Below are 72,089 nucleotides of genomic sequence, written 5' to 3' on the forward strand. Positions count from 1 at the left end.
GTCTTATTAATAATTTAAAACATGTGCTTCGCCGTTATAACTTGATCAGAGAGATTAAAGTAGAAATGAAATATAAATTGAGAAAATTTTCACAAAAAGAAGCCTAGCAGATCTTTTACGAAACCTCTACCTCAAAAATTGTTTGAGAATTATGTAAAAGCATGTGGTATTGGATGTCATAACGATTAGCATTAGGCCAAGTGGGAGTATGTTATATTTGAGAGACGTCCTGAGGCAATCACCTTATGATTTGTATTTATTAAAGTTTTATTAATTGGATAAATAAAGTTTTATTAATTGAGTGCATATTATTAATGTGTATGGTTGAATCTTAAACTCACTTATTGAAAGTTCGTAATATGATTCATAGCATACGAGAGTTTGTGATTATATCACAACTAGTGAGTGTCTCTACATGTGTAATTATGAAAGTATTGAAATATTTCCTAGTAAATAAATTAATATATTAAGACACCATCAATTTTGTGAGACTCGCACAAGTTATATTCATTGGTCTAACCAAGCAGCTATTACTCACTAGTTGAAGACATTGTGATGTCAAAAGTTATACTCATTGGAAGTCCACACAATTCAATAACCAAACCGCTTGGTTCAATGACCTAAGCTCTTTTAATTAAAAACAAACCAATTAGATTTATTAATTAAACCAAAGAGTATCCAACTCATCTTCAAAAGACGTGGTCGATCTGTGCTTCCAATGAGTCAAACTCTTTCCATATTTGCCCTTTATCTGGTTCAACTAGACTCAATATCTCCCGATTTGATAATTAAATTCTCAAACTCATTTGATGTCTCTCAGAGAAACTCATAGTACATATAACTTTATAGGTTTCTGATTATGTTGGTCATCCATAATTATTCATTAATTATGGATCGATCATAAGTGACACCTACTAATATATCATAATCCCAATTAATTGAAAAATAAATGGTAGATTCCATAACCACTTATGAGTTTTTCAGTAGCTACAGTGAGTCATGTCTCATTCCTTTCACTCGTTTTATACTCACTTGGTTCAAGACATGGTTTATGTGTTAGTCCCCACTAAGCTAACTATGTCATACCTAGCCTAAGTAATACTTTCTCATCCTGCAGATTCAAATTACTCATGTATCCAAGAGTCCCGTACTCTTGACATGTGTTATTTTAGCCAAAGATTTTTGAGTAATAATCTTGACAAGTGACCATAGGGTATACGTCTCCTCACAAGGAGGAGTGAATCATTTGTGGACTATCCAAATACCTTCTAGTACTTTTGTTGGTGCGGATAGCACTAACGGTCTAACTCAAGTTTTGATGAATGACAAACATGTTAAGTTAGTTTCGTTGTTATCTAACACTCTGATCGAGTGTGCAGGAGAAGTCCAAACAGGTTGACGGGTTGACCTGATGTCTGGCACGAAGCCCAGCTAGGTCGACGGGTCGACCGGATAGCTGGCACGAAGTCCAAATGGGTCGACGGGCTGACCGGACGTTTGACACGAAGTCCAGCTAGGTCGACGGGGCCGACTGGATAGCTGGCACGAAACCCAGATGGGTCGAAGGGATGATCGGACGTCTGGCAGGTAAGTGAAGGTAAGTAACTGGATGGGAGTGACTGTGATGACGCGTTCCCGGGAAGGGAACTTAGGCGCCGATCTAACTTAGAACCATTTCGGAACTCTAAGTCGAGATCTTGACTAGATTCCGGTCTCAGAGAGACGGAATCTAATTAATACTCTACTTGTTAAACTTGACCTGTGCTAACACTTTATTTTGCAGGATATATGTATTATATATTTGCCTCCGGACTAACGTTTTCTTGCAGGAATGAAGCTGTTGGAAAACTGGGGTCCGGGCGCTCGGGTACCCTGGAGGTGAAAACTTATCCCCAACGTCACCTCGCCAAGTGGAGCTCACTGATTGGCTCGACTACGTCACATCCAGGGCGCCTTGAAGGTTCCAGGTGCCCCGAACCTCATATATAAGGAGGGTCAAAGCTAGAGCCAGAGACAACTCAAGAACTGCTTTTCTGTGCTCCTGTGACGTTGTGACGCTCTTCCGATTACAAGCTCTTCTTTTTCATTCCATGTTTTCGTCGGTATACTTTTATTTTAAAAAGCAATTGTAATTACTGTTGAAATATTCCTTGAATTGCTAGTGAATTGTCCATCGAAAGCACCCTTGTATGCGGGCCTTGGAGTAGGAATCGACACAGGCTCCGAACCAAGTAAAAGGTTCTTGTGTTAGCATTGTTATTGGTTGTTCACTTTTTTTCGTTGCGCATTTCGAAATTTTTAAATCGATATTCACCCCCCTATCGAACTCTATGATCCAACAAGTGGTATCAGAGTGGGTACATCTCAGGTGCAACCACCAATCAGACAGGGGGTGTAATTTTCTTTCTTCTTTTTCGGTTTTCAGTTTTTCGTCTTTATCCCAAAATGGTATTATTACCTTTTTGAGAATTTTTTTCATTGTTATTAATCTGATTTGGTGCAACACCAAATCAGTCTTTCAATTTATTTTTATTTTAATCCCGCACTACTAATCTAAGACCTAGTCTTGGGACTCTGTTTGTCTTTTTCTTTACATGTGTGCATGATGTCTCAACTTGAAGGCTTTAGCACAATACGCCCTCCCCTGTTCAACGGGGATGACTTTTCGTACTGGAAGAAGCGAATGGAAGTCTACCTGAAGACGGACTTCGACCAATGGTTCAGTGTCACAAGAGGCTACAAGACGCCGGTCGACAATTCCGGAATTCCACTGGACCCAGAACAGTGGACTTCGGATATGAAGAAGAAAGCCTCAACGGAATTCAAAGCACTTAACACACTCCAGTGCGGACTGACCAATGGTTCAGTGTCACAAGAGGCTACAAGACGCCGGTCGACAACTCCGGAATTCCACTGGACCCAGAACAGTGGACTTCGGATATGAAGAAGAAAGCCTCAACGAAATTCAAAGCACTTAACACACTCCAGTGCGGACTGACGAACCGGGTAGGACCACACCAAAATGTGAAAGAACTTTGGGACAAATTGATCGAGCTACACGAAGGAACAAGCGACGCAAATGTAACGAAACACGACTTGTTATTAAATAAGTTATTTAACATTAAAATGCAGAAAGGAGAAATGGCAAGTCAGCTCCACGCAAGGATCAAGGACATCCTCAATGGTCTCCACGCAATAGGACATCAAATGGAGAACAGAGACTTAATAAGGTATGCCTTGAACGTTTTTCCACGCAATAATTTGTGGGCATCTATCGTGGATGCCTACAAAATATCTAAAAATCTATCTAAACTAAAATCAGACGAGCTTTTTTGTGAATTAGAATTGCATGAGCAAACTAACTCCAGGACCGAGAAAGGTGTAGCTTTGTTTGCAGGTTCTTCCAAGGAGAGATATAAAAACAAGCCTGAACCCGAAGAAGAGTCGGATCAGGAGACTGAAGATGAAGAGTACCTGGTAAACCTGGTAAGGAAGATGTTCACGAGGATAAAGAACAACTTTAGCAAGAAGGACCTGCAGAAGATCAACTCCTCCAAACCAAAGAACGTAACGTGCTTCAGGTGCAACAAGAAGGGGCACTACAAGAACAAGTGTCCGAAACTGAAGAGCGACAAGACAAAGGAATCCAAGAAGAAGGCTCTCAAAGCGACTTGGGACGACTCCTCCTCGGACGAATCGGAGGTCGAAGATCAGAAGCACCAGAGCCACCTTGCACTGATGGCCCTCGAAGAAGAATCGGACGAAGAATCAGACGACGGGTCCGAACCCGAATCGAGCCACTAGTCCGTACTTGTTTCCGAAGGTCCCGAAGAGGTAAATTTTATTTTAAATATAAAATTTTGTAAAATTATTTCGTGCTTGAATAGTAAATTAGTTAGACTAGAAAAAGAAAATAAATTGCTCCTTGAGGAAAATCAAAATCTCAAGGAACAAATAAAAAATCCAAATCCAACTCAAGACACAACACTTGAAGAGGAAAATTTATTACTAAAACTAGAAATTAACAAATTTAAAAAAATGTTAGAAAAATTTACAACTAGATCTAAGAATTTAGATCTAATATTAAATAATCAAAAAGGAACTTATAACAAAATCGGACTTAACTACAAGTCAAGTTCAAATAAAACATTTAAATCATTAATAACTCAATACAAACAATCAAGTAAAGCTTGGGTTCCGAAAGCGTTCTTAACCACGCAAGTAGGACTCAACCAATACTACATACCCAAAGAAAAATACATTATATAAAATCAAATAAATCAAATCAAAAATTAAGATACAAACCTAGAACAACAAATTCAAAATCTAAATATTTTAAGTCATACCAAGACTTAGAATATCATCAAGTAAACTACAACTACAAAAAGAATAAACATAAACCAAGAACCAAAAATTAAAGGTCAATAATTCAGGGGGAGGCTCCAAAATAGCTGGCACCTCCAAAACTAACCTATCCGACAAGGTAACCCAAACTAACCTACCCGGCAGGGTAATTAGGACTAAATAGAAAGGGACCAAGTTTAACTTAACCTATGGTACTGGTGAAGTTTTGGATGATAGTACGTTACAGAAGCTTAGTCTATGCATGTCTAGGACGATATGACTTCGACCTAGTGCATTTGGCTAAGTGGAACTGACCGAAGCTACCCTTTATGGATCCTAACCAGTTAGACCAAGGTTTTGTACTAAGTCCAGTGGATAGGATTATTTGGAAAACCTCGAAGGCATGGTTACTCTAATGATGTCCAAATGACTCACCATAGCCCAAAAGTTTATCCAGAGAACGTCTATCTATTGGACCCAAAGCTAAACTTGAATCTAACACAAAGTTAAACCAAACCCTAATATTGAACCTAATTTATCTCACAAAATTATAGGATTTCCTGATTGAAAACGTAGATTGGGTGAGATGACTAAAGACTCAATTATAAATTAAATTAAATTAAATTAAATTAAATTAGATTAAATCAAATTAAATTAAATTAAATTAAATTAACCTTAAAAATTCTTTTAAACTTTAAAAAGTATTTTAAAAACTTTTAAAAATTCTTTTAAAAACTTTAAAAATCCTTTTTTAAAAAATATTTTTAAAAAACTCTTTTAAAAACTTTAATTTTTTTTTAAAATTCTTTTAAAAACTTTAAAAATCTTTTTTAAAATTATTTTAAAAACTTTAAAAATATTTTTTAAAAAATCTTTTAAAAACTTTAAAAATATTTTTTAAAAAAATATTTTAAAAACTCTTTTAAAAATTCTAAAAACTAATTTAAAAACTCTTTTAAAAACTTTAAAAATCTTTTTTTAAAAATATTTTAAAAATTATTTTAAAAACTTTAAAAATATTTTTAAAAACTCTTTTAAAAACTTTAAAAATATTTTTAAAAACTTTTTTAAAACTTTAAAAACCTTTTTAAAAATTTATTTTAAAAACTCTTTTAAAAACTTTACAAATCTTTTTTTTTAAAAAAAATATTTTAAAAACTCTTTTAAAAACTTTAAAAATCTTTTTAAAACTTTAAAAACCTTTTTAAAAAAATTATTTTAAAAACTCTTTTAAAAACTTTAATTTTTTTTTTTAAAAAAAAATATTTTAAAAACTCTTTTAAAACCTTTTTAAAAATTATTTTATAAACTCTTTTAAAAACTTTAAAAATCTTTTTAATACTTTAAAAATAGTTTTTTAATTTTTTTTTTAAAAAAAACTCGTTGAAAAACTTTAAAAATCTTTTTAAAAATTATTTTTAAAAAACTCTTTTTAAAAATTTAAAAATCCTTTTAAAAATTATTTTAAAAACTCTTTTAAAAACTTTAATTTTTTTTTTAAAACTCTTTTAAAAACTTTAAAAAACTTTTTAAAAATTATTTTTTTAAAAAAAAAACTCTTTTAAAAACTTTAAAAATATTTTTAAAAATTCTTTTAAAAAATTTAAAAATTCTTTTAAAAATTCTTCTTTTAAAAAACTCTAAAAATCTTTTTAAATCATTATTTTAAAACTTCTTTTAAAAACTTTAAGAATCTTTTTTAAAAGTCTTTTAAAAATTCTTCTAAAAACTTCAAAAATCATTTTAAAAATTCTTTTAAAAATTCTTTTAAAAGCTTTAAAAATCCTTTAAAAAAACCTTTAAAAATTCTTAAAATAATAATAATAATAATTAAAAAGGAGGTCAAAAACCAGGGGCAGGCGCCCCTGGTATTCCCTTCCAGGCGCCCGAAAGGGACTCCGGGCGCCCCGCCCCACCTAACCCCGGGAACGATCCGGGCTCCCGGAGCCCCCTATATATAAGGGGTAGGGGCGCCCTCACCTTTTGCACCTTCTCCTCTTCACTCTTGTCAAGGCTCTTTCTGAGCTTTACCGCGAGAGTGATCTAAATTAAAATTTTATTCCATTCTGCGGTTATTACGCTGGTGCGAATCAACCGAGATCGCCATCTCTAAAACTTTAGTCACGATGCCTTGGTAACTCTCTTTTTCCTCCTAAGTTTCTTTAAATATTTCACTGATTACTTGCTTAAGTATAGTTTTTTTAAAAAATAATGTAGAAAACGCTCTAGATTTGGTGTTGGGCCATCGACTGTTAGTATTGACCCTAGGTTCCCTACTGATGAACTTAGGATTAAGTTTGAGTTGACTATTTATGTGCCTATTAGGACTAAGCGTCTAGATAGAGAGTTTTTCTTACGTTCATATGTTCTAGTTGTAGAGGTTATTAGCCACTATAACTTGCGAAACCTTATTTACTGTACCAGTTCAGTAAACATATATTTATGTGCTGAATTTTATAATAACTTGGTTAGGGTAGATGATCTCACTTATGTCACTAGGGTAGCTGGTACGGATATTACATTATCTCCTACCACTATTCAGGACTTCTTAGAGTTACAACCATCTACGTGTCATTTTCAGTGTTACTCTCCTAGGGATCTACCATTTGGTGATCCCTACTCACACATTACTCTGGATACGATTTACTCGTATTTTTTCGGAGGGGAGCGTGTACCCACGGTGACTATGTTTAGGTCAGTAGGCCTTCGAGTTCATAATTATGCAAGGGTTTTAGTTTTATGCATCTTACCACTATCCACTCGCGACATAGCGATGATGCGTCCATTTCATTCCTTTCTCTTGTATACTCTTTGCCATAGATTAGATATAGATATTAGTCTACACATCTTTTAGACCATTATCTACTCAGCTGGATATATCACCAGCGCTTGAGTTCATATGCCGTATTGTCATATTTTGACGACATATTTCACCCACCTACATATTAATGTTACCCGAGGTAATGTTCGGGCCATGACTGAGTTCGACATCATAGGACCTAGGAGCTTCTCTTTAGCAGGTGCCCATGTAGATGATGATGGTGCCATGTCTTGGCGGAGGGGGGCACAACACCAGCCAGACCCAGATGCCCAGGAGGAGGCAGAGCATGATGAGTTTATGGTCTTGTTATTTGGCGAGGGCGCTCCGACCCTTGTACCACCTCCACATCTAGGCCGAGCACCTCGTCCCGCCCCTCGCACTCTAGGCGATCGAGTTGCTGGACTCAAGCTATCCATGACGAGCCTTCATCAGGAGGTCTCCGATTTGAGACGAGACGTGAGACAAGATATTTCTGACCTTCGACGCGATTTGTCCAGTTCCTGAGAGGATGCCCAGACCCGTCACGCTGAGCTGATCGAGATGTTCCATTCCTTGGGTTCCGGACCACCTCCATCCTCATCTTGATAGACTTCCTGATCACTATGTATATTTTATTATGATCATTGTACCTTAACTTTGACATTGACTTATGATATTCTGGGTTACACCTACTTAGGTATATCTCAACTTTGAAAATAATTGATTTTGATTTGTTTCAAAGATTAGGAATTTTAAAAATTATTTCCAAAAATGGTAATTTTCAAATTATAAGGTAAAATGGTTTTATGTTTTCAAAATTTTTTATTTTTAGAATTTCAAAACAATTTTAGCCTTAGACTAGAATAATCCCTTAGAAAGCATGTTCCCCTAGGAATAGTACTTGAGCATCTCACCAAAACCCTAGGATTCCCTTGTTTGTGATTGCCAAACATAGAAAGGGGTGAGATGCATAGGCGAATTACTTTGACTTAAGATGCTTATTTCAGAGCATCGACATAAGTCCGGGCGTTAAATACCAAACAGATATTAATCAAGTTAAGTCATTCAGTTTAGTCAAACACTACCTGATGCTTAGACTTAACTTGACTAACCAAGTGAAAGTTGTTATCCTCTGGATAGTCAGTAAGTAGCTAACTGGTTAGACATATTTTGTAATGTCAGGTTCAGGGGGAGGTTAATTATATTTCTAATTATTTTAAATTACTTTTTACAAAATATTTTCTTTTTAAAATAAGTCAAAACAAAGTGTTTAAAAATTTCAAAATTAGTTTTCAAAATTAATTTTTAAAGTTAAAATTATCTTTCTTGAAAATGTGCTTTATTTTAAACATTTCAAATTTAATCTTGAAAATGACACCTTCTAAACTTGGTTTCTGATTTAAACCTTCAAAACTTAGTCTTAAAAAGTTGACTTTGAAAATTGGATTCTTCAGTTTTGAAAATTATATTTAGTTTTCAAAACATATTTTTGAAAATTTATCTAAATGATTACAAAGTCAGATTTAAATTTATTTTACTTAGTTTAAAAACTTGACTTGAAAATTGAACTTAACCCTAATATTTTTGCAAATTATGTTTCCAAACTATAAAACTCTTTTTGAAAGATTAAGTTAAAATTGTAAATTATCTTGTTAAAAAATTAATAGCGGCTATTTTTTTTAACTTAAGTCATTTTTGTATACTCCCCTAAAATAATTTGACTTACATTTCTAAATTTCATTTACCTTGCGTTTTTTAAAGTTACCTTGTTGTTCTATGTTATTTTGATGAATGTCAAAGGGGGAGAGTTAGGTGGTTAAGTTAGAAGTTAAACAAACAAAAACAGAATACAATTCAAAAACTTAACAACCTTATGCTTGTTTCTTACATGCATAATTATCACTAACTTAACCAGGTTGTCATTGCATTAAAAAGGGGGAGATTGTTGATGCGGATAACACTAACGGTCTAACTCAAGTTTTGATGAATGACAAACATGTTAAGTTAGTTTCGTTGTTATCTAACACTCTGATCGAGTGTGCAGGAGGTCGACGGGCTGACATGATGTCTGGCACGAAGCCCAGTTAGGTCGACAGGCCGACCGGATAGTTGGCACGAAGTCCAAACGGGTGGACGAGCTAATCGGACGTTTGACATGAAGTCCAGCTAGGTCGACGGGCCGACCGGATAGTTGGCATGAAGCCTAGATGGGTCGAAGGGCTGATCGAACGTCTGACATGTAAGTGAAGGTAAGTCACTGGAGGGGAGTGACTGTGAGGACGTGTTTCCAGGAAGGAAACTTAGGCGTCAATCTGATTTAAAACCATTTCGGAACTCTAAGTCGAGATCTTGACTAGATTCCGGTCTCGGAGAGACGGAATCTAATTAATACTCTACTTGTTAAACTTGAACTGTGCTAACATTTTGTTTTGCAGGATATATATATTATATATATACCTCCAGACTAACGTTTTCTTGCAGGAAGGAAGCTGTTGGAAAACTGGGGTCCGGGCGCCCGGAGGCGAAAACTTATCCCCAACGTTGCCTCGCCAAGTGGAGCTTACTGATTGGCTCAGCTACGTCACATCCAGGGCGCCTTGAAGGTTCCAGGCGCCCCGAACCTCATATATAAGGAGGGTCAAGGCTGGAGCCAGAGACAACTCAAGAACTGCTTTTATGTGCTCCTGCGACATTGCGACGCTCTTCCGATGACAAGCTCTTCTTTTTCATTCCGTGTTTTCGTCGGTATACTTTTATTTTAAAAAGCAATTGTAATTACTGTTGCAATATTCTTTGAATTGCTAGTGAATTGCCCATCGAAAGCACCCTTGTGTGCAGGCCTTGGAGTAGGAGTCGACACGAGCTCTAAACCAAGTAAAAGGTTCTTGTGTTAGTATTGTTATTGGTTGTTCACTTTTTCCGCTGCGCATCTCGAAATTTTTAAATCGATATTCACCCCCCTATCGAACTCTATGATCCAACAACTTTGACTTATACCCAATGTCCTCATCTTTAATGAGACGCTTTGCTTAAGATGTCAAAGTATAAGTCTCCATGATCAATGTGGCTTAAATAGTCAAGTCGAAGGAAATTTACACTCGAGCTGTAATAAAAACTTCACAGACATATCTATATATGTAGAGAACCATATGAATTCTTATAGTTGGTTACTCTAATAAGTTAGTTACCGTAACTAGCACCCATGTTTAACTTTCGACATCCTAATGTCTTCAGCTAATGAGTAACAACTGTTTGGTTAGACCAATGAGTATAACCTGTGCTAGTCTTACATAATTGATAATATCCTAATACATTAATTTATTGAATAGGAAATATTTCAATACTTTCATAATTACACAAGTAGAGACACTCACTAGTTGTGATCAAATCACAAGCTCTCACATGCTATGAATCGTATTGCAAACTTTCAGTAAATGAGTTTAACATCCAATCATACACATTGATAATGTGCACTCAATTAATGAAACTTTATTTATCTAATAAATAAATACAAATCATAAGATGACTGCCTTATGACACTTCTTAAATATAACATCCACCACATAAAAAAATGTATGCCAAATCTATCATTCTCGTGTGAAGATGTTTATTTATACCCTATTTATTCAAATTTGAGGATGAGAAAAGGGATAAATTACATATAAATCGAGATCCTATACTTTGTTTATCCATTATAAAAAAAATGTGGATGGATTCAAAATCCGTCCATGTATTTTTTTGTTTTTCTTCTAAAATTGTGTGAAATGATTTTGTTTTCGTTTCTAACCATTAAGTCAATGTACCAATGACTTTGTAGCCTGGTCATTTAAGGTGTGAATCTCACTTGTGAGTTGTGGCGGCTGCAAGCTCATGATAAAGACATGAGATTCAAAATAGCTTACATCTAAAGAGGCCTTTAATTTAAGAACTGTATTAACTCATTCAAATATTGTTTCCTTCATTTGTTTTTCCGAGGGTAGGAGGTAAAAGGTAAGACGAGTTTATATGCAATGGGAATTCAAATTTTTCATAATACATATCATATGTTCATGATGCTCAAATTACTCGTGATACTGGATCATATATCATGATTCATTTATACTTTCTGAATTTATTTTTATGATTAATGAAAAAATTTTCTAGATCAAGATTGATCATTTTCAGAATTAATTGATCTAAATTTTAAATTTTTTATATGTTTTGTGAGGAACGAGCACTCTAATATAACCTAGAAGGGATTGGCTTGATTGCGAATTCACATTTCACATTAAAGTGAAGTCCAAAGAAGTTTTCATGTCGTTATTAGCTTAGCATGAATAATGTGCATGGAAGGTCCCTAATTAACCAAGGGCATGTGTAATTGTAGCTACAAGAAAAAAATTTCCGAGTCTTCCACCACTAATAGAAAATTTAGAAGAATACAAGTAAAAAAATATTATTTTATAAGTAAATTTAATTATTTGTTATTGTAATATTTGTTTAAGAACTAAAGATAAACAAATGAAATATCAAATGTAACTGAAAAATCAATTCAATAATAAAAAGACAAAAATATGTATTTTAACTTGAACAAGTGAAAAATATGAGAATATTGTACTATTTGAAACAGAATAGCATCCCATAGAGCACGAATCCTTTGGTCTGTATTGATTTATAAAATACGGATTAGAGGATGGACCATTCTCCATCATTAGTGGATAGTGACAGTCCTCATTTATTTTACACATGAGACCATCATTTTTCATCAAATGTTCCATCTTCTAATCTGCATTTTATGGATTCGAAGATCTGAACTGACATCGCATGACCCTTTTTATTTTGTACAAATATTACAAAATAGTTAAAATAAGTCATTTCATTATATATATTTTTTTTCAAAATCAATAAATTATTATTTTAAAATTTACTATTATAATATTTCAATCTGTTTGGTATGACTGAGGTAACTGGAACTAAATCAATTCTTATTTTAATTTTTTTGGGATTATAATATTATAATATTTCAATATTTTTATGACTAATGATTTTTAAATAATAATAATAATAATAATAAATGATTAATGATGTTGGGTCACTCTGGGGTAATTGAATTGATCTCACGAAAGTTTTCTATTGGTAAATAAAAAAATGTTCAAAATTTTTACAAATTTATTATAACTGGATTTGAACTATGAATATTTGAATGATAATCTGAATGTCACGGATATTTCAATGTAAATTCACCATAACCCGGGACAATTTTAAAAAAGACAAATTAAAAAAAATAGAATCAGAGCTAAATTTCGTTTATTAACTTTTTCCTAAAACCCTAAACGTCTCGGCTTTAAAAACAACAGAATTCTTCTTCCGCTCTAGCCTCGCTCCGTTCTCATACTTCATCACCTCTCTTCGGTAACGTCTCCGCTCCCTCCTTTCCCGTCACTTCTCTCATCGGTACCTTCGTAGCCCAGTCCACATGTCGTACGACGGTAAGTTTTCCTGCGAATCTTCCCTGAAGCGCCTTCTTGCTCGCTGTTCCGGTCTCCGCTCCGACCGCAAGCTCCTTGCTCTCTCCCAGAAGGTGAGCCGTCTTCGAGTCCTCCTCTCTCCGATTTCAATTATTAGGTTGCGCAGTAATATTAATTATTTGGAATTTTTCAGGTCGGTGCTGTCACCGCGGAAGATATTGCAGAGGCGATCGCGGAGCCGTTCCTTCACCCTAACTATACTATTCCAATAGTCGGATGCTTCCGCCCGCTCTGCCGTCTGATAGTAGACAGGGCCGTGACAAAGCTTGGTAGCGTCCCTAGCTTGATATCGATGTCTGACGAGGAATCGGATGACATTGGAGAAGATGACACTCGCGTGATAGATTTTTATATGGAAAGAGGGAGGGGCTTGCGTCTCCACGAGATGGCTTCATTGGCCTTGTGCCGGGCACTAGATTTGGCACCATTCTTTCTCAGGTAATTGCGCGTTTTCAGTACATTTCATCATCTTCGTTCCAATGCATTTTTTTTTTCCGGTTCACTTCATCATTTTCAATGCTCAATGTAACTTTTTTCTGACTTTGTAGAAAATGTTTTTTTTTTCTCTCTAGACATCTGCCCTCCGTTATACTTGTTGAAGCATAAACTAATTTTGCCAAAAAATTGGATTTACATCTCTGAGGGTTGTACATATTGGGACCATATGGTTTTTATCATTTCCATACGAGCTGAATTTCTAATTTTTGCAGAGAGCAGTCATTGATATCCTGATTGACATGTGAAAAATTTCCCTGTTTTCTGTTTCACTTTTATTTATCCAAAAAGAAGGAATTTGGAAATTGACAAAAAGGAAAACATATGTTGTTAACTTCTTGACATAATTATATAATAATTTTTTTTTTTTAGTTTCTACATGGCATATGTTTGGTTTTCACCAAAATTAAGAAAAATATTATGAAAGTTGAGAATAAGTAATCAGAAAATAAATGCGTTGGGTTTATTTGATCCCTGAAGTTTGAGTAATAAAGTGTGAATTTTGTTGGTTTTTTCTATAGTAAAAATGGAGCATTGGTTTCAAGATAAGGAGATCTTCCCTTCTACAATATCTGATTGTGTATCATACGTTATACTACTTTCTTGTTTTACTTTTTCCTTTCTTTCTTTTATTGATTGGCTGAACTTGGTATATATTTCAACTTCTTGTTATTATCAGTTATCTTCCGTGATCTACCTTTATTGTATTTAGCATGTATTTTCCACATTTGTAGGTGCATCATAAATTATTTCAGATTTTCTCCCCAACCCTTTGCACGCCTCGAGTTGGTGGGTTTTGATTCCCAGATAACCGACAAGGTACTGTTATTTATTTTTCCCAAGCTACAGAATCTTTGAACACATTTTTCTATTTTTAAGAGATATCATGGAGGAGTCCATCAAGCCCCACTTTTGTTTTTCAAGACAGGTTTGGAACCAAATACATCAGCAACTACACTTGCTTTTTGTCTGCCTTTCAGTTTATTAAGCACTTTTTTTGGTTGTTCGGGATGTTTTCTATTAATATTCTTATTACTTCAGTTGCAGAATTTGAGGGATCTTTTTCTGATCCCTTGCTAGCAAAGTACAATGGAAATGACACCTATTTATCTCCTATGCAGTTTTATTGTGATTTCTATGTTAGCAACAAACTCAGTGTTAGTTCTTCTGGTGTGATTTTAAAACCAAGGCTTAAAGTCTCAATGGAAGCCAGAGAATTGCCCCTCAATTAAAACAAGATGCAGCAGTGCCTCACTGCCTTGTCAATCATGTCAATTCCAGTATCACCCCTTATGTCGAGCCTTAATGGTAGTAGAGGTAGGGAAATAAGAAATATGGTTGTGTGAAACCTTAATAGGCGTAAGGATGAGAACAGGTTAGGTACTTACATTTTCTAGCAGTACTAGAAGCCATACTTGTTTAAATATATGCTTCTTGAACCCCTTTATTTAACTGCTTTGGATGATAAATGGATACTTGACCGAGTAGATATATGTAAATATTCTACTTAAATGAGTAACTACACATAATTTTGTTATAAAACTAACTCAGTCAAACCTTATTATTAAGCATAGTCAGGTACCTAAAATATCACTTAAAAAGTTGGGTAATTAATCTCAATTATTTGGCGCATATTACCATCCTTCATGAGGAGTACAGATGAGTAAGGCAAAGTGAAGACTATCCCAACACAAAGGAACAGATCATTTGACCTTGTCTTGCTGGTTTGATATGGAGGGAAGAGGGCATTCTCTTGGTCTCAATGTGGAGGGAAGAAGATGTTGGTGTAGCGGGGCCGGCAAGAGAGGGGGTGAATTGCCTGCAAACAAAAGTACCCTCCTCAAAACTTTCAACTCAAAATAAAAGCAACAATAAAGTAAAGTAACAATGATAGAAAAGAAAAGGGGCTCAGCGAATTGACTTGGTTACAACCGAGATGGTTGTTAATCCAAGGCGGTTGAACAGGTGCGCTAACAGAGTCTCCTTCTCTGAAGGCGGAGAAGCCTTTTACACTTTGAAAGCTCTTACACGTTACTTGGAAATGAAATGCAGAATCGATTTTCATTGGTCCGAATAGCTGTTCGAGACCCCTTTATATAGGGGTTTCAAGACTTATCCATTTCACCTGATCTTCGGGATCAGGATTTGACTCGAGAGGGATCGGTCGACCGATCCCCAGGTTCGGTCGACCGAACCTGCGTACTTGCCCAACCTTCCGTCCAGATGTAGTCTGTGTGGATCGAGCCTGCGTTCGGTTGACCGATCCTATTGTTCGGTCAGCCAACGGTCTCTCCCTGAGCTGGTTCGATCAGCATGCTCGACTAAGTCTCTGGTTTATCTCCGGCTCGATCGACCGATCAGAAGATTCGATCGACCGATCAACCAACGGTTGGTTGTTGACGTGGCTGCTGACGTGTCACCACCGACTGACTTCTGATGATAGGGGTTCGGTCGACCGATCATGGCTTCCGGTCGACTGAACACTTGTCAAGTCAACTTCCCGGTTGACTTACTCTGGTTCTGCTCGCTTGGGTGATTGCGCCAACCGGAATAGGGCTCACCCGAGCCCAATTCCCCGCCTCCTCCTCGAGCAGTCTTTCGTCCCGGCTTTACGCCCCTCGAGCTTCGCGCACGTTCTTCTCGCCCACAGGTGTACTCTTCCGCAGCTCTCTCGTCCTTCGGACGCACCGAACCTGTCGGCTCCATTCCCGTGTCGTCCTTCTCGCTAGCTGCGTCTTCCGCTCAACTTCCTGCGCTCCTAAGCTCCTGCACACTTAGACACAGGGATCAAATACAAACAGGACCTAACTAACTTGATTGATTACATCAAAACAACCACGGGGTCCAACAATCTCCCCCTATTTGATGTGCATCAACCCAAGTTCAAGTTAGGAATCTCCCCCTATTTGATGTGCATCAATCCAAGTTCAAGTTAGGGTAAAAACAAATAGTAATTTTAAGAAAATTACTAAACTAACATTTTAAGCAAAAAAATTACAATAAAATTTGCAGCATAAGTTAAAAATTTGCAACATAAGTTAAAAATTTGCAACATAGTAATTTTAATTTTCCTAACTCCCCCTAAACTTGTTACTCCCCCTAAACTTGTTACTACTCTCCCCCTTTGATCACAGCAAAAACTTTTAGTATACTAAGTCATTTCTAAAGTCCCAAAAAATTTTCTAAGTCATTTGAAAAATTTGCTAAGTGAAAATTTAATATTATTTTCAGAAAACTTAGCTTAGATAATTTTTAAAAAAATCACTTTTAGAAGAGAATTTTTCTAAGTAAAAATTTCAAGCAAGAAACATTTTTCTAGATATAAAAATATTTTTGAAGAATTTTCAGGAAGATGTTTAAAAACTTTTCAAAGCATTATCCATTTTTTAATTTTAATGCTTTATTAGAAATTTAAACATTTCATTTCTATATTCGGCTTCCAGGCAGTGGCGAGATACTAGACCTTCTTGGTTATTGGAGCAACAACCACTTTCTAGTCAAAGCCTCATAAAGAAATCTTAATGTTTAATTTTCTCGCTGAAAGCTCTTAACTTATAAAAATTTTAATCTAGCAAAGATTTTGGAATCTAGTATAGATTCCTTCCTATTGGGTTATTCAAAAACTTAGGGGTACATAGTTTCTAGGAACTTTCCTAAGTTGTCCTTGATGTTTTCTAATATACCAATTTAATTTTCCATAAATTCTTAGTTTAGATTTTGGGAATTTATTAACGTATGCATCATTATTTTTCAATTTATCAATTTCAACTTTTAATTTTTCATTTTCTAATTTTAGATTATCATACATTTATAGTGGACATGTTTTTGCTAGGTTCAATTTCAATTCAGCATTTTCTTTTTCTAATTTTGCAAGATCTTTCGTCAACACTTTGATGAACTGAAAAGACTGAGTAGGGGTGAGATTACGTACCTTACTTACCTCACTTGGTGATGCTCCCCCTTCATCGCAACGTTCTTCTTCTTCTGATGATCCTCCCCCTTCATCTATGCTCATCTCTGAGTCCGAGTCATTTTCAAAGAGATGATTGGCCATCAGTGCTACTTTTGAGAAGGCTTCGACTTCTGACTCGGAGGATGAAGAATCATCCCATGTAGCCTTTAGACTCTTGCGTGTTGAGGACGTTGGTTTTTGAGGCTTCTCCTTGTGCTTTTTCTTCAGTTTGGGACAATCATCCTCAAGATTATATTCCATGTCATTGATCCTCTATGCCTTTCAAGTCCACCTCATTTTGTGTCACCCAAGTGTGCACCTAGCAATTGGCCTATAGTTTATTGGATGCACCAATCTCTCGAGCTTTACTCCATGCTATCTAATTCTCCATGCCTTTTGAGTTCACCTCGCACCAAGCCTCTCAGCCATTAAACACACATTCTCCACAGTCACATTTGCAACCACTCAATGCTCCTCGCCCAGTGTCATAGAATCTCTTCCATAGCTCCAACACATTGTAGGTCTTCGTCTTCTACCATTTGGGCGGCACAAAGTGCCTCAATCCCGTCGAGTCAACTCACTTTTTTAGTTTTGTGTTTACTTTGACAAGTTCATTCAAACTTGATGCACACATCAGAAATATGGAAATACAAGTAAAAGCTAACTCATACCTTATGTGAAATACATCAAAATATCTACCTGACCACTTAGGAAGCTCATTTTCCCAATAGACGAGGAAGATGGTATTGTTGGTATATACCTGTTCTGTTTGCTAGGCAGTAGGCAAAATGGTATGCTTCTCATGCCGATCTGCATGACGGTTATGAATTTTCTTTAAACTCATTATTTGGTTTACATACTCTCATTGGATAGTTAATCAACAATCAGAAAGAAACTGAATACTAAAATATTGAAAAATTATCCTATTTGTACCTCACTAAGTTGTGGCAATAGCAACTAAAGTTGAAAATAAAATTTGTGAGGACCAGATTTTAATCAAAAAATTAATTTTAATTTTAGTCAATATAGAAAAAGAGAGTAATGGGAAAAAAAAAATCAAATATTGGAAAAGTATGAAAAATGTTTAGAAATAATCAAATAAATGTTACATTGTTTTCACATTCTTAGCTTTTTAAACTATATTTGCACAATGTCATTCTTTATTTTTCATCAGGACGACAGACATTGCAATGTAACACACTAGTGAGATCTGAGATCATTTCTGCATATTACTTCTGAAAACGTTAAATTATTGTACAGCTTGTTTGATTGATGTTGGTTACTGCTGGGACTACGTTTAAATTAATTAATTGCATATGTGTGTGTGTATACACATGAATGTTCATACACACAGGTAGTCTGGAAGTAAATGCTGATGGCAGTCCCAAGACTGAATGAAAAAGGTTGAAACAGTGTTAAAATTTGTTTAAATCTATGCACATTATGGAAAGGAAAGCTGAAAATTCAATTTTGTAGTAAAAATTGTTTTTTATCTACTTGTTTTTTACAATTGCAAGAGACAATGTTTTCATTCTTAGTACTGCTAAAAGAATTCTATGCTAGATAGCATGCTCACATGCTACAGTGACTTACAGATATACTGAAAGCCACATAGACGCTCAAGGAATTATGTGGTTGCTTATTGAGGCTCATGATATTTGTTAATTACAATTGTCTTTACTTGAATTTTTGTATTATGGTGCAAGCAGGTCAACACCTCTAGATTCTGTCATGTGTTTCTCACTTTGTCAATTACATTATGAACACACATGAAAGGAAATATTCTCGTCAGTATTTTTATTCTAAAATGTATTTTTAGTTTGTTGCTATGGTTGTACTCGTATTTTCCTGCTTAGTATGTTTTACATGATTATTATATTTCTTCCTCTGTTATATATGAAGTTTATGTTTTGCTTGTTCAATGGATTTTTTACATTTATTTTCTCAGTTTGTGCATCTTGGAATTCTTCAACATCAATCTCATTGTCATTGCTTGTTACCTACAAGTTTGATTCTTCATCATTTCTATACTGTGACTAATATGTTTTCTTTTTGCCTTATAGTCTGATATGACCTATAATTTGATCTTATGATTCATGATCGTCTGTTTTATCCCAGGGTGAAAAGCATCTTCTTGATGTAATTCGGTTAACTTACCGTTTTTTAATAATGGAGCCACAAATATTTTCTGGCTTATGGGATTGGACCTGCTTTTTAGACCTTATGCAACAAACATCAAATGTTGGGGCTAGCCTTGCTCCAAGACGCCTGATAAATATATTGGACATAAGATGGTGTGGAATTCAAATTCTCTCTACTTCTCTTAAAATAAGTGATAGAGCTACTGAAGATTTTGGCTTGGGTTCAGATGAAGCTTTTGCCTGTTTACTTCGGTGAGTCACATTAAACTATTTTCACATTTACAATTGATAGTTAACATGTTACTTTGCTACATAATATTATGAACAATGTGTGTAGGTTTGAGGAATTCTGCCAGGATACCTCATTGGAAAAGGCTGGATTTTATCTCCAATTAGTCGAGGAAGATCAAGAAAGGTTCTCAGTTGGAATTGATAATTTTAGTCAATTTTTTGACTTTGACTATCATAGTCTAGTTTCATCTACTAATTTGCTTAAGATTGAGTCTGGAATAAAGGATGTTCGACACAAGGTTTTGCGGTATGTTTAAAGAATTCTCCTTTTTATTTTACCGAGCCTGTACTTTCTCATGATTAACAGGTGGGCTTGTTTCCAGTGTTGTGCCTGGTAAGCCATTTGTCATGACTTCTACGATTAGAAGAAGTTTTGAGATGATATTAATGGCGGTGGGTCAAAGATGGCCCATACTTCTGCATGGTCCTGCTGGTTCTGGAAAAACAGCTATTATTAATATGTTGGCAGAGATCAGTGGGAATCAAGGTACATTTTGTTGTTCTTCTAGTTCCCATGCAAAATAGTGCTTTAGTCAGTTCTTTAGATGTATTATATCATATATAAAAATTTCAGGTGGATCTGTTCCATATATGACTTTTAGGATTCTGTCATTTACTTTACTCGTCTACCATGTAAAAATTCCTCTACATACCTTGTTAAGCATACTTCCTTTTTATTTAATCCATGGGGTGTTCATGACATTGTTTTCCATGTTATAAGTTTCACTAGCCATCAAATGATTGTGCCAATTGCAATGTTTAAATCTCTTGCTGTGCTGGATTATCTTGTTTTGAATAGTATCTAAGCTCGGTTTGTATTGACATCAAATGATTGTGCCAATTGCAATGTTTAAATCTCTTGCTGTGCTGGGTGGATCCACCAAAACTTACCATTATGGTAAATTATTGAAGTTAGATATTGATCAGCACTTGATAATTGCGCTTGTTTTTCCAGTGCTAATGTGCCATAAAGTATCTAGTGTGTCACTGTTGCTGAATGTGCCATTAAGTATCTATTGTGTCGCTGGTGCTGAATGTGCCACTGAGTATGTTATTGTGCTAATATGTTTTGGCACACTTTGTGAAAATTTTACTATGAAAGACTAATTGCTATAGTCTATATAGTAAACAAATAAAGTGAAAATTTTACCAAGTAGTGGGGCTGTGAGAATCAAGGACGAAGACTGCTGGAGTGTTCTTAATGATCAGTGTAGGGCATGGATTAGAATGGAATTGGGCCCATAACCATGTGTCACAAAATCAAATTCTAGTTATAATACCACCTGATGCATCATTGGGATAAATCATGTGCCTCATCTACTGGTACTTGAAAGGGTTTGTCATTATAATTGTTTCTAAAAGGAACTTTAATCAAACATACTCATTGATTTTCCTACATGCTTTGACAAATTAGAGCTCTGGTCCCTTGCTTTCTAATGAATTTTCATATTAATACGCAAATGGGGTGATGGGTTAACTGATGCCAATGATTTATTCGTTTAAAAAATCAAAGAAAATCTAACGTACCATTTGTTTCCTAGTTGTAATAATTTACTGATCCAATTTTTCACTACTTGTATTTTCTTTTGTGAATTTGTGTTTATTATTGAATAACTCTGTATTCTGTTATTGGCTTTAGTTTTGTTCATTCACATGGCCGATGAAATGGATAGCAAAATGTTGATTGGGAACTATGTTTGTTCGAACCAACCTGGTGAATTTAGATGGCATCCTGGTTCACTTACACAGGTTTGTTTAACCTTTTAAGGTAGAAGCTTCGAATGTTTTTTTTTGTAGATTTTACATTCTTTAATTCATTTTTGATAGGCCATTTCAAAAGGATATTGGGTCGTGTTTGAAGACATAGACAAAGCATCTATTGAGGTGCAGTCAATCATATTGCCCTTGCTAGAAGGTTCAAATATTTTTGTTACTGGTCGTGGGGAGGTAATTTCTCTAATACTTGTGTATATTAAGTGGCCAACTGATTAAGTATTCATATTATTCAAGGTTATATTGCCATGTCTGTCTTGAATGTAAAACACCCTGGCCTAATGCGATCTGTGGTTTACAAACCATTGATTTCACCATTGATAAATTACCTTAATTTGCAGTTGGTAACAGGAAGGGCATTTTACTATAAGAGACATTGAATTTTCATTTGGGAATTGAGATTTAGATATATAACATGTATAATCAGTTAATCACATGCTGTACTACTTGAAATACTTGCCTGTCCTTAATTTAGGTAGCCTAATGTATCCCTTGCCAAGAATTGCATTGCCTGACCTTAATTTAGGTAGCCTAATCTATCCGTTACCGAGAATTGCATTGCCTGTTAATCATTTTCCTTCTTGTTTGTTGCAACCCTGACGTACCTCACTAAGCTTTGTATATTTCCCTGGGTCAACTTGAGGGTCTTGTTAATGGTGGGTAAGGTTAAGAAATCATATTTCTGGATATATTTTCACTTGCATAGATTCTTTGTAAGAGATGTATCTGTTGCCTTGCATAGTTTGTGTGCAACTTCAGGATTAACTTTTAGCTTGACAGAAGTGCTTGAGATTGTCTGGTTCTTGCAATAAAATAATCCAGGTTCACAGTGCCCTCCCCATGAAGGGGAACAGCTACCTCTTTTTTTGTTGTAAGATGCCAAAGGCAGGTGCTTGGCAAGATAACTCTACCCTCCTGATTTTTTGACCTTATATTATCATGTTGGAACAAATAACTATTGGTTCAGCTGCCAGTTCAAAATTCCAAGGAAAGTGAATATTGGGGTGTGTTGCATATCTGGCCAACCAGCAGTGTCTTTTCTGTGTATCTCTAGGATCTCGCAAATTTAATAGGCTTCTCTTTCCTCATCATATATGTAGATGTTATTCAACTGGAGTTTACTATCAACTATCAAGAGATATGGTTTTGGTGCTCAGAGGTAGGAGTGGTAATTGGATTAGTAGAATATATGTCACATAACACCTTCCACTTTCCCAATAGTGTCAACGTTCACATTTATGACTTTTAAGCTCCTTCTTTCACCAATTTCTTCCTTGTCTAAAGTATGACTCATGGACATGCTACTTTGTTCACTAGCTATTGATGTGTGGCGCAGGAAATTGATGTCAGTGAAAACTTCCGTATGTTTGCCACAATATCAACCTTGAAGCATGAAGTTTCACATGAGATTGAAGGTAAAGTAGGAATAAGGCCTTCTAATGAATGCTTTAGAATATGATATTTTGCAAAAATGCCCAATATACTTTACAATTTAGTTTCTAAAAAAATGGTGGACATGTGGAAATTTGTTATATTATCGTGTTAAAATGTCCTGTATGTGGATATAAATAAAGTAAAATTGTCTTTGTATCAATTTGACAAATTTATGTCTTTCAGTTATCAACTAGCGGTGATTTACTTTGAGTTAACCCATTATAACATTCCATCTTTTCAAAGCTATAGCCAGAGATTGGGATCACTGTGCTGCCAATGCTTCCTGCATAGTGCATACTTTATCCTCTCGCTAAAATCTCCATCAAATTCAACAGTTGGAAGAAATAGACTGTTTTTCTTGTCTAGATATGGTAGAAAAGGGTTTTTTTGATTGTTTTTTGACATATCCCATATGCCTCAACAATTCCAAACAAATGATTTAAATTCTAGCCTTCTCAACTACAACAGTTCCATTATGTATGTTTGCTCTATGCTCCCAACTCTAATAGGCAGATTATTGTTGTCTTCTTTTTGACTTATTGCTTATTGTTTTTATCCACTAATGTGGACTTGAAACTAATTTCTTGTGGTATCAACATTCTTAAAAATGTTCCTGTGTCTCTGTGACCAAGGATGCAAATCTCTTCTTACCTCTTTTTATCTTATTAATCTTTTATTATTTCATGTGTCTGATAAGTACAACCACAAATTTTCTGTCTTTATTCTCAACAATCTAATTCTTTGTTGTCAAGGGAAACATACCCCTCGATCCACTCTTGTGTCACCCACGACTTAAATGTGTAGTCATTGAATGTTCCTTCATATTAGTCTTTATTATTGTCACATATTTTTAGAGATTTTGCCTTATATCTTAGCCTTTTCACCATCTCAACCTGAATCTGTTTCTCTTCATCAGCAACTTCATCATCCTCTCCACCTGATCTTTAACTTTCAAAACCCTTCCACTACAAATGTATTGTTGAAATAAGGAATTGGCTTCATCAGATTCTTAATCTCCCACCATTGTGCCAACAAAATCTCTTTTTAATATAGATGTACCACTAGTGTTCTTTCTACTCTTCATTCTATTTATTTCACATGTTTTGAGTTTCTCCTTTCACATTTTACCCAAATATTTTTCATAATTCTTTTTTTGCCGATGTTATGAAGGGGAGCTTTGGTGCAACAGTAAAGTTGCTGCCTAGCGAAAACTGCCTTATGCAATGTAGGGTAAAGCTGCATACAATAGATCCTTCTTTGGAATCCCACATGGCTAGAAGCTTCATGCACCGTGTTGCCTTTTTTGTTGTTTTGTGGATGTTATCATTTAGTCATCAAAGGCAAATTCAGTAGTGGAATTATCAAGAATGTATAGTTGTACAAATTACAAACTCTATATGTAATTTTGCAGGAAGGCTCTCCTTTTGTACTTTATGGAGGAAAGTGTTAGTTAAAATTCCTAACAATGGAGACATGACCGAGATTGTAAATGCTTGGTATCCAAATTTAAATCCACTTACCTCAAGGCTTATGGGTATGGTTTTTTGTTATGTTTGATTGTTTGTATATACTTGAGTTGGCTACATTATATGATCTAATTTCTGCAGATACTTTCGTAATAATAAACTCTCATTCTTCCAACCAAGTGGGAGCCCATGCTTGTGGGGGTTCATCTGGCGCTGTATCTAGGTTTTCATTGAGGTGTGTTGTTCTGTGGCTTTCTGAGTTCCTCAGAAATTGTGGAAACACTGTCAGTTTTCAACTCACCTTTTTGTCTGACCTTTTTAGGGATCTTTTGAAATGGTGTAAGAGGATCTCAGATTTGGCTATCAGTGTTTCTGGTTTTCCAATTTCAGTTACTGATTGCCAAGCTATTTATCATGAGGTTTTGTTTGTTCTATATATTTTTTGCAGTAAGATATAGATTTCCTTAAGTTTTACAGAACTTGAATGTGATGCAGGCTGTTGAGACATTTGTTGCATACCTCCCCTGTTCACCAAAAAAATTGTTAATGATGAGAGAAATTGCCAAGGTGTGGGGTGTTCCCTTGCCAGAGACAGAACATGATTATCCTCCTAACAAGCCTGTTATCCAGGTTTGTCTTATTTTACATCAATGAAGGTCATGTTTATGGTCCATTTCATTGCTTACATGTGCAATTTATCTCAGAGTTGTAGGTCTCATCTGCAAGTTGGAAGAGTTGCTCTCCCGTTTACTCAGATTCCAGTTAGATCAAAAGAACTCAGTTTTCCCTCTAATTATCTTACTTATTGTGATAGTTAATATTAATTTTTTTGTGTGCAGAATTTGCCACCTGGTAGACCCTTTGTTGGTATTCGCAGTTCCCTGCATGCTCTCGAGAGGGTTGCATCCTCTGTGAAGTACAATGAGCCTGTTCTTCTAGTTGGAGAAACTGGGACTGGAAAGACAACTCTTGTGCAGAATCTTGCAATGAGACTTGGGCAACAACTCACTGTCTTGGTCTGACAAATAATTTGATTAAATTATTTTATTCTCATCATTGTATTTTTTACTGTGATTTTAATCAAAACAAAGTTTTATGCAGAATCTTAGCCAGCAAAGTGACATTGCTGATCTTTTAGGGGGATATAAGCCTGCTGATGCACGCTCAATTTGTATACCTCTTTACCAAGAGTTCAAGGAATTATTCTGTAGAACTTTCTCTGAGAAGGTTTTCAAAATATTTCACTTTAAGTTCATAGCTTGATTATTGTACAACCAGTTGATTAACTTGGATATTTTTAATAGGAAAATGAATCTCTACTTCGCCATCTTGAAATATATGCTGTTGAAAAAAAATGGAAGAAGTTGCTATGTGCATGTCAACAGTCTGTCGACTACGTCATTCAGCGTGCTCCATCATCTTGTGGCTCGAAGAGGAAGAGACCTTTGACAGAAGTTCTTCATGAGTGGGGAACATTTTCTTTGAGACTTAAAGCTGCTCAGAAGCAAATCGGAACTTCTTCGGGTGTCTACTTTAAATTTGTCGAGGGAGCTTTTATAACTGCTTTAAGGAACGGCTATTGGATTTTACTTGATGAGATTAACCTTGCTCCTCCAGAGACATTGCAGAGAATTACTGGAGTCCTGGATAGTGAGAAGGGTACGCTTTGTCTGGCTGAAAGGGGTGATATTGATTACATAGATCGTCATCCATCCTTCCGGTTATTTGCTTGCATGAATCCGGCAACAGATACTGGAAAGCGTGAATTGCCATATTCTTTAAGAAGTAGATTTACTGAGTATTTTGTAGATGATATTCTGGACGAAAATGATCTGACTCTTTTTGTTAGGCGATACATGGACGAGATGGATCCTGATAGTGGATTTTCTAATAGGATTGTTCATTTTTACAAAGCTGCCAAACGAGAATCAGAGGAGAGGTTGCAAGATGGGGCTAATCAGAAGCCACAATTCAGTTTGAGGTCTCTTGCACGTGCTCTGGAATATTTTAAAACAGCAGCAAAAACCTTTGGCATCCAAAAAGCTCTTTATGATGGATTTTGCATGTTCTTTCTTACTCTGTTAGATTGTCCCAGCGCGAAAGTAATGCACAGCATGATAGTTTCTTATATCCTAGGTGGAAGTTTACCCAAAGATGTTCCTTTTGATGCCTATTTCTCCAGCTCAGTTGGGTTTTTGGATGATTATGTTCTCACTAGAAGTGTTAAGGAAAATCTAAAGAACATTGCACGGGCAGTTTATATAAAAAAATTTCCTGTTCTTTTACAGGGCCCAACCTCTAGTGGGAAGACTAGCCTTGTACATTATCTTGCTTCTGTTACTGGTCATGAGTTTGTGCGTATCAACAATCACGAGCATACTGATTTGCAGGAATACTTTGGCACCTATATCACTGATTCCCAAGGAAGGTTGCTATTCCAAGAAGGTGTATTAGTGAAAGCAGTGCGCCTTGGTTACTGGATTGTCTTGGATGAGCTGAATCTTGCTCCATCTGATGTATTGGAAGCCTTAAATAGATTGTTGGATGACAACAGAGAACTTTTCATACCTGAACTTCAAGAAACTATTCGTGCACATCCTAATTTTATGCTATTTGCAACTCAAAATCCACCTACATTATATGGAGGACGGAAAATGCTATCTCGAGCTTTCCGTAATCGATTCTTAGAGATACATGTTGATGAAATTCCCGAAGATGAACTTTCTATGATTTTGGAGTTGAGGTGCAAAATTCCTCCAAGCTATGCTTCAAAAATGGTTGAAGTTATGAAGGAGTTACAGTTGCATCGGCAACACAGTAAAATCTTTGCCGGGAAGCATGGCTTTATTACTCCCCGTGATTTGTTTCGATGGGCAAACCGGTTTAGGATGTTCGGAATGTCCTATGAAGATTTGGCAAAGGATGGTTATTTTCTTCTCGCTGAAAGATTGAGAGATGAAAATGAGAAAGTCGTGGTTCGAGAAGCTTTGGAGCGCCACCTTCGTGTGAAACTCAATGTGGATAACTTGTATATGGTATGCCATACACTACCTAGGCTTTGTTAAAATGGTTCTCTTTGTTTTTCGTTGTATAGTTTATTTGTGCTATGTTTTGGTCATCTATAGCTGCATTTTCACTTTTCTTTGCCCTTCACTGTCTATATTATTTATGCTGGCATAATATCCGTTTTTCATACTACCTGCAATTGGTTCTTTGTTATTGTTCTATGTGCTGAGAGTGTTGGTTGCTGGCATATATTCTGACTTTCTTTATCCATTTTTTCAGTTGTCTATACTCTTTACTAGGAACTTTTTCTTTTGATTTGATGAGCAAGAAGAAAAGGTTTATGTTGCAATCTTCTTATGAGCATATGGCAGGAAGGTGAATTTGGGTATTTCTTTGAATAAGTTATTAGAAGGATCCGGCTTAGTGAATGCACTTGAACTACTTTGGTAAATGAATCTTCGTGAAAGGGAATTCTCCAAGAAAGATTCTTTGTCGGTCTCAAAGTGTTTTCTTAGATTGTTGAACGTTAGATGATAGCTTTTCCTTTATTCATTTATATGGAAATTGTTACGCTATTTTTTATTTTTTGTGTTTTAATTTTTTAATGTTTCATTTTTCTTGAAACTTAGTTAGTTTGGGAAATATATCTATGGTTGAGATTTGCTGGTGCAAGAGATTGGTGGTTGATGGACCACCTTTTCTGGGATGCCCGCTTGGAATGTTGTGTACTTGATGATATGAGTGACATTTTTTTTTGATTTCTATCATCTTTATGGTTGCGTCATACATGGGATCTATCGGTCTCTAAGGTCATCAAGATCAACTTAGATCAACATTTTAAATTCTTGATAAGTGTATATCCAATATGAAATCATTAGTGTTTAAAGAAATCACACCAATGAGTACAAATTCCTATCTATCTTTTTATTGTGCCTTTTTTACTCATTTTGATGCTGATGTGATAATTGATAGTTAACTTTATTGGAGTTGCAGGAGGCAAATCAAGATCAAAGTTCTCTCAAATCCATTGAACAAAATTGTTCAAACCAAAACTTTGGAAAGTTAGTCTTCACCAAGTCTTGATGTTCAATTAGTTTTGTAGTTTCTCTTCTTATCTGTGGTTTCTTTGTTGCAGTATCACATGGACCAATAGTATGAAGAGGTTATTTTTTCTTGTTGAACGCTGTTATAGATTGCGTGAGCCTGTTCTCCTGATTGGTGAAACTGGTGGTGGGAAAACAACAGTATGCCAATTGTTGAGTGTTTATTTGAAGGAGAAGTTGCATATCTTGAATTGCCATCAATATACAGAAACTTCTGACTTCATTGGGGTCTGTTTGTGCTCTCTCTACATTTGAACCCCACCCTTCTTTTTGTACATTTATCTGCATGCTCATGTTTTTTCTTCAACCAATTATATAGTGATAGATACTTGTTGCTTGGCATATTTCTCTGATCTTGTTTCTGTGTTCAGGGATTCTATCCTGTACGAGATCGTTCGAAAATGTCCAACCTATTCATACAGCTAATTGAGCAGATCAATGCATCGAGATTCTTTAATTTCTTCTCCAGAGAAGTATGCATTTTGAAATTCTTTTATTGCCTCTTATTTCATATCTTAGTTATATATTTTTCCTTGAATGCCAATTGTCTATTGTGAATGTCGAGTTCATGCAGGAACTTTCCACTGACATTACAAAAGCTTCATCGACTATCACTATCCTAAATGAACTTGTGAATACCTATAAGCAAAATATACCTTTGCACACAGTTATTAGTCAACAAGATCTCAAAGTGTTTCAGCAATTGAATAGTGATCTTATACATCTCCATCAGAAATGGCAGACCATATTCCTTTGGCAGGATGGTCCCCTTGTGCAAGCAATGAAGAATGGTGATCTTTTTCTGGTTGATGAGATTTCCTTAGCAGACGATAGTGTTCTTGAGCGCTTGAATAGTGTTTTAGAACCTGAAAGGAAATTGGTAGGTATTTTCTGATTAGAACTATTTTTTGGTCTATAACAGTTATGCATGTTTGGGATCAACATATTGAAATCTCATACTAATTGACTTGCTTGAGGTGATTAATGCACCTATTGTTTATCATCTTGGTTTGGGTTACATGAAGTGTTTTTTTTTGAATTGTTTGCAATATCATAATATAACCAGTTTAAACGATAGCTTATGTAGCTAAATTTACTTGGCAGTCATTAGCCGAGAAGGGCGGTGCTATTCTTGAGCAGATAACTGCACATCCAAATTTCTTTCTTCTTGCAACAATGAATCCAGGTGGTGATTATGGGAAGAAAGAATTATCACCAGCACTACGTAATCGCTTTACAGAGATATGGGTTCCTCCTGTCAGTGACATGAATGAGTTTAGAAGTATTGCTCAGGAGAGGTAATTTTTACTCTGGTTCTGATGAACTATCCGGTAATCTTGAGGTTAATTTTGAACAACAATGGTAGTGACGTTTGTTATATTAATTATGGAACAGATTCATTAATCCAGATCTATCACCCTTTGCCAATCATATGCTCAACTTTTGGGAGGTACTAAGCATTTATGCCAATTGTTAGTTAGTGCACTGATTTAATTATATATTTTTTATTCTTTACATCATTGAACAGCTACAGATGATAGTTTTACAGACTAGTGGTGCTTAGCTTTATATGCTTGTTTTAGTTATGGCATATGGGAACTCAGTTCATGTGCAAGTTAAAAATGCTATATTAGAAGCTCAGTTTTTTTTTTCCAATACTCTACTGCATTGTGCATGGTTTGAAATCTTGTATCACACTTAGTGGCATAGTTAAATCATTTCATGCTGTTAAATAATTGAAACTCAATATTGATTAACATGTTTTCTCTCGTGTCTATCATGCTGATAGTGTTGTGTTGTGCCGACATTTGGGTTTGAAATTTTGTACCACACCGAGCAGCATAGTTAAAATTGTTTCATGCTTTTAAAATTGAAACTCAATATTGATTAATATGTTATCTGTTCTGTGTTGATTGTGCTGATATAGTTATGTGAGTTATTTTTTCTAGTTTGTTTTTTAAGATTTTAATTGAATTTATTATTTAATTATATAGTTTACTGTTACATAAACAGTAGAATTTATACCAATTCGGTTTATCACACACTGATATAGTCAATGAATAAAATCCATCTGAATCCATCCTGATAAATTAACTGAACTATATAGGTGTTATATTCTTAATTTGATAAATAAAAATACTAAGCGAAAGGGTATTAAAGGAATAAAAACCATCTAAATTAGTCTTGGTAAATACTTTGAATAGTTGATGATGTAATTTATTGCACTCTAATTCCAACTTGTTTTGTTCTTTGATATAAATCTTACGAAGCTACTTTGCATAATTGTTTGATGCCCTGTTAATTGATTTTTGTCTAATATTTTTTTTATGGCCAGTGGTTTAACATGCTTCAAATTGGTAGATCTCTTACATTAAGAGACTTATTATCATGGGTTTCTTTTGTCAATGTTACGGAGCGAGACCTTGGATCTATATGTGCTTTTCTCCATGGAAGCTTTCTCGTTTTACTTGATGGATTAAGTTTGGGTACGTCTGCTTTTTATATTTTATATTTGCTTCTTGGCCTCCAATGTCTGAAGATTTCTATTCTTTGATAGGCAATAGTTTTGAATTTATGAATGACATTTGTGTCAATTGTGGATTATATATTTGTAAGAATGAGGAAAACTCAAAAAAATATACAATAGCTGAGAAAGGGATTGAGAAAACAGTGAATGAAGCAAAGAATAAAATTTTTGAACGATTATATCGAAAATTGAATACAAAAGAGCAGGGGAAAGAGATATTTATAGAATAGTTAAAGTGAGAAAGAGAGATAGACGAGATTTTATTCAAATAAGATGTATTAAAAATGAATGAAATAGGGTATTAGTAAATATACAAAAATAAAAGAGTGGTGGTAGAAGCAAGGTTTAAAATCTCGACCCATGATATTTCGGTCCCAGATCGGAACGATACGGTTTTGGTATTGTATTGTGTCATATCGATATGGTTTCGGTATATATATATATATATATAGTAATTATTAGATAAATATATTTATTGTGTATAATTTTAAAATAAGTTGTATATTGATTTTATATAAATTCTCCATTATTAAACAACTTAATATTGTTAGAAAAAATAATTAAATATAATTTTTTAAAAGAAAATTGATCTATCAATAACTCGAATTAAAATTGATACATCACAGAACAACCTTTCTAATACTAAAAGGAGTGACGTGAATCAGATGGAAGCATTGGTTCTTGTAATATTTTACTTAGGTAACCTTTATAGTTCTCCAATATCCAAATTAAATAATCATATTTATATAAATTAATACAAAATACTATTTGAACATAAAAAGAGAAATCTTGAATTGACCTTTAGTTCTACAACAACCATTGCAGCTCTCAAATGCTCTACTGCTTCTTGTTGTACATTTTGCTTAGAGGATTTATGTCAGCAATCAGATTTTGAAGAGTGGTTGTTAACTGTTTCTTTGTGTGATGTAACAAGCTTTTTATTTGATTTAGAGTTGCTCTCCAAATTCTCAAAATGCATGCTGGCGGATACTTCTGAACTTCATGAGGTTGGTTACAATACTTCATTTTGTATCTATGTTCTCAAATTTCATCTCAATCTGCAACTGGAATGTTAAAGCAGAATCATCCCTCTGTAGTGAATTATGCCATCAGCATCAGAAGCCTTTATGTATTTAAATTGTTCTACAATAGTCAAGCTTTGATTTTCATAGTTTCACACTATATTTTGTTTATATGCGAATGATTGCTTCTTTCGTGATGTATTTAAATGCCAAAAGTATCACAAATGAATCATGACAAGGTTTAAAGTATTGTTCTATATTAGAGCTTTTATCTTCAGCCAAAACTGTACAGTTTCAGTACCGCTGTATCAACACTTGAATTCTTTCGACATGCTTTACAGGGTTCTGTGATTAACTAAATAAGTTTTAATCTTATAACCCTTTTTTATTTAGCTTGTATATCTCAAATATAAATCTATAATAGTTATAAAATGGATAAACTTAAAATTAGTGCAACGTGTACTGGAAAAAATAAAAAGAATCTCGGCTCATGGAAATATTTTTCCTAATACCAAAATGAGTGCGGTGCATTGAATGACAACATTAGTTGTAGCATCTTCTAATAATTTTCCAATATCCATATTGAATTGATTTCCGCATATATAAATATATTTGGTTAAGCATTGAAAGTTGGACTTAGATTGACACAATTGAACATGAAGTTATATGTACATGATATAGATACAACTTGGTTGCTCTGACTCTTGCATCCCTCCTGTTTTACTACTATTGTTTTTAGGGTTGGCGTATCTCCTCTTCTCTTCCATCTTTCATTTAGTGTTCCATCTCTTTGTGAACATTAGACTGAATTGATGATGAATCATGAAAAGAAATCTTCCTATCTAGATATGTTCTAAGTCTTTATCTGTTTTGGGTGGTTGCTTTTTTGAAAACCTATAGTGACTTTTCAAAGGAGTTGAGACTGATTTTTATTCAAGCGTGTTAAACCTTATCATTGCCTTTTCAATGTATGATTCTTGTGACAATGTTGTTCCTGCTGGTAATCCTTAATTTCCTTTTCATAACCAAGTTCTTCATTGTGAACTCCTTTGACAATTGCAATTTTAACCTATGGATTTATTGGACGCTTCCTCTTGTAATGAAAATTTTATCTATTACACTAGGTACTATAATATAATAATATTTGAGTATTTTAACATAACAATGATGATTGCATCTAGTAAAACCTTTTTATCCATGAAGTCATCTAAGCTTTTGAACTAGGATGCGGGGCTTGTTTCAAACTATATAGATCTTTATTTTATGACTAGATCTTCCTTGTAAATTGACAACCCCTCGATGTATTTTTAAATCTCTGTGAAGTGATGCACTTTTGACATCTAACTAGAAGGAGTGAAAATCCTATTTAACCTCCATGCTCAACAACAATCTGACGGGTGTTAGTTTAACAACGGGAGATATTTCTTGAAACTTATACCTCTTTCTGTTGGACAACCAGCCTTGCTTTGTATCATTATTGCCATCATGTTCCTTCCAAATTTGTTCACTCATTTGCTCTGCATTACCTGTTTTGCACATAGATCAGTCCTCATATTTAAGCCTTGCTTTGTAGACCCTACAATGCTTCAGAATAGCTCTCCGGTTCACCTGCTTCAGTTGATAGCGAATAATACTGTGATACAGAGTACCTTTGAGGGGCCCTGGATTCTCACTAAGTTCTCGTCAGTTGTCTGATTCTATCCCAGTTTGAGTCTTCCTGAGCTCTTTCCTATACATTCTTTTTTGAGATCTCATCAACTCAATCTGTCGCAACGGTAAAATTGTTGCCATGTGACCAAAAGGTCACAGGTTCGAATCCTGTAAACAGTCTCTTTTTTGCAAGGTAAGGCTGCGTACAATGGATTCTTCCCCGGGACTCCGCATGGCGGGAGCTTCGTGCACTGGGCTGCCCTTTTTTTTATCAACTCAATCTGTCGACCTGGATTTGCTTACTTTTCTACACTTTGAGATTCGTTAACATCTTTATATTTGACCTTTTCATTGAATACTATGTCGCTTTTCTGCTTCTGATGATTTTTATTTTAATCATCCTAAAATCTATTGCCAATTCGTCTTTACCATATCCAATGAAAAAAAATACTCTCTGGATTTCTGATGGACCTTCCTTGTTATTGAATCTACATGCATAAGATGCTATGGAAGTTTCTTCAGGGATAAATAAATAGTTACCTTATGGATCAGAGTAGGGAGATGACTGTCTAGGGTTGCCAGGAGAGATAAAAAAGAAGTGCCATATAGGTAAAGAATTTAGTGTAGCTGGATAATCTATGAAGATGGTTTTGGTGTGTTCAAAGATGGCTTATAGATTCTAGGAATAAAAATTCAGTTATGCTAGTCCAGTTCTCTTAAATATCTGAATCTACAACGTGAGTCTACCTAGTTAATAAATGTCTGGCTTTATTAGCTATTAGTCTGTGATTCCTTTATCTTGTTGCAATTTTGGTATATCAGATGGCTATGTTTCCCTTTGGAAGAATAGAAAATTGTGGCTCACAATTATTCTTTACTCATTGTTTAAATTACATGTAGAACGTTGATATTTGGTAGCTTTGTTTTTTTTCATTGAGGCACTTTGTCATGTATTCTTTAGCTAAATTTGTTATTGGAAGGACATGGCTTCAAATATGTCTAGATTCAATTAAATTACTTTATTCATAAGTTTCAAAGTTCATACACCATTCAATCTTTTTAAAGGTTAAAGAGGCTGTCTATTTTTACCTATATGTTTGTTTTGATTAAAATTGTTCTAGAACTCATTTTTAAGCATCAGATACCATGGGGAATTAGTTGCGCAATGCAATTTTTTAATTTTTGTCACAATCTAAATCAGGATGCTAAATTTTCAAATAAGATGCTGTTTGTCATTGAAGCTCATATTTCTTTCCTTAATGAATTAATCACTGATTTTACTAAATGCATATTTATTTTCTCCACTAATTATTTGAAATTTTCTTCTGCCTGCAACCAAGGGTTTACTCAACTTGTCAGATTCTCTAGTACATTCAGTCGAATACGCCTTAAATTTCTCATCTAGGCCTCCAATGGATTTCACATCACATCAAACAATTTTATGGATTCTTGATGCATGGAAAACTTTTGATTCAGGTTTCCTAACGTTCCTAATACTTTGATTAAATTGTCCTAGATGCAACCCTGATGTTTCCATTTCATGTTGTCTGATTATGGTATTTTTTTGGCAGTTAATGCAGAACTCTCCATGACGGTTATTGACATGTGGTTCAAATTTCATAGTTTCCTTTGGGGTCTATGCTCAAAAACAAACCTGGTACTAATATAAGTTTCATGGTTTGCTTTGTTATTTTATTTCTCCGATTCCGTTTAATGGCTTGTTATACTTGCAAGCAGATGATGAAACTAGATTTCGAGGAAATATGCCTCGTGCTTCCATCAAGAACTGCCATAATAGACAAGATCTTGTAAGATTATCTATTATTTTTTTAATAAATTGCTATTTTTTCTTTTATAATTTAGCAATCATATGGTATTTTCCTTTCTTTATGCATTTTGCTGAGCAAATTCATTTACCTGAGTCAGTAAAATGATAGGTAATGATTTCCGGTTTTGCTTTGCCTGACACAACTGTAGAAGGATAATATTCTGATCAAGGATTTAACAAAATAGAATAGTAGCCTTTTACAGTTTGTCCGGTGATTGTAGATTGATCAAACCTTACCAAGTATTAGTTTGTTTTAACAGAACAGTATTAGTTTTAAGGATTGAAGTGTAGTTGAGTACCCATACCAACAGCAAAGAATATCATTCTTTAAAATTTTATGATATTTAACCCTCCTTTACTTGGAAAGTAATAGAAGGAAATGACAAAATAAAAATAATTTCGGTCTCTTTTCTACATTGCATGTAAGAATGCCCGAGGCTATTCTGGTTCCTTTCTATTTGGTTGAATGCTTTTCTCCTTTAGAACAAGCACTATTCGATTTTCTGTCGTACTAACATGCATTAACATCTCGATTTTGAATAGGTCAACTACCTGCTATATATAACACTGCTAAATTATCTTCTATTCACTCACTTAGTGATCTAAACTGCACGGACATCAAATTATCTTTACAGTTTTAATCAATTATAAAACTTAGTTGCCCAAGAAATAATTATCTGTTACATCAAAATTAAATTGTGTATAACAGAAACATCTGATACAGCATTCCTATTGGTTGGTCTGATAATTTTCTGAACGGGGATAACCAGTGATGACTCAAATTTCAAGAGCATTGGTCCTAGTCTGTTTATTGTTTTGTTTTTATATCTCGAGGAACAAATTTTAGGACTTAATTTTGATAAAATTTACAGAATAAGTGTATAATCATGATCCTAGCAACTGAAACACTGTTAAATTTGGTATGATATGTTTGAGGATGGTATCAGACTGGAATGGATCTGACCAAGATTTTACTTTGTTATTTGATTACATGCAGGCACACACACACACATGAAACATGGCCTTAACACGTACTTTTAAAACTTTGTTTTCTACAGGCAAAGCAATTTCTCTATAGTAGATTATGACATCCAATGTTTGAAACTTAGCACTACTTCTCGTAATCTTTGGCAAGCAACACTGTCACAAGGAGAAATAGTTTGGTTTCTTCACTCAGCTGCTGATTCTCTTTTCAAGCAGGTATTTGTTTTGGCCATTGTTGTTCTTTCTATATGTGATGGTCCTTTAATCTCTCATTATGGCTGCAGATCATATTTGTGCATTATAAATATTTTACTGAAGATGTATTTTGCAAGATCAGATCCTTCCTGTGCTCAGCTTTTGGAAATTCTACGGTAAGTAATTTTTGTTTTGGAGTTATAGTGATATTGCCTTCACTTAATTTGCTGAGCTTACACTTTCTTGGAAATTATTATTTACTAAGTATTGTAATTTATGGTCTAAGTATTTCAGATAATATGAAACTTAGAGCCAAGATGATTTTAAAGAGTAATATTTTAGATAATTTCATTCTTAAATATCACTATCACAAACTTTAAAGCTGTAAATCACTTTCCAAATCATAAATCGAGATCAATGTAATCAAACACTTTTTTTTTTCTTTGACATGGCTTCTATGTCATGGATTTGCAGTTATTATCATCCTGTGTTGAGTCCATCTTGATTTTTCTTTTTCTTATTTCACGGTTGACTTTGAAGGGGAGCCTTTGACGCAACGGTAAAGTTGTTGCCATGTGACCAAAAGGTCACGGGTTCGAATCCTGGAAACAGCCTCTTGCAAAAAGCAGAGTAAGACTGCATACAATGGATCTTTCCTCGGGACCCCGCATGGCGGGAGCTTCTACACCGGGCTGCCTTTTTTTTTTTATTTCACGGTTGACTTTGATATAACATTTTCACCCTTTTCTTTTCTTTGGTAATGATTTCAATTTAATTTCTAATATATTGTTTTTAATTTCTTTGTTATCAGATTTTATTTACCTCTAATTAGTCATATATATATATATATTTTTCTATTTTCCAGTTTATATATATAACTAAATTGTTTTACTTGTGAACCGTAGCATATCATGTGATGAATTGAGTGTCTGATGTTGATAAGTGATAACTATGACCTTATATGAAATAACTATTAGAGTCATCCTACCTTTCTGATACAATCAATATTCATGAGCCTTGATATTCATACACCTATTTTTACAACCATGCCTTTTCATTCTAGTTGTGGAACGACTCTTTTTCTTTAATAAATTGTTTGCCAATGAGAAAAAGGGAAATTAAAATGGTGAAATTTGGTACTTTTTTTTACTTCCTAGTCTGAGTGATATCAGATAATTTGTTGTTTGAGTTTGTGTTTTTGTTGCATGGTCTGTGGGTAAAGTGTCCTTCGTTGAATGCATCTCTTGATGCTCAATGAGCAGCAGCGCGGTTGGTGATGGATATTGACAAGAGAACCCTTATTTTTAGAATTCATTTTTTTTGAGCGAGCAAGTTGCCCATTCAATGTTATATTAGACTAATGGAGCTTATGGAATCGTTGGTTTCACGTAACCATAAAAAGCATTATATTGACTCAGTCAGATTAGTGAGTCAAAACAATAAGAAAAAACAAGGATAGTCTCTAGACAAGAGAGGCACAGAGGGTGTGTAGAATCTATGGGAATCCCTTTGTGCTTAAATTGCTATTCTAGTTCCCCATAGCCACAGCAAGTTCATCCGGAGTTGATCTGCTGGCCGAGAGCTCCTATCAACAATAATTGCACGACGTTGGCATCACAAATTGTTGACAAGAGAAAGCTATTTACATGTTTGTTTGGTTTGTGAATATTTTATATTTTCAGTTTGCAGATTTAGAAATAAAGTAAGACCATTGAAAATTAAAAAAAATGAATATTTATCACATCATTCACCTGTAATAAATTAAATGTGTAAAAAAAACAATTCTAAATATTTATTCTATTTTACGAGAAATGAAAAAGCAAAATAGATTTTTTTTTTCAACAACAAACTCTTTTTTTGTGAACCAAATGATACATATATTCCATGTCTTAGACATTGAGAACTTGAATCATTCTCCATTATGCGATTTCCTATAAGTGATTTGTTTTGTCATTTCTAACTTGTTTGTAAGCTCTGACTTTTATTTCTGTTTCTCCAGCTGGAAGACATACTGAACCTGAAGATACTAATCTCTTCCTCAAATCATGTTGGGTTGTGTTCTGTCGTGGATCTACTTGTAGAACCTATTCTAAGAGAATTATACATGAAGCATCCATCTAGTGGTCCGTATCTGCCAACAACTGTCAATAAAAAATGAATTTTGGTTCTTTTGTCTCCTAAATTTCCTTATTGTTATTCTTATTTTCAAAGATTTTCTCTCTAAATAATTAGATTTGAATGTTTTTTTGCTTCCCCATCATCTTTCTTACTTGTGGTATTGTCAAGCAGATTATCTTTATAACCTAGGTTGTGCATGGTTACATATTGGCATGCTAAGGTTTTATCTGCTAAACCAAGATGGTCCTGATCCAGCATTAGAGTTTTCATTCAAACATTCGAATATGCTGCGGAAGATATCTTTATTTGACCTTGAAACTAAGGTAATAATTCATTTTTGGTTGTCATCACATAAGATCATTGTTTCACATGCACATAAGGTTTTTCAATCAGACAAATGTATTGTTTCTGTTTCCAATATTTGACATGCTCTTGCCATTCCATACTTTTGTGGACTTATTATGTAAGTTCTGTGGTTCTGTGGAATTTATTTAATGTCTGAGTTGTCTTCTGGATGAAACAATCATTACTAATGTTAATTCATTTATTTCTGTGCATTTAGAACTCTATGTTGTAGTGCTCTGTGTTAAATCATATTAAAATTATTATTTTTGATTAAATCGAGTTTTTAAATGACACAGTACACTTTTAGTAACATTCTTTGTAATTAGAGCCTTAGAGGATTGCTTTGTTTTCTAGGTCTAATCATTGGCCCAAAATACTATCCAAGTTAATAGTTGTCCATTCGTCTAAGAATATTTAAGCTTCTAAGTTTCATGTCATCAGCCCACAGATATACGTGAGAATATCAATTCATAGCACCCCACCTAGAACTTAACCACAGGGTGTTATGATCTCCTCCACCTAGAACTTACCACTTTATCAAGACTTAAAATCAATTCATAGCCAACAACCTGTGAGCTCCAATGGCAGTGCTGCAATTAGACATACAACTAGTCCAAGTACCTCATTATGCTTTTGATTCATTTGCTTCAGCACCAATTGTTGTTATTACTCAAATCAATTAAAGATGTGAGAACTAAGTTTTTAGCTTTGTTAAACACAACCAGTAACTGCTGAAATAGTTCACTCATCATATTTTGAAATCTTGTATTTTTAGATTAGTGTAGTTATCATGGTTTGAAATCTCGTATTGTGCTGTGCAAAATGGTCGAAATGTATTGTATCGTGCTGTAGTTTTAGTCATTGACTAAAAAGATACTACTCTAGTATTGTGCCGACACTCCGATGCATGGTCCCGGTGTCAGATTGGAGGTTGACGGAGGAATGAGATGAAACAAAGGAAGGATATGGTATCGAGTTTTGGTAATTTATTGAAAGATATGTTTCGGCTGTTTCGCCTAGCATGCCACAAGATTTAAAACTATGCTTGGCATATACAATATCTCATTCTTATGCTTCGTCTCCTTCAACTCTAATCCATTATCAACACCATGGATGGAGATTTTGAACCTTGGTAGTTATAATGGTTATGTTTTTACATTGAAACCTTAAATTATCTGGATTGCTCCTATTTAAACATTTTAGGCAAGTGCAATTTTTGGCCTGACGCATCCCTCTCCTTTCGTGATCAAACAAATTGAGTTTGATCCTTCTTTTGGACCAAAATTAACTCGAGAAGAGAGAGAGAAGTGTCATAGATTCATGGTCTGTGCTTATATTTGATTCCCTTCCACCCCAAGAAAGTCTGCGTTTAGAGCATCCGAGTATAAAATCAATTTCAGATTGGTGACTGTTGTATCTTTGTCTAGAATTTGCAGCAACTGGGCTGGCAAATTAGTGTCTGATGTTCTAGGGCCACAAGGGAGCTTCTATTTAGTCCCTTTAAGTCCTCTCAATCCAGGAATCTTCACTGCTTGAGATTGATGAATGATGAGCCTTGCCCCTAATGCCCCTGAAGGAGCACCTTTAACCATAATGGCATCACTAGCCTTCATCCATGAGGAAAAAATCGATGTTACTGAAGTGTGGGGTTCCTCCAAATAAAGATGAACATGATTTTAGAGATCACTCCAAATTTTGCTCAAAACTGTTCCTAGAATGGCACAGTATTCTATCCAATACAATAATGAGTGGATTTTCTTTTTGAGGATCAATGGTTTTATAGGTCAACACATGCCTTTGATTAATCTATGGGATTATTCTACTTATGCCAACGAAAATGAAGTTGCTTTCATTTTCTTTGAATTTTTGTTAAGATAGAATTGGGATTTTTGAAATTCAAATAATATTTTTTACTGATTCTGTAATACTACTATAAACTTTGAAATAATTCCTTCTTTCCCTCACTTCTATGCCTTGTCTTCTTCCTTTTCTCTCCACATTTCTCTCTTCTTCCCATGCTAATTTCTTGCAACTAAAAAACCTCTCTTATGGCTCCTCATTCTCCTACACTATTTGCCAACCTTATCTCTTATTGCAGTAGCCTTCAAAAAATACTTTAAATACATTCTTTTGCTTATAACACAGTGTCCCGGCATCCCTGAAGGAGGCCGTGGATTAGGGGAGGCCTTCCAAATCAAAACTGAAAAAGCTAAAATAGAAAGGTTAATTTTCTTTAGCACACTTCACATTTGTCAATATGTATTCAAGTAATTTTTGTTATTTTTGTATTTTGTTTCTCCAGAATTCTAATTGGTCATAGTTATCAAAAGTAAACTAGTGGAAAAATAGTACAAGAGCAAACTTATGAATTCTTCTCAACACATTGAATTACAAATGAATACAAACATTCTTAATTAAACTTTCAACACATTGCTTACTATAAGATTTTAATTCAATTGAATTATCTAAGTGTTGTAGTCTTTTTACAAAGTAAATAAACTAGTGATACAATTAAAGGAATACCATTTGCTCGGGGATTAAAAACACTAACACAGAATGATATTTTAAAGTTTGGTTTTAATGATGATAAACTGTAATATATCATTTGATGAATTTATAGTAATAGAAATTGCTTTTGTACACAATTAATTCTATCAAAACTTTTGACTGTCTAATTATGATATGCCAATGATTTTATTATTTGGTTCAGGTTCGCCAAGAATGTCAGCTTCTATCTGGAAAGGATTTAGTCTTATATAATGAAGATCAGAGACTACTTACATCACAAAAGCTCAAGGAGGAGGAGAAACAATTACGAGCAAAGGTCTTTGGTTATCTTATGATGGGGGTGCTTTTGTGTATTTAATGTTTGGTTTAATCAAATTGCAGAACAATAATGATGAGCCAACAAAAACAAACATTTGAAATTGCAAATAAATTTACAAGTTGCAAGTATAAAGATAAATTTATCTAGCTATAATGGAAAGATAAAGGGTCCAATATTAAAGCAGAATAGCTGTCCTTTTTTTTTTAAAATTATTTTTTATCTTGAATGGTCAACTTGCTACATCTTGACTTTCATTAAATGAATCTTCCACTGGCATAGTTCCTGAGGGAGTTACCATGAATAATTCTTTTCTGCTACATCTCTTTTCTTTGTGGAAATGTCCTACAAACATGATATTTATTTTCAATGGCACCATCGAATACTTAAATCCGATAAAAGAGAAGATTTTCACTATATCACTGGCATTTTACTAAGCAAAACTCACAGTTTAGATTAAGAGATGCATTGGTTAGGCATTAAAAGTCTTTCAATAATTTGTATTCTAAAACAAATTATTTTTCACAGGTTGTGTTCCGCCCATCATGTTCTGAGTATAGTCATCTCAGATCAGAATGTTTTGATTATGGAAAGCTTTGCTCTTCATTGATTGAGGATCTTAAAAATATGGGAAATATCTCTTCAATGGTCCTCTGCAATTGGCAGGTATGCCAGATGCCTAACCTGGCATTTCAAATTTCTGCATCCATCTCATACTAATTCTTTATACTTGCTTTTCCCTGTTCTGGAACTTATAGTTGTTACTTGCTTGTCTTTATTCAGGCTACATCTTCAAAGTTCATAAATCGTCTGTCAGAGAAATATGCTAATTATGCTGACCTGGTTCAACCAGTTCTGGTTGCAGTTTATGAAATGAAATTAGGTGTGTCACTGGTTTCATCTAGTGCTCTGCAAAAGGATTATCTGGAAAAGGTTGGAGGAGATGATATTCAGAAGATCAAGGTAGGAGTTTGTTCTAATTATCTTGTGCATTGGTTATTCAATGGTAGTCTAGTAGCAAGATATATTTCCTCTGGTACCTCTGGTTTCTTAAATGAGTTTCCGATCCCTTCTTTGAATTTCATTTTGTTTTCTTCTTTGCTTCTATGTTTAATTTAATTTAATTTAATTTTATTGCATTTTAGTTTATCAATGTCACTGAGTCTTGTTTTGCTGCAGGCCGAAGTCTATTCTTTTATGCAGTTCCCAAGAAGTTTGCTGTATGATAGCATCCCTGTTAATCTGAAGAATTATGAGCAGGACTCCGTGGATAAATTTGTTTATGCTTCTGCAACTACGAATCTTTGGAGCATTGAATTAATGAAGAAATTGATTAATTATTCAAGTGAAACTAATCTTGAAAAAAAAGTGTGTGCTTGCTTGTCATTGAAGTTTCTTGATTTTTCTGTTTCAATTCAGATTAACATACCTAACACTATGCACATAACTGCATTGCCTTTTGCTACAGGTGTCACCTGTACCGCTGGATAATATACTTCATTATGTTATGCTAATTCAAACTACTGATCATGTTTTATATTCGCATATATTGGACAAAGATTGCTTCCTGGTAAGCTCCAGTGTCTAAATAAATTAAGACTTGAAATTGATAAATCATTTACAATTCTCTTGCCTTGTGCTTTCTAGGTGCTAAATTGTACATTTGATCGCTTTGCAAAACTATGGATTGACATGAAAACACAATTGAAAGCCAAGGAAGATGAAGATCAAACTTTCAAGTTTAGAACTCGTTTAATCAAGATAGAAGATATCATGGAAGAAGAAGAGTTATCTGATAATGCAATGGATTTTGATGAGAGACTGCTATCTGAGACAAGCAAAAATGAACAGGAGTTCAATGAAATGGTTTTAAAATTTTCTTAGCTGTCTGTTTCTTAAATTTATGCTCCATTTTATTTTACCACTTTGTACTTTTCAGATGAGACCTGTTGAAGAGGATAAGAAAATAGAAGAAGAATGGGAGCTTATTCATGAGACATTCTCGAAGAGTTTGGTACGGATTCACAGTTTGTTATATGGATCAATTGGCATCGTTGAAAATGTAAGTGCTCAATTTTTTCTCTGCCCCAAACAGCATATCTTTTCTTGTAATCAGTAAACTCTCTCATCAGTTACTAGCAAGGAAATGACTGTTTAAGATGCATCATCTTTTGCTTGGTTTAGCTGTTCACTATAGATTTTTTTGGTGCTCAAACATTCAGTTCAGTTTGGTCGTTTTGGTGTTAGATATTTGGTTCACCATCTCATACCTTAGGCTGGTGAACTGGTATCTGGATTAAAATTTAATACTGGAAAAAATTTAGTTAATTTGGTTTTTCTAGAGTAGATACCTGACAGCGTCAAAATTTAATCCGGGATTATGATTGAGCAGCATCCATTTGTAATTTTACATTCGGTTGCTTATAAAAAATTCAAGTGGTTAATTTTTAATTTTAATGACCCCCAATTACTTATCAACTTATCAATTATTTAAGCGCTTACAATATGATCAAATGAGCAACAGTAAGAAACAGGAGTTATTCATATCAATTGTTGAACTTTTTTTTTTGCGTTTTTTCAGCCTAGTGCTCGTTTTGTTGCCAGAGATGATAGATTGATCTCCTTCTTGCAATCCTATAAGTTGGGCACCAGAATAATCAAGGGTAAATGCAGTAATTTCAATCTTTGGTTCTATGGTAAAGTCAATTTCTTACTCTCTTTGTCTTTTGTTATGTTGTTTCAGATATCGATGCATTTACTCCTCTATCTGATGACCAACTTATGCCTGAATATCTTTTTCGTGTGTGCTTGGAGTATGAAGAAAAATTTGGCATAGCATGCAAACCACCTCGTGCATACAATATTTACAAGGTGGTTCACAATGTGCTTTTTGATCAATTCTTAACTTTCATTGTTACCTTAAGTTGGGTTTGAATCTCTTTCCAGGATTCAAATTCTATTGTGCTACATAAAATGACTAAACCACTTGGCGCTATCCACAAACGAGTTGAACTTTTCCTGGTTGAGTGGCCAGACCATCCAGGTCTTCAGAATTTGGGTAATATTATTGAGAAGCTATTGTCAGCACCACTTAGCACACCCGTGTCGAAGGTATCTTATTTATACTTGTGTTAAATGCCCTTTGCCTTTTCATGTTTACTTCTTGGTACTTTATTATTGGTTTATCCTATTGCTATAACTGCATCATGTGAGTTCTTCTCTGATCATAGGCACTACTTGGCCTGCAAATTTTAGTTCGTAAGGCCAAATTTTTACAGGAAAATGCTTCCATGTTTTCGTTCAAAGGTAACATACTGGTCCTGCTCAGAGTATTTCTCTCTTACTGAATGCTACTGTATGATAAACAGTTTTTTCACTGCCAGATCTGCTCGATCCAATTTATTCTTTGATCTCTTCATGGCAAAAACTTGAACTAGATAGCTGGAAGACTTTACTTGATGATGTTGAGGAGCAATTTGAGATTAACGCTGCAAAGGTTATATTATCTGCACATCATTAATATGTATCATCAGCTTCAATTTAAAGAATTTCATCTTGTTCAGAAACATTCAACTTACTAAATAATTTTCTTGGTTGAGTGCAGCTTTGGTTTCCTTTATATGCTGTTCTTCATCGTGGAACATCTTATGATGCCGAGGCTGATAAATTGTTTACCATTCAAAGGCAAGTTCACTACTCAATCTTAACGCTGTCTACCAAAAGTAATTCAACAACTTAGTACTGAGCAAAAATATTATATGCAGTATTGAGGAATTTGTCAAAAGTTCGAATGTTGGAGAATTTAAGAAACGGCTTGATCTTCTTTTTTCTTTCCAAGGCCAGCTCAATCATGGTGTTGTCCTAAATGCTTATTCCAGGTTCTTTTCTGTCAACCATAAATTTTTTACTTTGTGTTATGTTTCATCAACTATGCTGCCCAATGAAAGAAGCATATTGATTTAATATGGATACAATTATGGAAATTATGGATACAATCAACTCTGACTATTATCAGATTAATATTTGCACAATTGTTGAGGACTTCCATGTAAACATATGATGTAGAGTAAATCTTCATTGATGGATCCTTGCTGTGAGGCTCTCTCCACAACTTCCTCAAAGCAATTTTGTAATTCTGTATAGCCACATTATGACTCACAGCTTCCTGTTATTTTGATTCCTTCACGGCTGGCTGCAATACTTTTTCCCTACCGGGTTTGATGTCCCCAGTTTGCATCTCACCAGTTGCAAATCTTTCAACTGATTAACTGAATCAAACAATTCTTTGCAGTTAATTGGTCCTATGGAGAGTTATAATTATCAGTTAATCCTTTGTTTATTTCTAATGATCAGTTAGTTAATTCTAATGATTAATTAGCAGACTTATTAGTCAAACCTATGAGAGGTCATGCTAGTGAATATATATATTTTTTTGAAAAGGAGATTATTTTGTTAATCCAAAGTTTATTTTTACACGACACTCTGGGATACTTTTTTAGGGTTGATCTTTTGAAAATAAAAAAAAACAAATTAGTCAATCTGGAAATACTAATCACCATTAAATTAACTACCCAAATCGAAAGATAACAAACTAAAATAGGCAACTTACCAAATAACCTGACTAATTATAAAACACTGAAATTTGAATTGAAAATTTGAATCTTATTTCTCATTCTTCATTAAATAGTTGATTCTATTTTTAAATAATAATCAACAAGTTGTATATATGTTTTGTAATCTTTTTTAAAAAAAGCAGTCACTGGATAAAACTTTCAACTTTGTAAATGTTTCCTTTCTGATTGTCTATTTACTGGCATTGACTTCACTGTATTTTTTGCCGTCAACTCCATAAAATTTTGAGTAAAATGATTAATGATTTTTATATTCACGCGCTTTGTACAACTTTGATTGTTTGTCATTTATTTTGGTTTAGAACTGTATTTTGGTTTATGATTGCTTGTTAGCTTTTAGTGGTTTTGTATTTAGTTTCATTTTTTAATATTGGAATTATATCTTAATTCAATTTTTGTTCTTTAATGGACATATTTGCTCATTAGACGCAACAACAACCAAGTCTTATCCCACTAGATGGGGTCGGCTACATATTTGCTCATAGTGTAAAATTTATAGTCATGTTTCACTTAAAAGCAAGGTTTAAAATCTCGACCGTGTCAAGGTTTTGGTCCTGGACTGAACAATACGATTTCGGTATCGTATCGTGCCGATATAATTTCGATATTTTTTAAATATATAATATATTAATTAAAAAATAAAATATTTAACATATAAAAAAATTTTTAAAAAGGAAATAAATATGAAAATAGATAAATAAATAAAAAAAATTTATTATATTTTTTAAGAATTAAAACAAATAAAATATATAACTATTTACTTAATTTTATCAGGTTAATAAAATCTCTTTATATTATCTCTAGCTTAACTAAGAGTTGATTAAAGTAATCAACTTAAGTTTTAATTATAGAAAACATCCGACCCACTTGCGACGTGAGAAAAGTCGCGCGACTACAACACGTTCGCAAGTTCACACCACTTCGGCGCGACCACGGGGGTCGTGTGATGCCTCCACTGCGACAGTGGGGTTGTGTGACGCCTAGTGTCGTGGTTGTGTTGATTCGTAGGCAGAACGAGATGTTCGTCCGTTTCACCGGTTTGGCATGGTTTTTTAATCTATGCTTGAAAGAGCTATTTTTCCCTCTCTTTATATATGTCTAATGAGCACAAAAGACACTTGATATGTGCGAATAACAGAGTTTACAAGATTATGGTTAAATTAAGTGAGCATGCCTGTCTACCATCTCTAGAGTTTTCTTTATAGTAAGCATGCATATTGATGTACAATTGCCTCACTTCAGATAGTTTTATTAGTGTTTGTGATGGAAGAGGGGTGGTATATCGTATTGTATCGAAAATTTTATATCATACAGTGTACTATACCGAAAATTTTGGTAAAAAAAAGAAAAAAGAAAAAAGGGAAGCTCGGTGCACGAAGCTCCCGCCCTGCAGGGTCCCGGGGAAGGATCCATTGTACGCAGCCTTACCCTGCTTTTTACAAGAGGCTGTTTTCAGGATTTGAACCCGTGACCTTTTGGCCACAAAGCAACAACTTTATCGTTGCGCCAAGGCTCCCCTTCATACCGAAAATTTTGGTATTTGAAAAAAAATATATATCGATACCATACCTTTAGTATTGAAACTTCGGTATATCAAATTTTCGGTATGATTAAATTTCATAGTATTCATACCAAAATTGTTCAGTATTTTCGGTATACCAAAAATATAAAAGAAGAAATATATATATTTGCCCAATTGCCCACTAAAATTGTTTGATATTTTGTTAATTCGGTATATGTTGATATGGTATGTGTGGCATACCGAAATTTTTGGTATTTTCCCCACCCCTTGATGGACAAGCATGCTACCCACTTTTAACCTTAATTTCCCTCCTAGTTGTTCATTTTCAGTATTGATAGAGATTCTTATTTGCCATATTGTCTGGCACTTCAGTCCTCATCTTATTTTGCATCTATTCATCATCTAACATTGCTCCTTGTGTAGACAATATCTTTGCTCTTTTATCATTCAAGGAAGACTTTTACTGAATTATATACTGGTTAATGATTGGGGATGGCTTAAATGTTTTTTTAATGTCATAAGTGGCCTTCAGACCTTTTTTTTTTGAGTTTGAATTTTAAAAATATATTAAGTACTAACTCAAATTATTGTTGGCAGTTCAACTATGAGAGAGAATGTAAACGTTCTGTACAATGCATTTGGCTACTATGTGCAGTTCCTGCCTATGTAAGTTCAAGAATAACTTGGTGTCTACTCTGGGTTCAGCTAACTCTTTCTTCACAGAGTTAATGCATATTGAAACATGTGTTTTTCTCATTTGCAGAGTGGTTGACTACATTGAAACTGAAAGAAAAAGTATAGAAAAAGATTTGAGAGAACAGCTTAAGCTTTTCAGTTGGGAACGTTCTCATGACTTGTCCATAGAGAGCTTTAGTAGAATGCGGCAGAAGATCCGGAAACTTGTCCAAAAATACAATGTAAATTCTTGTCATCTTACTTCCTTCCCATCTATTTCTAAGTCATTCTGTTTTTTTTGTTGTATTTTACTTTTTCAATCTCTGACAATGCTTTATATATTCAATATCTTAAACATATGAAATAATTTGAATATAAGTTTTCTGTCTATTTAGAGATGTGGTTTGAGATTATTCGTTTTCAGGCTTATCATCTGAATAAAAACTATAGATTAGCTTTAGAAGCATCAATATTGAGGTTATTTTTCCAATGCCCAAGGTTTTAAATCTTGTGCTGCCTCGCCCATATTGGGCGCTCCACTTGACATTGAGTTTTTAACACGGTTCTGGAAGCAACACACCATGGTCTTTTTACAGGGGTTTTTGACAGAATTTCGACAGTGACAACATTGGGGAACTTCCAGTTAGGTTTCCCTTCCAAGCTGATGTTGTTAGTGCTCAGCAGCTGCTCCCCCTTCATCGTTGTCCATTTCCTTTTTTGTGCTGAAATACACTAAATCAACACATCAGTTTTGAGCCGGTTGAGGACTGATCCCTAGGGTCGGAATGAAAGTTTTAATTTTGCTAGAATTCCCTTGAAAACATTGTCTTTTATATAAAATTTTGTTGTGCAAGGTGGTGATGTTAGTAATATAAGGCCATGCATTCCTCTTTTGATTTTGTTAAAAAAAATTCTATTACTTTACCTACCTGCTCAAACTGTTCATCATAATTCTCTAAGCTTGTGCAATTTAAAAAGATGGCCATTGATCATGTTCATACTATCTTGATTGCTTCTCTCATTTTTACCATATATAGTATCTCGACATCAAGCCCAGTTGTGAAATGTAAAAATACTTAAGTTATATGTTTTCGCTTTTCATCATTGTTGTTATGTTAGGATTCTATGCATTTTATTTTGTGGGAACTCTTTATGTGATATGAATACAGAGGCCTAAATGTAGCCTACATGACACTATCAGTTTTATTGAATTGGTTAAAAGAAGTGGCTTACATGAGTCCAACCCTCGGTGTAGTTGCTGTAGAATTTCTTAGAAACGAATATCATAACATCTGTTCATATCACCAAGTACCGTTTAGTTCTTTGTATAATCAAATTTATTTAGATTTTTTATGTCCCATGTCAATGTGTCTTGAATATTAATTGCAATGCTCTTTTTATTCTTTAGGAAGTTTTACAACAACCTTTGATGCTCGTTGTTCACCAAGAAGCAATATCAAAGAGGGAGAAAATTCCTGCTTGGCTTGAAAGTTGGACTTCTGATGAAACAAATGTAGATGTCTTGCAGTGTCCCTTGTCTGTTATAAAAAGCAACAATGTGAAAAGGTCTCTAAAATAATCCTTTTTCACTTGTGAAAAATATCTGAAATGTCTATATTCACATGATCCTTTTGATTTAGGTTCTTTTGGTTTACTAGCTGGATGGACAAGGCTAATATGTTAACAAAAAATGATATCTTATGTGCTCAAGGTATGCTGAACCATATAACATTAGTTGTTTACTTGATTCTCGTGTTCTTGCCTGTTTGAACATTAAAATTTCCCTTGTATTATTGCAGGATTGTCGGATGTCAAACACACGTTGACTTCTCCAACTTCATTCAATGAATTAGAGAAGTCATGGGAGGAAAGCTGGTTTTCAATTGAAAATATAAGCAGAAAGGCAGCTCAATTTGCTCATATTTGGAGACATGGAACTAAGAACCTCACAAAGAGACGGATGTTAGGCAATTTGTTAAAGGTTCTTGAAAAGAGTGGATTATCAAGGCATAGACACATATCCGATGAGGTAACCTTTATGCCTTGTCTTTCCATGCCTTTGACAGGTTGGCTGAACTTATATTTGGTGAAAATATATGCACATACTATACCTTAAAAGAACTGCTTTGCTATCTTTACTTTGCTTGTTTATCCAAATAAGTGTGCTTGCTTATTGATCTTTTTGCATACGTTCAGCTTGGGATTAGCATGTACTCTCATCCTTCCTACAATGTGCTGCATTTACTCTTGCTTGGGGACTTGCATAAATCTTCTAGGAATATTAGCACCAGTAACCAGGTTCAGTCTGACAATCGGGGAGATGATATATTTGGTTTTAAGTTGAAGTCTACAAACATCACTTCTCAGGACAATAAAGGAGATGACATAATTGGTTCGAAGTGGAAGTTTGCAAACGAGCTTTACTTTAAAAACTTAGCTGTTATGAATCAGCTTCAAGAAGTTTGTCTTAATTTTAGCAAGGATTTCAGTAAGGAGCAGGTAAGTCAAAGGACCAATTTGGCTAAACTTCTACTGATTTTTGTACTGTAATGTTTAACTTTTTTCACTGTCTCCTTTTGCAGGTTGATCAAACAAACTCTTTTCTTTGTCAACTAGTTTTCATCCAGCAAGAACAGAGAGATGCTATGTATAGTGCATATGAGCACTTGAAGAAACTACAACTGAAATTGCGGTGGATGAATGCAGGAGGTAAGATGTTTTTAGATGCTTGATTTTGCACTCTATATGCCTATTACCTAATCTAACTTTGTATTCTTATAGAACAAAGTGAAGATCTCACTATAGCTATGAACCAATCTGCTCTCCTTATGTTAATGTGGAAGCAAAAGGTGAATATTTTATTTCCCTTTTTTGTGACTTGAATGATTTCTACTCCGTAATAATGGAATGCTAATTTGATCGTGTCTATGTAGAATGTATTTGACAGCTTACTTGCCATGTCAAGAGAGACAAATATGTTGCTTGGATCTTTCAAAAGTTGTCACCTGGATACCTGCAAGGTTATCGAGGATGAAGTTGATAGAATTTATTCTGTGATTGATATGTTCCTTCCTAGATTTTCAAAATCAAAGGTAAAAGAAATAAGTTTTGGAGACCCTTATGATTTTAAACTGCACATGCTGACTTAGACTGGCACTTGTTACAGGAATCACTGGATATGTACCTACTCTGTAATGATAGTATTGTTTCAGCAGCTACTGAACTCCCCTTCCTTATTACCAAGAAAATGGAAGACCTGGTGATATCCAATTCTGAAATAATTAATGCTTTTGAAGAATCTATTCTCGTTTTTAGTTTTGATAAGGCTTTCCCAAGGTCCATTGGAGGCACTTTGCTGAGTCGCTTTGAACAGATCATTCCTAAGGTACTCATATGGTTTCAAATATCCTTTTCTCTTTATTACGTTAATTGGTTTTCAAAATTTAGTATATTTGCACATTTTTACTCTTATTGTCTTTATCACAATTATCTAGTGTTCTCAGCTCATTCTCATTTTTTTGACTCTTGCTTAATTGCCTCTTTGTACCAGTATAGTTTTTGTACCTTCTATTTTGTATAGTGAGTAATTTACATTTTATTTGATTTTTTCGCTTTTGGTATTTAGCCCTATTGCTCAGATATTGAATTATGAGTGACTTGGCAAAAGGTTACAAACAATGATAGGTTATATTGTTCAATAACATTATGAATTATTATTTCAAGTTTGAGAAACTGTTTTTTAAAACATTGAAAACATCCTTGGTTTATTATTGTTTTCATATGGTATGTTATATATCATTTAGGAGCAAATATATTTTCATTAACATAATGCTAATTACTGAAGGTAGGATCATAATAGTCACAGAAGCATCAATTTGTTTCCCATCGTTGTACTTCACAATGAACCATCTTGTCTTCTGTTTATTCGCAGCAGAAGCAACAAGCCATTTTTGTGCCAAAATATGAATTGATATCTGAATTGTCTGAAATGATGAGTCTGCCTCTGTCATCGTGAATCACAATTCTATTTAATTAAACTAGTCTGATAGAATTGGTTGATTTTACAAATGATCTAATTGTATTGTGAATCTTTCTTTGTGTATTTTGCAGGGGAAGATGAAGGTATTGATATCTCAGATTGATAAGGATAAACAGTGTGCTACTAGAGAAAATTCCATGAACCTAGAGACTTTTTACACTGAAAGTTATGAGCGAACAATTAAACTCTTGTTGGATGTTTATGACAAATTGTACACAAACAGTGTGTACAATATTCCTGTTCATGACTTATCTGGGCAAATAGCTTTATGGAATCAACTTTTTCAGTCACATAAAAAGGTTCTACGACTGGAAGAAATTGATGATGCTTTTGGTGAAACAATTTCTGCAGCAGTGCGTTTTCACTCTTTTCACATTATTAGTTTTGTTACTTTATTCACTTTTTAGCTTAAACTTGCTAATGCTGACCTCTTATATGTATTTGTTTACAGAGAAAATTTGTTGACTCGTTTTCAGATAGGAAAGATGAAGTGTGTTCTCAGATGCAGATACAACTTAAGCATCTTTATGTCCTTTTGGACCTTATCCTAACTTTTGGAGATGGCATCCTATTTGAATTTTTGGATGTGCATGCAGCAGTATGTTTTTTCTGTTGTTCAATTACTAACCTCCAATTTTTTTGTTAGATAGCTGTTCTGAATTGGTTGGTTGATATGTGCAGGTAGCTGAACTAACAAACGTGCTCGCCCATATATTTATATTGATTTTTTCTAAAGGATTTGGATCATCACAAGAAGAAACAGAAAACTCAAAGTGCAATGGGACTGAAGATGCCAGTGGAACAGGAATGGGAGAGGGTGAAGGAGTTAATGACGTAAGTGATCAGATTGAGGATGAAGCTCAGCTCCTTGGTACATCTGAGAAGGTAAATTTAGTGAGCTTATTTCTCTCAGGTTTTTTATGATAGAAGTAGCTTGACAGTGGTAAATATTGCAGCACGATGGACAGGATGAGTTAGAAAAACAGCCCAATGGCAATGATAAAGGAATAGAAATGGAAGAAGATTTTGATGGTGAAACATTCAGTGTCAGTGAGGATTCAGAAGATGATGACCTTGAGGATGAGGAGGACCCAAACTTGGATTCTCAGATGGGACAGACAGCAGAGGGTGACCAGAAAGTAGATGAGAAACAATGGGATGGGGATGAAGATGATAATACTGAAAATCGTTCAGAGAAATACGAGCCAGGTCCTGCGGTCAAGGAAAAAGATTCAGGTAGTAGAGAGCTTACTGCTAAGGATGACAATGCTCTTGCTGCAGATGATTTGGAAGATATAGACAAAAATCAAGATGACAGGCTTAACGAGGAGGATAATGATTCCAAAAAAAATGAAGATGATTTTAATTCTGATGATATGGTTGTAGACAAAAGCAAAGCATTTGAAGATCCTACAGATATTCAAATTGAGGAAGAAGCAAAACAAACTGAAGATGCTGATATGGATGAGCCTCAAGGTTCTGATATGGATGAATCAGAGTTGGGTTCCTTTGGATCTGATGAAGAAATGAATGATGTGGATGACAAGTCCAAAGAAGACAATGTTGTTGATGAGGATGTTTCTCAAGTGGACAATAATTCAAGGATCGAAGTGGAAGAGAAAGCTGAAACTGCAAATATGGAGCCAGAGTCAAATAAGGAAACTCTTCCGTCTGATACAACGGAGACCTTTGAATATCCATTGGAAGGGAAAGAATCAATCAAGTCCTCTGGTAATTCTCATAGAATAGAATCCTTAATGGTGTCAGACATGCTTGCCGCTGACAACAATGACATAAATAGTAGCATTGCTCCGTCGAGGTCTTTACTATCTGATGAAATGTCCAAAATCGAAATTGCATCCAATTCAGTTGACAATTCTAAAATTTCATATGATCAGTTTCAGTTGAAACCTGAGAATTCACAGGACAGCTGCTCAAGGACCAGACCAAATCCTTACAGAAGTCTAGGAGATGCAATGGAAGATTGGAAAGAGAGAGCTAAAGTGTCAGTTGATCCACTAGAAAGTCTGCCTGAATTAGTTGAAAATCTTGCCAATGAGGATGCAGAAGAATATGAATTCGTTGCAGATGCTGAAAAGAGCACCTCTCAGGCTCTTGCAGCTGCGACATCTGACCAGATTAACAATAACCTTGATAACAGCAAATCTTCAGCGGATGAGAATCATAGGAGGAAGAATGAAGATACTAATCAAAACAGGGTGAAGGAAAATTCTGACACAAGTTATCTTAATCCGCGACAAGATTTGGTTTCAAAGAAAAAAGACGATGAGCTTCCTTACATGGATATTGGAAATGATTCATTGATGACAGAAATGGGACAAATTAGTAATTTGAATAATCAATATGAGAGTGTGGTCTCATTCAAAAGTTCATACATGAATGAGAAAGAATTACTTCTGAATACAAGCACAGATGACAAAGCTTTCTCTAATTCATTGGGGATCGAAGATATGCCTGAGGGGCTGTTGCAAGATACTGTTTTAGAATGGAAAAAGTATGAAGTAAGCACAACACGGTTATCTCAGGTACTTGCAGAACAATTGCGACTTGTGATGGAACCCACTCTTGCAAGTAAGCTCCAAGGAGATTATAAGACTGGAAAGCGAATTAACATGAAGAAGGTAAAATTACTGGATTCATCATCCTTGATCTTTTCAGTCATCTTATTACCCAAGTTAGACTATCTTTTCTATTATGTCTGGATTCTTACTGAACTTTTACCATGTTCAGGTTATACCATATATTGCAAGCCATTTCCGGAAAGATAAAATTTGGTTAAGGCGGACCAAGCCAAACAAAAGGAACTATCAGGTGGTTGTTGCTGTGGATGATTCACGCAGTATGTCTGAAAGTAACTGTGGAAATGCAGCTATTGAGGCATTGATAACTGTGTGTCGAGCAATGTCACAACTAGAGGTTGGCCAGTTTGCAGTTGCAAGTTTTGGTAGGAAAGGCAATGTTAGATTGCTCCATGATTTTGATGAGCCCTTTACAGGAGAAGCTGGGGTCAAGGTCTGTCTAGTTATTTATTTTAATCTGTTTAATATGGTTTTTACGCTTGTATTGAAGTGTAAACAATTTCTCATACTTCTGCTTTGCTTGGAACAGATAATGTCTAACTTATCATTCAAGCAAGACAATGCCATTGTTGATGAACCATTGGCTGATCTTTTGAAGTATCTCAACAATATGCTTGATAATGCAGTATTCAGAGCACGCATGCCATCTGGCCAAACTCCACTTAATCAGCTCGTTTTGATAATAGCTGATGGAAGGATTCATGAGAAGGTATGTTTCTGGTTCTTTAGTTATTTTACCTATGTTTTTAAGACCTACTGTATTTGTTATTGGCCTCTTTACTTAGTTCGTGTAGTATACTGTATTCATAATGAAGTTAATGATTTAGTACCAGGAGAAGCTTGCTTTCACCAATACTAAGTTTGTCCTGGTTGTCCCCTGTCCCTCTCTTACCTGCTAATTGACGGTGCAGGATTTCCAATTATGAAGTTAATATTACTAGTGCATTGCCCGTGCCACACACGCGGAAGCAAAAAACCAAATATTGTACATAAAAGTAACATTAAATTTACTAAAAATATAATTAATTTGATAGTTCAAGTATAAATTAAAATTCAAAAATATAATATATCTATAATTTTTTATAAGAATCACACTTAAAAATTAGTCTGGTGGAGGAAACGTGATGATATATAAAGTACTTTTTGATATGCTTCGTATATATACACATAAAATGGGATGCTGGCGTGACTAAAACGTGGCTATTGCATCTTGGTCAGCATGTTAATCATATTATTTTCAGTGGCTTTTTCTTTTTTTTGTCCTTGTTATTCCTGGCCACAGTGGTATCACATGCAAGTTACAATTATTTTGCAAATTCCTAGGGGAAAAGGTATACATAGAAATGTTCTTATCTGTTTTAGGTTTAACTTCAATTACTTTTTTGTCCTGTTACTGACCTTAGGAATCATTGACAGGAAAATCTGAAGCGCTATGTAAGGGATGCTCTGAATAAAAAGCGATTGATTGCACTTATACTACTTGATAGCCCTGAAGAATCCATCATAGATTTGATGGTACGTACAAATTCTTCGTCTCAATCATGTTCTTGATTCCTTATTATTTCCTATTCATGTGATCTATTTATTTAATTTTTTCAGGAAGCAAGCTATGAAGGAGACTGCCTTTCATTCAAGAAGTATCTTAACACTTTTCCTTTTCCATACTACATAATTCATAGAAACATTGAGGCGCTTCCCCAGACGCTAGCTGATTTATTGAGACAAGTAATACATCTACTCCACTCGAATTTCATGGCATCAATCATGCTTGAAAGTTATAAAAATTGATCCAGAAGTTGAACTAGATGAGCTCTGGGTTAGTGGTTCATTGATTGAACTAGAGGTTCAATCAGTTGAATATCATATTGACCTAGACATCAATTGGAGAAGCTAATTGGTTAGACCAGTTTAAATTAACCAGCCTGCTGCATACTTATTGCATCTTATTTATGATAAAAATCTAGAAAGAATCCATTTAGAATCATAATTATAACTAGTCATTGTGCACACATGTTGCATGTGTAATATATTGCATGAATACGCGTCAATTAGTGCCTCAGGCTTATAAATTAGACTTGGTAAGGGTGCGATAGATCTATGCAGTAGTGCAATGCAAGGGTGACTCTTCCTCATAAAAAATTAATTTAATTTCTTAGCCAAAAAGTTTGAGAAATATATGTTTTCTAACATCGCCAATCCAAAGTATTTATAGAAACTTCTCCGCTCACGGTGTTACCAATCTTAAGATGTGGGACTAAAGAGAACCATAGCAGTGCATAACTTTTATATAAAAATAACAAGAGAAAACTACCAATAAGCCTTAAAATTATTTTTAGTGTGAAAAGAAAAAAGGATATTAACGTAATTTCATTTTAGGCTTCACCAAAATTAGTTAGTAAAAGGTCTAAATTCTTAATCAAATAGTAAGATAAATCAATAAAAAAACCTAATTAGCTAACATAAAAATTAATTATTGATATAGAAATGAGAATAGTAAACTTACAATTTGTGCTGTTGGTTCCATTTTTTTTTGTAAATCGAACCAGCAGCCTATTCTGCTCCATGACTAGAAATTTTACTTTAATTTATGAAAATTTTGAATCTTTGGATATAACTTGTTGCATGTTGGCTATCCTTGCAGTGGTTCGAGCTGATGCAGAATGCCATGGAGTAAAATGCATGGGATCTTGGCTATAAGCTTGCTCGATGAATGGCATGTCAATGCCCTATTCTTGTGGCAGCCCCATTCTGGGTTTTAACACTGACTAGAAAATTTACTTTGTTTTATGAGATTTTTAAATCTTTGGATATAACTTATCTTGTTGGATGCTGATTACTCTTGCAGTGGTTTGAGCTGATGCAGAATGCTGTGGCCTAAAATGAATGGGATCTTGGCTAAGCTTGCTCGAAGAATGGCATGTACATGTCATATTCTTTTGGCAGACATCAACAACAACAATGCCCTTTATATAATTCAATACTGATGAAGTTGGAGCCTTTAAGATCTTAAAACAACAGCAGATTGCATGTCCTCTTTCAACTTATGTACTCACCCTGTAACTATTGAAAATTTTGCTTGGTAGATTGAATTAGATTCCCATTAAATGGCGGTGCAGAGATAAATGTATCTACAAAATTATATATAATATCATATTGCCATTCAATCCTCATCTTATCCTGTCATTAATTGTCTGTCAAAACCTTATTAAACATGATTCAAATTTCTTCATATTGATAGATTTTATCATGTGGAAGCCGTTTGTGCAGCTTGGTTGGGATATAATTTAATTTTGGTTGCTCATTAAAATAAATGTGATTTTCACGTTGAGATCGCGTGAAAGCCCCTTGTGCAGCTTTAGAATTGGACTGGGAACTAAAATGAATGAAAGTCACATGAAAGACATCTTGATGTCGAAATAAAGCCCCTTGTGCAGCTTTAGAATTGGACTGGGAACTAAAATGAATGAAAGTCACATGAAAGACATCTTGATGATGTCGTGAATTTGTTGTGGTTAAATTTGAGTCAAACTCAAGTAGAATTGGACACGAGGTTGATTGCCAGGGTAGAAGTCAAACTCAAGGTGGTTAACGCCTGAGTGTCAAAGGACGAACGGAGGATAATTGCAATGGTCGATTGGGCATGATCCTGTCCGGAAGTTGAGTCGGACAGAGGCTGGCCGCGCTGTCGCCTGTGTTGACGGAAAGTCGTGGAAGCGCTTGGGTGACCTGGTACCTCTTGGAAAGGTTCCCACGGGCGGATGACGAGGGACGACGACGACGACGACGACGCGAGGGTTCTGCGCACACTCAGACAAGCCGCCTTTGCGTTAGAGACCAAGAATCAGGGAAAAAGTCCCTGGGTGAGGCCCTCCGACGTTTAAGTCATGTATTTTTTTCCCAGAAGCACAGTGAAAGGACGAAAAGTAAAAGACGAAAATGAAAAGACGAGTGAGCGTACCTGCGTAGAGACAAAGCCTCCCTTTTTATATGACAGTGGATGCTTTTGGAGTCTGACAAGTGTCAAGGAATATCGGGTGTCAGGATTTGTCTGGCGATGAATGACACGTGAGTTGGTATCCCAACCTGTACGTCTTTGGTCCGTGTATCTTGTTCTGCGACTTGTACGCTTCTTCTTCATCAAACTGCCTGAGTTGGTATCCTGGCCGACCAATTGGCGTTCTAGCCTTCCTCACCTTTTGAATTACCAGAGCGCTGACATCAACCTATCTGCCATACATCTTCATAGAAAATAAAGGGCGTTCGCCTTCTCCTGTCTATAATTTTGCGAGAAGGCTTTTTGCATTTTTTTTGGACTCAACCCGATCCCCTCAGATATAGGAGCTCCATTCGGTAAGACTTTGCGTTTCCTTCTGCTAGTCTTTGCTAACTAAGGTATTTTCTTTCAAGAGGCCTTGCCGTTCCCTCGACTACTTTCTCCCAGGAAACAACAATGGAGCTAGCAGAGTCCTCCAGCCAACTTCTTCTGGAAGCTGTCCTCTCGGAAGCTAGCTCTGCAGCCCTGGAGCACATCGCGGAGAAGCGACCTCCTGGAGTCTGCCCTCTGTGCTCAGGCAGGATTCGGTAGGGGGTTCATCAAATGTGGGTGACACTTCTCCTCTTCGCGCCTCTTCGCGGCCAAGTTCAACTTCATGGAGCCTTGACCACTCTCTGGAGGTCGACTAATGAGCAATTTTTTTTTTTTTTTTTTTTTTTTTTTTGGGGGGGGGGGGGGGGCCCCGTGGGAAGGGCTGGATCTGGCCTCGCAACACATTATATCGGTGAATCTTCCTTTTCTTGACATGACTGTCTAGCCTTATTTCTGACTTCCCTCTTTTTGCCTGGCAGGCCTGCTCCGCGAGCCTTAGCTTGACCCAATTTGCCGCCAAGCTGCTGAAGGAGAACGAGTCATTGAGGGCTCGAGTTCAAGAATTGGAGTTGCCCCTTACTCCCCGCGCTCCGCTCGACCCTCTAACTGCGGACGACCCTTTGGATTCTTATCTTCACATTATAGGGGAGTCCGCTCGGTCAGCTAGGAATCTGGCTCAGGTGTCCTCCGAAAAGATAAAGGAATTACAAGCGGCCCTAAAGACCAGTGATTCAACGCTTTCCCATTCGCCCTTTATTCTCAGACGTAAGTCGCTATTTTCGAATCTCACTGGGCCAATTAACCCCCAATTCCATAAGAATCCTATGTGGGTTTGTGGTCCTATGTGAAGTTTGCGAACTTTCCTGGTCTGCCCACCTATTCCATTATTTCTTCACTCCTCGCCAGCATAGTTGTTGGAGCAATATCCCTTAGGTCAAGGTTGACCTGGTTGACCAAGCTTGAGTCTTGGTTGGTATCTGGTTTCGATGTTTGCCAATACATGCAGACGACACATGAACAATGCAGGTGCAGTTGTTCATGTGGGGAGATTGTTGGTGCAATTCTCCACTGATCGGGGCTTGATCAGTTTGGTTGAAGAAGAGTCAAGTAGGTCAAGGTTGATCGGATACCTGACTGGGAAGTCCTAACTGGGATGTTAGGCAGAAAGAAAATCCTGGTGAGTGAAGCCAGGTGAAAGACCTAGTGAGTGAAGAAGAGTCAAGTAGGTCAAGGTTGATCGGATACCTGACTGGGAAGTCCTAACTGGGATGTTAGGCAGAAAGAAAATCCTGGTGAGTGAAGCCAGGTGAAAGACCTAGTGAGTGAAGCTAGGCAGAAGTGAAAGTCCTGGTGAGTGAAGCCAGGCAGAAGAAAATCCTAGTGAGTGAAGATAGGTGAAAGTCTTGGTGAGTGAAGCCAGGCAGAAGAAAATTCTAGTGAGTGAAGCTAGGTGAAAGTCCTGGTGAGTGAAGCCAGGCAAAAGAGAAGTCCTAGTGAGTGAAACTAGGCAGATGAGAAGTCCTGATAAGTGAAGCCAGACACGGGGAAAATCCAGATGGGTCAAGGTTGACCACACATCTGGTGAAAGTCCAAGTAGGTCAAAGGGATTGACCGGATACTTGGCACGAGGAAGAAAAGTCCAAGTAGGTCAAGGGAGTGACCGGATACTTGACATGATGAGGAAAAGTCCAAGTGGGTCAAAGGGATTGACCGGACACTTGGTGAGGGAGTCCTAGCAGGTCAAGGGTGACCGGATGCTAGGCATGATGAACCAACAGGTCATGAATTGACCGGATGTTGGTTTGGGGGCTTGGGACTTGGTTTTGGGCAAAAACCAATATCTGGATCGATCAGCCGATCGATTGGCTGATGCCCAATCGATCGACCAATCGATTGGGAAGGTCCCCGCGACAAGCCTCGAGTGGGCAAGTCGCAGAGTGCACAGAACGTCTCTGGATCGATCGGTCGATCGATCCAGAGACCCCAATCGATCAGTGGATCGATTGGGGTGACGCGTTTTTACGCGATAAAGGCTGGATCGATCAGCCGATCGATCCAGACATTTCTCGCAGAGCACAGAGGCACTCTGGATTGATCCACTGATCGATCCAAAGCCTCCCCGATCGATTAGGAGCAATCCAATCGATCGGGATCCGACCGTTAGCGTCGTATTTAGCTGCAGGCGCTCGATTCCTTCGGTAGCGAACTTGCAGACTTCACGATACAGTTCCGATCTTCACAGGCGACTCCACAGCTTCTCCACAGAGCTCTCCACGCCAGATCTTGAAGATTCTTGGAAGTTTTGTCCAAGTCAAGAGGCGAAGAAGAGAAGTTAGGGTTAGGGCTTTTACTGCACTTCTTGTAAGCTTTTGCTTGTTCTTTACTGCCCTTTTCTTTCTTCTTGTATTGAGAGTCTTGTAGGGCTTTTCCGCCTTCGGTAGTTACCGTAAAGGAGTGTTTATTAGTGGAGGTGTGTGTGAGTGTGTGGATCCTTGGACTAGTCACCTTCTTTGGAGGTGGATACCAAGTAAATCTACTTGTTAGCGTTGTGTGTGTTGTTTCTTGCATATTTTCGCTGCATATCTTTGAAGAAACAAGCAACGCCGACCACGAGCACGAGACGAGCTATTCACCCACCCTCGCTACATATTTGGTCCCAACAAGTGATATCAGAGTGAGGTCGTTCTTCAACGGAATCATCGCCGGAAGGGGCAAACAAAACAAGCAAAGCTAGAGGGTGAAGAAGTTGGAGCAAATTCATCAAAGTCAAAGAATTTACGAAGCTCAACTTCAAGATGGAATTCCAAGATGGACTTGGATTTGACATAAGGGTGGCTCCACCGTACACATCTACAAGCTTCGATATTTGGAAATCGAGGATCGAAAACTTCTTAATGGTGGAGATAGAGCAATGGTTTGCTCTTATGGAAGGCTTCGAAGCTCCAACGAATTCAAAGGGCAAAGTTCTCAAGAAAAGCAAATGGAGCCCGAAGCAAGTCCAAAGGTGCGAAGCAAATGACAAGGTAACCAAATTATTGGTTAATTTATTGCCTAGCACAATTCTATGCAAAGTTGGACAATATGAAGATGACAAAGAACTTTGGAGCAAGTTGGTTAAGCTCCATGAAGAACCCTCCACTGTACCGAATCAAGAGGAATCCAAAGAGGGCGACTCATTGGAGCAAGACCAAGAGGAGGACTCCGAAGTTGAGAGATGCTCAACTTTCGAAGAAGAAGTCCAAGAAGAAGCTTCATCTTCGAGGGAATGCAATGAAGGGAACAAGGAGGGAGCATACTCCTTGTTCCATGTACAAGATGATGAAGCCTCCACCTCTAGGATTGAGGGGGAGCAATTTTTGGTGACACCGGATCAAGAAGAAGGAGAAGTCTCTACATCCGGGTCAAGAAGAGAAGAGGATGAAGAAGCTTCCACCTCCACAAATCAAGCCAAATCTAATGGAGGATCATCACCATCGGATCAAGAGGAAGCCTCTACATCCACATCACATGGAGGACCAAGTGCCATCCCTACATGTGAAGGTAAAAATATCTCAACTAATAATAAAAATCATATTATATGTTTTGAGTGTAGGGAGAATGGACACTACAAGAGCAAGTGTCCCAACTTGGCCAAGAAGAAGGGCCAAGTGGCACCCAAGGGCAAGGAGAAGCCCAAGGAGACCATCCCCACAACAAAGAAGAGCAAGGAGCACATTGTGTGCTTCTTGTGCCAACAAAGAGGGCATTACCGAAGTCAATATCCTAAGGGGAAGAAGGTGGTCAAGGCTCAAGGAGGAAGCTCAATTCAAGGGGGAGCCTCCAAGGTAAAAAGGAAGGTATCATTCATTGAGCCTATCCATTTAAATAATGGTAAAAAGCATGATAGTTCCAATTTATATCATTTCAATGCTATTTACCATGAAAATAGGAGGCATGATAAAGTTAAGGAAAATCATGTAACTTATCATGCTAAAACCTCTCAACCTAGGTTTAGAAAGGTAGATAGGAATTTAGGCAAGAATCCTAAGGATTCTAGGTATTTGCCTAAGAAGAAGAAAACTCAAGGTTTTAGTGAAAAACCTAAGGTTGAAGAATTATGGAAGAAAAATCAAGTCTTGAGGTCAAGACTTGATAAATTAGAGATGACTCTTAGAAAAATCACAAATATGACACAAGGGTCTAAGAGTCAAAACCTAGGTCTAGAAGTATCAAAGTCATCCAATGATCATAAGGATTTGGGATACAAACCTAAAACCAAGAAGGATGTAATTTCTTACCATAGGGTTCCATATAGTTATGGAACAAACCTTAGGTCTAGTGGTCAAGTCAAGAATACTAGGGAGGTCATCCCTAAGAGTATTTTTGCAACAAATGCGACTAAGACTTCTAAGAAGTCGAAGAAAGTCACAAAGAAGGTCACAAGGGAAGCAATCCCTAGGGTTGACCTAGAAAATGTGACCAAGGCTTCTAAGAAGCCAAACAAGGTCACTAGGAAGGTATCTAGGGAAGTTATCCCTAGTGAATACCTAGAGCATCCAAGGAGCACCAATAGGTTTTGGGTTTCTAGCTAGGAGCATTTTCTCTACCCCATAGATGTGTTAGAGAGTGTCAACTCTAAGAAGAAGGGTAGTTAACCCAACTTTGAAGAAATTGACACTCAAGGAGCATTTTTCAAGGTTATTATTAACCTTTGAAAATGAAATAGATTTATGATTTACTCTTTGAAAGAGTAAAATGTGCCAAATTTGAGAAGTATTGATTTTATTTTAAAATGGCACATATTGGGAAAACAATAAGGAAATACCAAGTTGGGATTTTGGTATTTTCTTAGTGATACTCTTGTGGAAGAACGAAATATGCCAACATTTGAGGAATATGCTTAATTTCAATTGGCATAAATTAATCAAGAGAATTAGAAATGCCAAGTTAGGTTTTGGCACTTTCTTGAAGCACTTTGGGCAATCTAGGGTTCAAGTTTTAGGATTAGCTATGTGCTTAAGGATACTTAGATAGATAATCTAGGTATATTTTATTTATGCTAAACTTTGTCATGATTGTTTGCTCATCATATGCCATGACATCATACTTAGTTTTGTATTTTGCATTCATGACTTACTATGAAAAATACAAAAACACCATGTTATGACATACATACATCATATAGTTATAGGAAATTTTCTTTTGAAAAATATTTCTTTTTGATGTATGCCATAACATTATCATGCATTATGTTTATTTTCTTAAAATTAAGGACAAATGACATTTATCAACAGGTAGTGTCAACAAGTGACATCCTAGGTGGATGTTCAATATCCACAAATGCCTAGATAGATATGCATGCTCCCTAGACTAGGGCAAAACCAAATTTTGCATCTCACAAAGACCTATAAGATGACTTGTATGTGTTTTGTGCACAGTAGATACAAGTGAGATGTTAGGATGATGAACAAAACTCAACATGCTGATTTAGTGCATTTCCTTGAGTTTTAAGTTCGTCAAAACACATAGTTATGTGTTTTCCCATCATTGGGAAAACTAATGTACAAGTCATGTGCATTAAGCCCAAGGAACATGGTGGGATATTGGTTTTGAAAATGTTTGTAAAATGATTTTGGAAAACCTTGGTGAAGACTATCTTTTGATGGTAATCACCATTGAATAGTAAAACACAAACTTGAAGAAAACAATAAAGTTTTTGCAAGTTTTCAAGTTTGTGTCAATCTTTGAAAATATGATGTATTTTCATAGAAAACTATTTTTTCATGATAATATATGCCCTAAATAATGTCTACAATGATTTTCATGAATTTTGAAATTTTGTAGAATTTTCTAGGGGTTTCTGAAGTTGACTGAAATGAAATTTCAGCAACTATCAGACTTCAATCGATCACCCGATCGATTGAAGGATCTCAATTGATCGGGCGATGGATTGAGAGCAGGCTTCTCGCGAACAGAAGCCTTCTGGATTGATCCACCGATCGATCCAGACCTTCTGAATCGATCAGTGGATCAATTCAAGCTGGTTCAATCGATTGGAACCCAACTCCAATAGATCGAAGATGCTGATTTTGGCTGAGAAAGCTTATTTTTTGCATTTTAAACCTATTTTAGTCTAGGTAACCATTCCTAACCCCTCAAAATATATTTGTATACATAAAAAGGGCGTTTTCATGTTGAAAACAAGGATGAATTGATTAAGGTAGACTAAATTGAAGTTTAGGTTGAGGTTTGATTCAAATTTTGAACTTTTTAACCTCAAAACTTCTAAATCTGGGTTTCCTAAAAGTTTAGGGATTCCAAGTCATTGTTGGTGCAATGACAAAAGGTACGACCATGTCTTTAGGGGGGGGGGGGGGGTACTCTTTAAAGACATGAAAACTATTTTTCATACACCTTGGAAGGTGGTTAACCTTCTTTAGTAAAAATGCTCAAGGTTGAGCATAGGATTACAATGGAGAGTGGATATCTTCATTGTTTAAGTTATAAATGCTTAAGGTTGGGCATTTGTCTACATTAGGGGAGAATGTAGGGTTAAGTACAAATGAAGGGTATGGGACCTTCATTATCATGTTGATCACAACGAGTAAAGTTGTGAACAACGATGAACAACTCTTCAGGGGGAGAGTCCCAAAGGGGAGAGTTTTTCAACAAGTAAATTTGTTGATGTGTACCAATAGGGGGAGAATGTAAGGTTTAAGTTAGACTTTCATTATCTAAGAGGGAGTCTGCCTTCTTAGAGGGAGAATGTAGGTTGTAACTTATGCCCTCATTACCTAGTGGCATGAGAAAGAAGTTTGAGGCTATGAGACTAGCCTAACTTAAAGGTATTGTCAAACATCAAAAAGGGGGAGATTGTTGGAGCAATATCCCTTAGGTCAAGGTTGACCTGGTTGACCAAGCTTGAGTCTTGGTTGGTATCTGGTTTCGATGTTTGCCAATACATGCAGACGACACATGAACAATGCAGGTGCAGTTGTTCATGTGGGGAGATTGTTGGTGCAATTCTCTACTGATCGGGGCTTGATCAGTTTGGTTGAAGAAGAGTCAAGTAGGTCAAGGTTGACCGGATACCTGACTGGAAAGTCCTAACTGGGATGTTAGGTAGAAAGAAAATCCTGGTGAGTGAAACCAGGTGAAAGACCTAGTGAGTGAAGCTAGGCAGAAGTGAAAGTCCTGGTGAGTGAAGCCAGGCAAAAGAGAAGTCCTAGTGAGTGAAACTAGGCAGATGAGAAGTCCTGATGAGTGAAGCCAGACACGGAGAAAATCCAGATGGGTCAAGGTTGACCACACATCTGGTGAAAGTCCAAGTAGGTCAAAGGGATTGACCGGATACTTGGCACGAGGAAGAAAAGTCCAAGTAGGTCAAGGGAGTGACCGGATACTTAGCATGATGAGGAAAAGTCCAAGTGGGTCAAAGGGTTGACCGGACACTTAGTGAGGGAGTCCTAGCAGGTCAAGGGTGACAGGATGCTAGGCATGATGAACCAACAGGTCATGGATTGACTGGATGTTGGTTTGGGGGCTTGGGACTTGGTTTTGGGCAAAACCCAATGTCTGGATCGATCAACCAATCGATTGGTTGATGCCCAATCGATCAGCCGATCGATTGGGAAGGTCCCCGTGACAAGCTTCGAGTGGGCAAGTCGCAGAGCGCACAGAACATCTCTGGATCGATCGGTCGATCGATCCAGAGACCCCAATCGACCAGTGGATCAATTGGGGTGGCGCGTTTTTACGCGATAAAGGCTGGATCGATCAGCCGATCGATCCAGGCATTTCCCGCAGAGCACAGAGGCGCTCTGGATCGATCCACTGATCGATCCAAAGCCTCCCCGATCGATTGGGAGCAATCCAATCGATCGGGATCCGACCGTCAGCGTCGTATTTATCTACAGGCGCTCGATTCCTTCGGTAGCGAACTTGCAGACTTCACGATACAGCTCCGATCTTCACAGGCGACTCCACAGCTTCTCCACAGAGCTCTCCACGCCAGATCTTGAAGATTCTTGGAAGTTTTGTCTAAGTCAAGAGGCGAAGAAGAGAAGTTAGGGTTAGGGCTTTTACTGCACTTCTTGTAAGCTTTTGCTTGTTCTTTACTGCCCTTTTCTTTCTTCTTGTATTGAGAGTCTTGTAGGGCTTCTCCGCCTTCAGTAGTTACCGTAAAGGAGTGTTTATTACTGGAGGTGTGTGTGAGTGTGTGGATCCTTGGACTAGTCACCTCCTTTGAAGGTGGATACCAAGTAAATCTACTTGTTAGCGTTGTGTGTGTTGTTTCTTGTATATTTTCGCTGCACATCTTTGAAGAAACAAGCAACGCCGACCACGAGCACGAGACGAGCTATTCACTCCTCCTCTAGCTACATATTTGGTCCCAACAATAGTGAGGGCTTGTTTCGCTACCAGGCCTGTACCCGGACCACTTTCTTTTGTCCCATTCCCTCCTCTGAACCTAATTGGAAGGATAAATACTTTTTCCTTAAGTTTCCTTCTGCTGTGGAGTGGCCTACTCGTTGGCAGCGAATCCTGCCTAGGGCACCCTACGTGGGGGACTTCAGCACTGATCCCCTCTTCACAGAGGCTCTGGCTCAGCTGAGATGCTGGAGGTTGGACTTAACGAGATTGCTATTCGAGGAGGTCTTGTTTTTCTTCAGGCTGAGCCGCATCTCCTCTTCCGAGCTGCCTCGCTCCTTGGGTGAGTCTTGCCTGCCCTCGAATTACTTCACCCTATTTTTTGGTATGGTTAATACAACTCTGGTTTCCCCTTGCAGCCAATACCCTACTCCGCGCCTCCGACGTCCAGCCTCTCCCTTTTAGCGAGCAGGAAATAATGCGGAGAGGGAGAATCATATTGGATAGGAGACTTCTTCCACATGCTGCCCCTTCCCGATTGGGAGCGTCTATCGCTGCAACTCCTCGATCAGCTCCTCAACCAACTCCTTCGTCTCTTCCCTAAACATCCTCTGCTACTACTTTCCAATCGACTACTAAAGCCCTTTCCGGGGCAGCAGACCTACCTCCTGCTAGTCCCACTTTTTGAACAGTTTCTCGAGTTGCCTGTCGCGTACATTTTGCTGCAGAAGCTGCCAGTCAGAGTGCTCCATCAGCTCCTCGCCGCCGACCCCGATCTCCTTCTGAAGATTCAGACTCAGATAACCAGCCCTTATCACACAGGTCCCGACACAGGCTTGCCGATCTTGATGAAGATTCAGATTCAGATAACCAGCCTTTGACGCACAAGTCCCGACACAGGCCTGTTGATCCTAATCTAGCCTCTGGCCCCTCTTCTACTACCCAATCTTCCCGCTCTACTCGGATTACCGCTGAATTCTCGGGTCCCTCTACAACTCCAGCTCCTTCAGAGAATCCCATGGGGGCCTCACGAGGGACGCCCTCGGTTACTCCAGAAAGAACTGCTGAAGAATCCCAGTCGACCCCTCAGACTCACACTTCTTCCCCTTTGCCTGCTTCGGCTGCACCTCTAACTCGGAACGAGGAAGCTGGCCCCTCCGAACCAATAACCGAGACACCATAGCCCTGTGGCTCGTCTTATCACCACTACCGCACCACCAAACCTTCAGAGCTAAACTTGCTGTATCAGCGGGATGTTCCTACTAGTGTTCTAACCATGAGGGGCCAACTAGCCACTTGTTGGATAGAGAACGTGTGACAGATGGAGGATTTGCAGTATCTGATTGAATGGATAGATTTTCTGAGTTATATACCCAGGTAAGCTTTCCCCACTCTTGTTATAGAGCTCCCTCTGTCTTTTCTAAATATCTTCCTCTCCTGCCCAGGCCCATACTGAATCCATGGTAGTAACTCAAACACTCCATCTCTACTACCACCGTAATAAAGTGTTAACGGACAGGGTAGCCGAACTAGAACTTCAACTGAATGACCCTGCAGCAGCTGGCCGTGCACAAAAGGCTAAAATAGGGGCTTTGAAGAGGGCAAATGCTTAGCACAAACAATCTATGCGGGAAGCCGACCAGGAACTCAAAGGCCTTCGTGAGGAGAAAAGTCAGGCCGAGAGTCTCCATAAACAGACCGTGGATCAATTGAATAAGGAGCTGCAAGCCAAGGAGGCCCTATTACAAAAGCAGAGCCAAACTCTGGAATCTCAAGCAGCTGAATTGCGTGCGGCACAGACTGAACTAGCTCAAGCCCGCTCTGCTGCTTCTGGAGTCACCACAGCTCTGGAAATATATAGGGCGGGCGAAGCTGAATGCTGCAGGCTGAGTCGAGAAGCCTACCTCCATTCCTGGGAGTTTGGGATCCAGGTTGGGGATTGCCTCGTGACCGCCATAGCTCATGGTGCGGCAGGGGCCATGCGATAACTGTATGAACAAGGATATTTTAGGTCTGCTCCCCCTGAAGACTTCTTAGATCATCGTCGTATTTTGGACAAAATATCCGACGAAGTCTTTTCTGCCTTTAAGTAATTTGTATTTGTATACTGTATAAACCGAACTACTTCCTAATTAATGTTCTTACTTCTTGCTTTCTGTGTTTGAGTTCCAAAATGGGTTTGATAATTTACAAAGGACGTAACAATCCTGACCAGGCAAACATTCTTACTGGCCGGTCGGGTAAATACTCCCGACCTAATTTATCCTATCTTCTGCGAACCAACACTTATCAAGCCCAAGCTTTTCAGAAAAGAAAGTTATCTATGTTCAGTAAGGCCGAAGATAATTAGCGCTCCAGGGCCGGTCTAGATTCCGACCCCGGTCGTCCTGTAGGTAGTACGCACCCGATACTAACTTTTTAATAACTTTATAGAGTCCATCCCATTGGGGTGCTAGCTTGGTTACGACCCCCACAGGCTTCGCTCGCTTCCAAACCAGGTCCCCCTCTCCGAAGAAACGAGGAACCAACCTCCTATCATAATTTTGCTTCATCCTTTGTCGATAGGACTCTAGCCTGGCTGCTGTCCGTTCACGAGTTTCATTGATGAGATCCAGCTCTGCAAGTGTCCGTTCGACATTCTCTTCTTCATACAACATTCTTCTAGTGGAAGGCACCTCGATCTCTATAGGCACCACCGCTTCATTGCCGTAGACTAAATGAAAGGGAGTGAGGCCTGTGCTCTCCCGAGGCGTTGTACGGTAGGTCCAGAGAATACTTTGCAATTCTTCTACCCAATCTCCTCCAACGTGATCTAGCTTAACTTTCAATCCCCGCACAATCTCTCGGTTGATGACCTCGGTCTGCCTATTACTTTGTGGGTATGCTACGGATGTGAATGCTTGAGTAATGCTGAAGCCTTGACACTAGGCCTGGATCTTCCAACTTTGGAATTATCTTCCGTTATCCGATACCAACTTATGGGGTATGCCGAACCTGCACAGAATGTTTTCCACAAAAACTTGATAATTGCTCATTCTGTAATTCTGGCCAGGGCTTCGACTTCCACCCATTTAGAAAAGTAGTATACCGCCACCAGCAGAAATTGCTTTTGATCTAGCGCCATAGGGAATGGTCCCACGATATCCATACCCCACTGATCAAAGGGGCAAGAAACGATAAATGTATTTAGCATTAAGGTGGGCACATGTGTCAAATTCTGATATTTCTGGCAGGATAAGCAAGTGTTCACCAATTGATGAGCATCCTTTTGTAAGGTAGGCCAGAAATAACCGGCCAGTAGCACCCTGCGAGCTAATGTTCGACCTCCAACATGACCTCCAACATGACTGCCGCAACACCCCTGATGTGTCTCTCGCAAAGCATGCTCCGCCTCTTCCATGCTTAAACACTTAAGTAAAGGCCTGGAAAATGCCCGCTTATATAATTGATCTCCTATCATGGTGTAGGCATGGGTCTTTTTCCTGACCAGCCGTGCTTCCTCTGGGTTTGTCGGTAGAATACCTTGCCACAGATAATTAATCATTGGTGCTCTTCAGTCAATAAGCTCACCCCTGTTATTCTGAAGATCTATTTGAGCTATGAGGAAGGTATGTGCTATTGATTTATCTAATACCCAGGTTGTTAGAGAACTAGCCATTTTGGCTAACTCGTCAGCTCGGCTATTCTTTGCTCTGGGAATCTTGTTCACCGTGACCTCCTTGAATTCTTCTTTCATTTTCTCATAAGCTTCTCGATATACTTGCAACTTGTCACTATTGATCCCAAAGTTGCCTGCTACCTGCTGGGTTACTAATTGAGAATCCGAGTATATGATTACTCGGGCAGCTCCCACATGCCGGGCTGCCTGCAGCCCTACCAATAAGGCCTCATACTCTGCTTCATTATTAGTAGCTCTGAAGTTTAACCGCACGGCTAGCTGCAAGATGTCTTCTGGGGGGGATATCAGAAGAACCCCAATACCACTTCCCTGTCGTGTGGCCGATCCATCCACGTATACTTTCCACGTTTCTTCCGAATCAGTTTGATGAATCTCGGTCAGGAAATCAGCCAAGGCCTGCACTTTAATAGCCGTTCGAGGTTG

At 36.6% G+C, this 72,089-nt stretch overlaps 3 protein-coding genes across 3 annotated transcripts in view; 2 read left to right on the forward strand and 1 right to left on the reverse strand.

Moving 5' to 3' along the window:
- The first annotated feature begins 12,485 nt into the window (after positions 1–12,485).
- On the forward strand, positions 12,486–58,440 carry LOC121991135 (midasin-like). Its single transcript, XM_042545155.1, has 66 exons — positions 12,486–12,704; positions 12,785–13,089; positions 13,881–13,965; positions 19,217–19,491; positions 19,577–19,777; positions 19,854–20,017; positions 21,170–21,279; positions 21,358–21,477; positions 22,640–22,718; positions 24,149–24,271; positions 24,345–24,438; positions 24,526–24,622; positions 24,699–24,833; positions 24,908–24,964; positions 25,043–25,219; positions 25,305–25,430; positions 25,508–27,238; positions 28,203–28,270; positions 28,345–28,540; positions 28,684–28,785; positions 28,887–29,192; positions 29,417–29,610; positions 29,708–29,762; positions 30,648–30,843; positions 31,605–31,846; positions 34,852–34,987; positions 35,083–35,168; positions 35,249–35,319; positions 36,398–36,539; positions 36,608–36,694; positions 38,518–38,641; positions 38,808–38,959; positions 41,692–41,805; positions 42,334–42,471; positions 42,589–42,768; positions 42,985–43,173; positions 43,274–43,375; positions 43,453–43,671; positions 43,745–43,867; positions 44,387–44,468; positions 44,549–44,676; positions 44,752–44,916; positions 45,036–45,111; positions 45,189–45,301; positions 45,410–45,489; positions 45,570–45,683; positions 48,556–48,624; positions 48,722–48,875; positions 50,042–50,199; positions 50,274–50,344; positions 50,433–50,662; positions 50,830–51,132; positions 51,216–51,342; positions 51,415–51,482; positions 51,567–51,725; positions 51,800–52,018; positions 52,744–53,025; positions 53,124–53,270; positions 53,354–53,557; positions 53,629–55,314; positions 55,424–55,705; positions 55,802–55,981; positions 56,689–56,787; positions 56,872–56,997; positions 57,914–58,024; positions 58,118–58,440. The coding sequence occupies exons 1-65, from the start codon at positions 12,600–12,602 to the stop codon at positions 57,944–57,946; spliced, it is 12,561 nt and encodes a 4,186-aa protein (XP_042401089.1). The 5' UTR covers positions 12,486–12,599; the 3' UTR covers positions 57,947–58,024; positions 58,118–58,440.
- Positions 58,441–59,722: 1,282 nt separating this feature from the next.
- Positions 59,723–69,170, forward strand: LOC121991136 (flocculation protein FLO11-like). Its single transcript, XM_042545156.1, has 3 exons — positions 59,723–59,824; positions 60,118–60,403; positions 68,716–69,170. The coding sequence occupies exons 1-3, from the start codon at positions 59,723–59,725 to the stop codon at positions 69,168–69,170; spliced, it is 843 nt and encodes a 280-aa protein (XP_042401090.1).
- Positions 69,171–71,018: 1,848 nt separating this feature from the next.
- Positions 71,019–72,089, reverse strand: part of LOC121991137 — a 1,155-nt gene continuing 84 nt past the window's right edge. The window contains exons 1-2 of the mRNA XM_042545158.1: positions 71,558–72,089; positions 71,019–71,509 (exon numbers count right to left, since the gene is read on the reverse strand). The exon at positions 71,558–72,089 is cut by the window's right edge and continues 84 nt beyond it. Coding sequence (XP_042401092.1) covers positions 71,019–71,509; positions 71,558–72,089 — 1,023 coding nt within the window. The remainder of the gene's footprint in view (positions 71,510–71,557) is intronic.

The sequence above is a fragment of the Zingiber officinale genome, chromosome 6B, assembly GCF_018446385.1.
Source record: "Zingiber officinale cultivar Zhangliang chromosome 6B, Zo_v1.1, whole genome shotgun sequence".
NCBI lineage: Eukaryota > Viridiplantae > Streptophyta > Magnoliopsida > Zingiberales > Zingiberaceae > Zingiber > Zingiber officinale.

Excerpts from the sequence above, each read along its gene's own strand:
- LOC121991135 (XM_042545155.1), top strand. The coding sequence starts at position 12,600 with ATGTCGTACGACGGTAAGTTTTCCTGCGAATCTTCCCTGAAGCGCCTT. Across the intron at positions 29,763-30,647 it reads ATATGCTCAACTTTTGGGAG|TGGTTTAACATGCTTCAAAT; the intron begins GTACTAAGCATT and ends TTTTATGGCCAG. Across the intron at positions 30,844-31,604 it reads TTTGCTTCTTGGCCTCCAAT|TATTTGAACATAAAAAGAGA; the intron begins GTCTGAAGATTT and ends AATACAAAATAC.
- LOC121991136 (XM_042545156.1), top strand. The coding sequence starts at position 59,723 with ATGGAGCTAGCAGAGTCCTCCAGCCAACTTCTTCTGGAAGCTGTCCTC. Across the intron at positions 59,825-60,117 it reads CGGAGAAGCGACCTCCTGGA|GCCTGCTCCGCGAGCCTTAG; the intron begins GTCTGCCCTCTG and ends TTTGCCTGGCAG. Across the intron at positions 60,404-68,715 it reads TTCGCCCTTTATTCTCAGAC|AAGCTGCCAGTCAGAGTGCT; the intron begins GTAAGTCGCTAT and ends ATTTTGCTGCAG.